The 68136-nt window shown below is 44.3% G+C and overlaps 8 protein-coding genes and 1 pseudogene across 12 annotated transcripts; 8 read left to right on the top strand and 1 right to left on the bottom strand.

Annotated features, from left to right (window-relative positions):
* The first annotated feature begins 3585 nt into the window (after positions 1–3585).
* Positions 3586–4736, top strand: LOC133888892 (xyloglucan endotransglucosylase protein 1-like). Its single transcript, XM_062329279.1, has 3 exons — positions 3586–3920; positions 4016–4215; positions 4340–4736. The coding sequence occupies exons 1-3, from the start codon at positions 3636–3638 to the stop codon at positions 4734–4736; spliced, it is 882 nt and encodes a 293-aa protein (XP_062185263.1). The 5' UTR covers positions 3586–3635.
* Positions 4737–7518: 2782 nt separating this feature from the next.
* LOC133887751 (villin-4-like) lies at positions 7519–15937 on the top strand. Of its 3 annotated transcripts, none has more exons than XM_062327724.1 (23): positions 7519–7747; positions 7924–8038; positions 8783–8882; positions 9230–9298; positions 9406–9648; positions 9727–9904; positions 9986–10115; positions 10264–10426; positions 10692–10842; positions 10932–11032; positions 11352–11507; positions 11666–11734; positions 11803–11871; positions 11976–12113; positions 12212–12340; positions 13453–13600; positions 13727–13737; positions 13818–13958; positions 14046–14171; positions 14305–14370; positions 14758–15073; positions 15171–15337; positions 15429–15937. In XM_062327724.1, exons 2-23 carry the CDS (start codon positions 7983–7985, stop codon positions 15540–15542), a joined length of 2841 nt encoding a protein of 946 aa, XP_062183708.1. In that variant the 5' UTR covers positions 7519–7747; positions 7924–7982; the 3' UTR covers positions 15543–15937. The 3 variants fall into 3 exon arrangements, with proteins under 3 accessions (XP_062183708.1, XP_062183707.1, XP_062183709.1); XM_062327723.1 differs by having other exon boundaries at positions 9983–10115; XM_062327725.1 differs by lacking the exons at positions 14758–15073; positions 15171–15337; positions 15429–15937 and adding an exon at positions 14525–14749 and having other exon boundaries at positions 9983–10115.
* Positions 15938–17383: 1446 nt separating this feature from the next.
* LOC133888287 (uncharacterized) lies at positions 17384–21257 on the top strand. The gene is made up of 2 exons (XM_062328472.1): positions 17384–17835; positions 20782–21257. Exons 1-2 carry the CDS (start codon positions 17751–17753, stop codon positions 20967–20969), a joined length of 273 nt encoding a protein of 90 aa, XP_062184456.1. The 5' UTR covers positions 17384–17750; the 3' UTR covers positions 20970–21257.
* A 12123-nt stretch (positions 21258–33380) lies between these two features.
* Positions 33381–36528, top strand: LOC133888299 (probable E3 ubiquitin-protein ligase RHG1A). Of its 2 annotated transcripts, XM_062328485.1 has the most exons (6): positions 33381–33558; positions 33728–33744; positions 34687–35461; positions 35560–35631; positions 35796–35942; positions 36042–36528. In XM_062328485.1, exons 3-6 carry the CDS (start codon positions 34700–34702, stop codon positions 36174–36176), a joined length of 1116 nt encoding a protein of 371 aa, XP_062184469.1. In that variant the 5' UTR covers positions 33381–33558; positions 33728–33744; positions 34687–34699; the 3' UTR covers positions 36177–36528. The 2 variants fall into 2 exon arrangements, with proteins under 2 accessions (XP_062184469.1, XP_062184468.1); XM_062328484.1 differs by lacking the exon at positions 33728–33744 and having other exon boundaries at positions 33383–33558.
* A 4774-nt stretch (positions 36529–41302) lies between these two features.
* LOC133888709 (dual specificity protein kinase YAK1 homolog) lies at positions 41303–47973 on the top strand. 2 transcript variants are annotated; one of them, XM_062329051.1, is made up of 18 exons: positions 41303–41971; positions 42711–42910; positions 42997–43150; positions 43233–43342; positions 43435–43504; positions 43595–43677; positions 43776–43857; positions 43961–44001; positions 44187–44309; positions 44467–44611; positions 44693–44792; positions 45168–45256; positions 45514–45588; positions 45992–46066; positions 46184–46953; positions 47043–47201; positions 47347–47594; positions 47685–47973. In XM_062329051.1, the coding sequence occupies exons 1-18, from the start codon at positions 41786–41788 to the stop codon at positions 47732–47734; spliced, it is 2760 nt and encodes a 919-aa protein (XP_062185035.1). In that variant the 5' UTR covers positions 41303–41785; the 3' UTR covers positions 47735–47973. The 2 variants fall into 2 exon arrangements, with proteins under 2 accessions (XP_062185035.1, XP_062185034.1); XM_062329050.1 differs by having other exon boundaries at positions 41304–41971; positions 47341–47594.
* Positions 47950–50777, top strand: LOC133888712 (alkylated DNA repair protein ALKBH8 homolog). Its single transcript, XM_062329052.1, has 6 exons — positions 47950–48808; positions 48895–48981; positions 49457–49582; positions 49760–50044; positions 50139–50204; positions 50406–50777. Exons 1-6 carry the CDS (start codon positions 48389–48391, stop codon positions 50469–50471), a joined length of 1050 nt encoding a protein of 349 aa, XP_062185036.1. The 5' UTR covers positions 47950–48388; the 3' UTR covers positions 50472–50777.
* A 507-nt stretch (positions 50778–51284) lies between these two features.
* LOC133888711 (pentatricopeptide repeat-containing protein At3g22150, chloroplastic-like) lies at positions 51285–53934 on the bottom strand (annotated as a pseudogene).
* Positions 53935–55187: 1253 nt separating this feature from the next.
* LOC133888348 (maltose excess protein 1-like, chloroplastic) lies at positions 55188–58891 on the top strand. The gene is made up of 9 exons (XM_062328552.1): positions 55188–55636; positions 55737–55892; positions 55974–56264; positions 56381–56470; positions 57076–57177; positions 57269–57387; positions 58009–58071; positions 58163–58224; positions 58414–58891. Exons 1-9 carry the CDS (start codon positions 55391–55393, stop codon positions 58494–58496), a joined length of 1212 nt encoding a protein of 403 aa, XP_062184536.1. The 5' UTR covers positions 55188–55390; the 3' UTR covers positions 58497–58891.
* Positions 58892–59035: 144 nt separating this feature from the next.
* On the top strand, positions 59036–62575 carry LOC133888351 (trihelix transcription factor GT-3a-like). The gene is made up of 2 exons (XM_062328556.1): positions 59036–59649; positions 61710–62575. Exons 1-2 carry the CDS (start codon positions 59416–59418, stop codon positions 62283–62285), a joined length of 810 nt encoding a protein of 269 aa, XP_062184540.1. The 5' UTR covers positions 59036–59415; the 3' UTR covers positions 62286–62575.
* The last annotated feature ends 5561 nt before the right edge of the window (positions 62576–68136 follow it).

The following is a 68136-nucleotide window of genomic DNA, read 5'->3' as shown; positions in this document are numbered from 1 at the left end:
GGTTAAATACTTTCGAACTTGTAATATAATTTAATTACTCACTCTTTCTTAAGCTTTGTTGTGATGCTATATGTTAGATAGGCATGTGTTCCGATCTTAAGCACAAAACACGTGTCAGGACTACCGACATGATATTCTGATTAATCTTTGTAGTCGTGATTAAGTAAATGATCGACTTACTGATTAATTAGAATAATATTCAGAAGGTTTCCATATTTTTTCTTTCTTGTAATTCGATTTCTAAATCATGACAAGTTATGGCAGCTTAGCTCAATAGCTTATGGATCAAAGGAGGCAGCCTTAGTCCTAGATGTTAAACTAACCAAAGCTAATTCTGAATTTTTGATTGGTGGCACTCGGCAATCAGCACTTGCACTCACCAATGGAGACAGAGAGCCTGTGCTTGTGCCCGGTGGCCCCGGCCCTGACCTCGGCACCAGAAGTGCCTAGGCTCGTGTCCGCCCTGCTACTGGCGCCCGCATCGTCGCAGCCATGCCCGCCTCCGCCACCACCGCCATGCCCACCAAAGCTGCTGGCGCCCGTGCTGCCAAAGCTGTGCCCGCCTCCGCCCAGTCTGTCGTCTACTCTATGCCCGCCAAAGCCGCTGGCGTCCGCGCCATCACTGTGCCACCTCCACCGCTGACACCCGGGTTGCCAAAGCCGTTGGACCACGCCGCCTCTGCCGCTGGTGCTCGCCATATTGATTTCAGTTGACGTCTAGGTTTCGTGGAAGAGCAAGATGTGAAGCTGTTTGTGTGGTCATGGGAACTGACTAGGGAGTTCACATGGGCACATGGGCCTTGGGCGGCTGGGCCGTCAGATGAGAGCGTGGGGCGATGGGCGGCGGAGTAGGGCGTGGGCAGCTGGGCCACATTTGGTCGCATGGGCTTGCTATTTTGCTCATTATCTAATACTTGATACATACTAGTATATATAGAAAAAAAAATTGCACAAATATTTGGGTGTACATCTGTACACCCATGATCCTGAGTAGGCCCACCCCTGGTCGGGGCTAGTTAGAGCGAGAACGTATTTAACCCAAAACCCAAGACATAAAACCTGACCCAACCTCGAAATTCTTACTATGTGCAAAACCACCCCCCGTGGTACGGGCCGTCAGTCGTGGGCAAGGGGGAGCCAGGGAGGGGGAGGCGCCACACAGGAGCCGTACATGGGAGGGGGGGGGAATGGTCACCCTGAAACCGATCTGAATTGGGACCATGAAGAACTCGTGGGTGCAAATTAAGCCATGGCCCTGGACACGACCTGAATCGGGGGCCCGACCCGATGACCCCGCGAGGCAATTTCTACAAACGAACTTGCCCTGCTAGGTCTAAAACCCACATAGCCCGATTCGATCCGACCCACTGTCTTCCTTAACTGAAATAGAGGATCCTAATGGATACAACACCAAGTCTGGGCCAAAAGTATGGAGCACGGCTCAGAATTGGCTGGTCCTACGCGTTTACCTTACCGTTGTCAGGCCAGGCTAAATGTTGGGCTCATAGAATCATACTGTTGACAAGCTGGCCTTAATCGTTTCTGAGTGTCAATATGCTTGGCTCCTTGGCGCGCCTGATTTATTTCATGTTCCCATTTTGATCAGCATTTAATAAAGTCCCAGCATTCCATCAAAAAAGAAAAAAAATCGTTTCTGAGCGTCAGACATTTGTTCGCTCCTGCAGCGGATCGAACTATGAAGTTTACTTGCCGGTTGCCATAGTGATCTGACAATGAAGAGAGCGTCATGCGCTAGGGCCCTGATCGCATTACGGCTAGTCGATACCGTACCCAATAGACCAGTACGTACTGCATCTAAATCTGCATCTACAGCAACCACCATATTAGGCAGGGGCTAACGTATCTGGAGCTGATAATTTCCCGGCTTTCCACTGTCAGAATTAAAAATATATATACTGAAGCTCTATGCAGTGAGAATTCAGCTTTCAGATGCTTTTGGCCTCGATAAGTACCTCCCACTTGCCTCCTGTTGGTACACTGGTACATGCCGTTCCATGCTCCGGCCTCAACCACACTCACGTGCTTGGACATTCGGTAAGCTAAAACAAAGGCTTCAGTTCATCATGCCGGGCATTGGATCGAGGCAGTCCGGCCGTGTCCACAATGCCGCGCCTGCGTGCTGGTTAATGCGGCAGTCCTGCGGGTCGAAGCCGAACAAACGCAAAAGCACTCTCGGTGCTGTACTGCTGCGTGTGCGTGTGCGTGTGCATATATGGAGTGCCGGTTAATGTTTTGTTCCATAGGACGGTCACATGACCGTGTGGGAGCAAGGCAAGGCGCCAATGGCGGACGGGATCATTTGCCGAGCAGAGCGGCTGCACTGCACGGCCTCCGAAACTGGCACACAGATGCTCAGCGCAGTTCATGGCTCTCGTGCTGGGTTGGGTTTACTGCACTTCTAACACTGCAGTGGTAACATACTGAAGTGCATCAATTTCTCGAAGTGTCCGGAAAAGAATGCAAGAATAAGTGTAACGAAAAAACTTGCATGCGAATATCAGGATACAGTTCTTCGGTACTCCAACCAAAACACTACCGCACTCTGCAGTAAAACTCATATGGCATGTAACGTGCCAATTTATACGTGAACCAGGACACACGACGCATCAGTCCTCGCGAGAGTATCCCATGTCGCTACTGACATCGATCGCATACGAGAAAACCATAAACTTAACTCCAAGTTTTATATTTCGATGGTTTAAAAAAAGTTCTATGTTTTGGATATATCTAGACATATATTTTTTTTAAATACAATACGTACACACTACACACTACACCTACTAAAGAAAACTCTCATACCACTTGTGTTTACTCAAAATTAGAACACGAGCGGATGGGGTGGTGCCACAAACGTCCCACCAACAAGCCTTGAGTGCAAGCCACGATTCAGTACTACTCCATTTCGATCTTTTAAAAAATTCAATTCTATCTTTTAGGGGATTTTAACATTATATATATGAGGCAATACTATTTATTATAAACAGAGATGAATAAAAAGTAGATAGTATTTCTCCTATATTATATCTTATTTTATAATTATTCTGTAAAGAGCACTGATAGTAGTAGTTTCTTGGACACCACATGATCGAACTATGACCTGCACCCGAACGCACTACAGGCTGGCTCGTCCGCATCTCTAGACATATCTAGCCCGGAGGATCTGCACCACCTCATTCCAATGTCTCTCCGCAACTTGCACTATTGCTGCCTTGCATGCATAGATACCCAATGAGAAGCCACCATGCATCAATGCATGGTGCCGCACACTCAGTGGACATGCATGTGACCGCACTTAAATCAAGTCAACTTCTTGGTTCTTTTCCCAGCTCTGTCCCCCTTTAGCTATGAATCTTTCATCCTTTTCTATGCTTAGGTCTTCGTTAGCCAGCCTATAATCCAAATTTGTTTACACATTCCAACAATCTATGGCGTCGCTAAGTTCGATGAGATCGATTTTGCTGCATGGGCTTTGACCCTGGTAGCTCTGCACCTTCTGCCCCTGCCTCTGCTGTCTGCTCTGCATATAGCCTGCACTTGACCAATGCCTCACTGCCCCCCACAAGCCACACTACTCTGTTACAGCACTCGCTCCACACCGCCGGCGGCCGGGAGCCATGGCCATGGCTAAGGCGCACCTCTTAGCCTGCCTAGCGGCTCTTTCGCTGATCGCCGCCGCCTCTCGGGTGATGGCCGGTGGTCGCATGACGGACAATCTCGAAATACTGTGGGGCCAGACGCAGCTGATCAACGGCAGCAACGGTGACCAGACCATCGCGCTGTCGCTGGACCGCGTGATGGGGTCGGGGTTCCGGTCCAAGACCACGTACCTCTTTGCCAGGATCGACATCGACATCAGGCTCGTCCCCAAGAGCTCCGCCGGCACCGTCACGACGGTTTACGTAAGTGAGCAAGAACCAAACTGACATGTCAAGTTGTCAACCACATGCGTCGCTTCCTGACTGATCAATGCTTCCGTGCTGCGTGTGTGGCACAGATGATCTCCCAGAAGCAGTGGAAGACCCACGACGAGATCGACCTCGAGTTCCTCGGCAACGTCAGCGGTCAGCCGTACACCCTGCACACCAACATCTTCGCCAATGGCTCCGGCGGCAGGGAGGTGCAGTACCGGCTTTGGTTCGATCCTACCGAAGATTTCCACACCTACTCCATCATCTGGAATTCAGAACAGATTTTGTAAGCTTCATCTTTATTCTTCTGCATGGCACTACTGAATACAGAACCGTACGAGTTATATTCAGTATTTTCTGTGACGTGTTAAAGCGTTCTGCGTCGCTGATAACAATGAGCTGAGTTTCAGGATCCTGGTCGACAACATGGCGATCCGGCAGTTCAAGAACCACTGGGACGCCGGCGTCCCGTTCCCGGTGTACGAGCCGATGAGGTTGTTCGGCGTCCTCTGGGACGCCGACGACTGGGCGACGCAAGGCGGGCGCGTCAAGACTGACTGGTCGCAGGCCCCATTCATCGCCTACTTCCGGAACTACCGCGCCCAGGGCTGCGAGCCGAGCGGGTACTCGTGGGTGTGCGGCCAGGACCCGTTCGGCGGCGACTGGTTCGACGGCGGAGCGGGAGTCGACGACATGAAGCAGCGGCAGCAGCTGAGGGAGGCGCAGGAAAAGTACATGATTTACAACTACTGCACCGACTCGAAAAGGTTCCCCAATGGCTACCCGGAGGAGTGTGGGTTGCCGTAGAGTAGAAGTGATCGATTCGATCGGCATGTGAGGAACTTTTGAAGTGTTGGAAAGATTGTTTCATTCTTTCTTTTTCTTTTCCCTCTCTGGAGGAATGAAAACAAGAACAGAAATATGTGCAACCATTTCTGGACTATTCATGATATGTACTACGCGGAGATTATATGATTCATATACAGAGTTGATAATAATAACTATGTCGGCTGCTAAATTTCCTAAAGAGTGAATGCTTATGCATGAGGCTCCGGAGCTTATGTGGTTTGGGGATGAACAAAGCGAGCAGTCTTAGAAATCAGTAAAGAGATTGCATCGATCTGCATCTAAAAAAAGTCAGAGATACAACTAGTACGACGCTAGTGTCCCAACAGCGGCCCGAGCACGTCGAGGAAAGGGTGGACAAACGCCAGCGCCTGCCCCCGACCGAGGCACGCGTACACAGGTTTACTGCCGCAGTCCCCGCGGCTCCGCGGGCAAGGGCATACTGTCACCCCCAACGTCTCGGTGTCGAACACGGCGATGCCGGGGCTGGACTCCGATGGATGCATCGCGAATATCTTGGTGCCGTGGGCCGCGAAGGACCACGAGAACGGGTGCTGCGCCTCGATGCGGACGAGCGGGGACTCGGCGGGGAGCGCGTCGATCCAGGCCAACCTCGGCGTCGGAGTCGAAGTCGTCCTCGCCGAACCTGTGGGTGCTGCACCCTCTCTCCCAGTCATCCACCACCAGGTAGAGATGATGCTGCCGCCGCTGCTGAGCCGGCCGCTTGGCCGTGCCGCCAGAGCGGTCGTCCGGCGAGCATGGGCGTTTTGACATACTTCGATCCGAAACGCCGCTCTTTCCTCTGCCGCTCGTCTCTACGTGCTCCGTGCGCGCCCTATGCAGGAAACCACACATAACAACGTTCACATAAGCTGGAGGGTTATTCCTCTCTTTATGTTGTGTGAATCGCAGCATCAATCAATCCGTGTTGAAATCGAAATATACTGTGGATTCATGGGGTAGCTCAGGTAGACCAAGGTCAGCTTAGCGCCTGGCTAACCAACACGGCAACACACGGGCCGAGACCCCCTTCCCCCAGGGAAAAGACTCGTGCGGTGCGGTGGAGGATCTGTGCCGGCTTCCCTCTCCCATGCGGCTCCCGTGCCGTCCTGCAGCATAAATTTTGTTGGGCCGATGCGGCTCTTTTGCAGCTGAAACCAACTGATAAAGGCCTGTCTGACGAATCCTTTTCTGAGCTGATGGGGCGGAAGAAATAATCCGGCCCAATTCGACAATAGCAGCATCTCTCCCCCTCCTCTCCCTGCCTACGCGGATCCTCTGCATTGCACAGAATGAGGCTGTGTTTTGTTGGGCTGAAGTTTTTGGTTTTTATAGAAAAATTGGTTTCTGTCTGATAGTTTTTTCTATTAATTTTTACAATAAATTTTTAATTTCTCAGCACGCTAAAAGTCATAAAAACTCATTTCAATCAGTTTCTTAGCTTTTAGTTCATTTACTTAGAAACCAGTTTTTTAGTTTTTTAAAAACCTGTTTGATTAGGCTTTTTCATGCTCACAGTGAACACCATAAATAGTACCGAGCTCATATACTTCTCTCCTACTCATCTCTCTCTGCCTAAACAAAGATTTTCTGCACACCAAAAAATCTACAAATTTTTATGGGGTTCTATAATTCATATGCAACCTAGTTTTAAAAAGCCTGAGCTAATCTTCAATTAAAATTCTTCAAAGTTGCAAATTTTTCTAACTTGCTCTAAATTTTAAGTCTTCAATTCAAAACACCTAAAAATTTAGAAAAATTCATTAAAATTCTTCGCATACCATAAAATAATTTCTAAAATTATTCTTCGCCCTAGGTTGCACAGGAATTTTGCAAGTTCCTTCACAAGACATTAATTCTCATTAAACTTAAAAATTTCTAATTAAATTTAATTGCATTAGTTACTTGCACAAAACTTTAATTCTGATACTAATGATGCTTATACATGCTTAATACTATGTTTATGAAATTTGAGATGTTACAAATATTTAAGTAAACTTGTGAGATGCTGTTTGCAGAATAGGACAATAGGACATGACCTGGCTTTTGTTGGAATCGCGAATAGGAGTTGCAACCTGATGTTTCCCCGTTGTTGATATACTACCTATTACCAGCTTCTACCGGCTCATTTTCCACATTTTAGGAAAAATGCGCCATAGATCACACTCGATTTGCTCTCGTGAACAAAATTGACCGTTTTTCTTTTACACTAACAAAATTGTAAGTTTTATTAGTGTAAAAGAATAACTATTAATTTTTTTAAGTTTAATTGGAAATAACTGCCATTTTTTTGTATAAAAGAATAACTGTCAATTTTGTTAATGTAAAAGAATTTTAATCGAGAATTGTTAAGTTTAATGAGAATTAATATCTTGTGAAGGAACTCACAAAATTTGTATGCAACCTAGGGCGGAAAATAATTTTATAAATTATTCCATGGTATATGAAGAATTTTCGTGATTTTTTCTCAAATTTTAGGGTTTTAATTGAAGACTTAAAAACTAGAGCAAGTTAGAAAAGTTTGCAACTTTAAAGAATTTTAATTGAAGAATTTTTTTGTCAAATCAATTAAAATAAGTTGCATATGAATTATAGAAACTAAAAAAATATAGATTTTTAAGATCTTTGTTTGAGTAGAGGAGAGAAGTAAATGAGTTAGGTACTGTTCATGGCGATCTGTGCTTCGTTTGACTTTCGCGTGACGGTTCTGCGCGTCCCCTCCGGAGTCCGGAGAGGCGTCCTGTATTGTCCATTGAGATGGTTCAGCTCGAGCCAAGCCAATGGCGTGAGCTGTGATGGGGCTGAGGCGCTCACCCCTCGCATCACATTTTTACCTTTTCTTCCTCTTTAATCCGTTTTTCGCGGATGGCCATCTACTTTGTGCCTCTCCCCCACCTCTCCTCGGATGGTTCTCTCTCCCCAAAACTCCCCAATTCTATCGGCAAGAACAGCACTGGAGCTTCAGCCTTCAGGTGGGAGTCTGAATGGAATCCGTCCTTTGCTTTCTTTTCCTCTTCCAATGCAGTTTTTTTTTTCTGTAATCCCTGCAATTGATTAGACACAAGGTTTCTTGCTTCTTATGCTGCCCGAGGCCGCGAATAGTGCCACTTTGTGTTGATACGAGCTTCATTTTATTTCTTGTTTGCAGCATAATGTTGGGAATCTCTTGATACGAAATCAGGCGAGGATTCTTCAACAACATTCAGCATGTCAGTTTCGATGAAGGATTTGGACCCGGCCTTCCGCGGAGCTGGACAAAAGGAGTATCCTTCCCCTTGCTTCCGTGCATTATAGAATATTTCTTTTCATGGCCTCGCAACTTCATCCCATTGAAATGCATTTTGTGACCATAGTTAATTCTCTTAACAAAACAAGTGTGGATGCCAATTGATAGAATGATTGTCAATCGCTTGTAACAGTAAACGTGTTGACCAGCAAGCGGCTAAGTAGTGTGGCTGCTGGTTAGTCTGAAAAATGTGGGGACCTTACACAAATTATTTGTCAGCTAAGTGTATTTTTTTTTTCATTGCTCTTCTTTACTGACTGCTGACTATTATTTCTGATTTTTTCTTTGATATGCTGCTAAAGTTTGCATGATAATGGATCACCAATATCATTTTTTAAAACGATGTACAATACGCGTAATAGTTATTCGGATGCCTATGAGTTCAGTATATGTCAGTAGCCATAAGTTTCAATTGATGGTTACAATGTATGACATAGTAGAACTGTCAGTGAAACGAACTATAAGACTATCAGTCTATCATGAACTATATAGACTAGAAGAAGAGCAGATATATTGTATTAGAAGGGGACTAAACCAAATAGAATTTTTTGAAATCTAAACTAAATGGAAATAATGATGAAGTTGGAGTAGAGGTTGAGCATACGCTGATACTATCCTTCGAAGTTACACTTTGTCATTTACCCCAATGGACACACCCCTGCACTGTTGTTGTTCATAAGAGTCCCTTGTACAAGCATTGTTCTCCTTAATTTAATTTTAGTGGTCTGGAGATATGGCGTATTGAGAATTTTAAGCCAGTTCCTGTGCCAACATCTTCATATGGAAAATTTTACATGGGTGATTCATATATCTTCTTGAAGGTATGGAAGTACTAATTTATGCATGCCCTTTCCTTTTCTTTTGGAAGATCATTATTGCATCATGATTGCAAAGGTAAAAGATTTGTTCCAGCTTGAAACAAAAGCTTGGAGGCCCTGAGAAATCTGTGGCGAAAATATTTTCTTCATTTCTTTTTCTATTTCTCATTATTATATCATATAACAAAATGCTTAATCATTTTGGTGCATGATATGCTTCAGTGTCTATACCAAGATAGTTCATTTATGCCATAAACTTGTTATCACGGTAGCTCAGTTTGTCTATGGTTGATCTCAATTATTGCTTTATGTTTACTGCACTGACAGTTATTTCCTCATGTTTCCTACAGACAACGGTGTTAAAAAATGGTTCCTTTCGCCATGATATTCATTATTGGCTTGGCAAAGATACTAGTCAGGCAAATTCCCAAACCATTTGACAGTGTATAACTTGATTCAGAGCCACTAGGCATGTCTTTATGTTAATTAATAGCTCTGCGAAAATGACTGATATTTTTCTTGGTAGGATGAGGCTGGAACTGCTGCAATTTTAACTGTGGAGCTTGATGCTGCCCTTGGAGGGCGTGCTGTCCAGTACCGGGAGTTACAAGGCAATGAAACTGATAATTTTCTCTCATATTTTAGACCTTGCATCATGCCGCAGCCAGGAGGGGTGGCTTCTGGGTTCAACCATGTAGAAATCAATGAGCAGGAGCACGTTACCCACTTATATGTGTGCAGAGGAAAGCATGTTGTCCATGTTAAAGAGGCAAGCTATCTAAATCACTATCTTTTTTCTGTTTAAGTTCTGCTCATACCTTGATTATGCTTTCTATTTTATGACCAGGTTCCTTTTGCCCGTTCATCTCTCAACCATGAGGACATTTTTATTTTGGATACCAAGTCCAAAATTTTCCAGTTCAATGGCTCAAACTCATGCATTCAGGAGAGAGCAAAAGCTCTTGAAGTTGTGCAGTATATCAAAGATACTTTCCATGAGGGCAAGTGTGAAGTTGCAGCAGTTGGTAAGCAAATAAATTAATGTGCCTAGAATATTTGAGATCACATTCTCAAAGATACGATAATTTGGAATTCTCTCATAGAAGATGGGAAGTTGATGGCCGATCCCGAAGCCGGTGATTTTTGGGGTTTGTTTGGTGGCTTCGCTCCTCTTCCAAGGAAGATACCTTCAGAGGATAATGGGGAAGACAGAGAAATTGTTGTCAAATTGCAATGGTGATTCACTACCATTATTCCCATATGCACCACACATCAGCATTAGTTGTCAATGAGAATATAATCTTCTATTTAAATGATGTCATCTGTTAGATTAATTTTCTCTTGAAACTATGAAACTGAGTGGATGATTTATTTGACTTCTCAGTTTAAACCAAGGAAAGTTGGTGCATATTAGTTTTGAATCCTTGACACGTGAGTTGCTTGAGTCAAACAAATGCTACTTGCTAGACTATGGTGCTGAAATGTATGTTTGGATGGGCAGAAGTACTTCTCTGCAAGAAAGGAAGGGTGCAAGTGAAGCTGCTGAGGTAACTTCTTGTTTGCATAAATTGCTTCTGCTTATTCATTATATCCCTACAAAAATATTATGCAAGCCTGAAGTTTTGTTATTTCACTCTCCAAAAGAAAAAAAGAAGCTACTTATATATGCTTGTACTCACTGGTTAGCAGAAGTACAACCATCATAATGATTATTTTTGAGAGAAAAAAAATCTTTCTAGCTGGATGTTCAAAACATATCCATGTTTTATATTATGCATTGGTGCACACTCAGTTTCTTTTATTTCTACACAGAAACTACTCATTGATGGTAGCCGAACAAAATCACACCTTATCAAAGTGATTGAGGGTTTCGAAACAGTAATGTTCAAGTCAAAATTTAGTGAGTGGCCACCCACACCTGATTTGAAACTGTCATCTGAGGATGGAAGAGGCAAAGTTGCAGGTTATTTCTACATATTATCAATTCCAGTGCAAGATATTGCTAGAAGGTTCCCTGAATTCCACACACTTATCTATTACTTCTTCTTGCAGCTCTCCTCAAAAGCCAAGGATTAGATGTTAAAGGCTTGATGAAAGGTGCACCTGTAAAAGAAGAACCTCAGCCTTATATTGATTGCACAGGTCATTTGCAGGTATTACTTTCACCAACTCTTATGGATTTTTTTACGAGGTGCTAGGTACCTTCTGAAGATTTCATTTCATCCCCCCAACTGCGCTCATGCAAAATAAATGAAAACTACCTTGTATACGTGTGTACAGATATGCCATTTAGATTATTAGATTCCTGGTAACCCAAACTCAGTCATACCATTGATCTACAATTCTACACTCATATCATTTGATGTACGCCCTCCAACCAAAATTTATAGGCAAAAACTTGTTTCATAACATTCATCCATTTTCTTTCGGTGTAAGTTTGATGGTGTTTTCCCCCCTATATATTGGCATCAGGTCTGGCGTGTAAATGAAAAGGACAAGACCCTTCTGTCATCCCCTGAGCAGTCGAAATTTTATACAGGAGATTGCTACATTTTTCAATACACATATACTGGAGATGAGAAGGAGGAATGTCTTATTGGAACTTGGTTTGGGAAGAAGAGTGTTGAGGTAATATCTGTGCATAAATCAACTTTAGTTACAATCTCAGGAATTTAAATGCTCATAAATTTCTATTAGTCAAGAGAGATATTTACAAGCTGGCTATTTCCAATTAATGAGTTCTCGATGCACGTTACTCCTAGCGAATTGATCGTAGTTGCTTTCAGGAGGAGAGAACGACAGCGATATCACTGGCTAACAAGATGGTTCAGACTGCAAAATTCCAGGCTGCCCAGGTAATCCACTGATTATTTATATATTGAATCAGATTGTCGGTCTCTAATTTATTCTTGCTTATGCACAGGTTCGCCTTTATGAAGGGAAAGAACCAACTCAGTTCTTTGTCATATTTCAGAGTCTTCAAGTGTTTAAGGTCTGCTTCAATTTCATAGTCAAAATCCTTGACCTGATCTGACGGTCTGACATACTTCAAGTTGAACGTTACATCTTTTTCTGTATGTCTGAATTTCAATTTAGGGTGGCCTTAGCTCTGGATACAAGAACTTTCTTGCTGAAAATGGCATTGGGGATGACACTTACTCCGACGGTGGGCTTGCCCTATTCCGGATTCAGGGCACAGGATCAGAAAACTTGCAAGCACTTCAAGTAGATGCAGTATGTTCGGAGTCATACTTTTTTTCTGTAAAGATATATGTGAGAACATAATTCTTATCTTCATTATCAGCTGCTTCATCTCTGTCATCTTTCACTAGGTGGCTTCATCCTTAAATTCGTCCTATTGTTACATTCTACACAATGGAAACACTGTGTTCACATGGACTGGTAACCTTACGACCTCACTGGATCATGACTTGGTTGAGAGGCAGCTTGATGTAATCAAGGTGTGAATATTCTTCTTTATTGCGGCAAACATAAATCTTTGCACTTATGCAGCTTTCTTTATGCTTGGTACATTGGTAATTTTGTATCAGTGTTGATACCTTGATTAACCCCCCTGCAAAGGTTTTCCATGTTTCTACACAAAATGTAGCCTGAATATTTGAGCTTGTTAGTCATGACTCATGAAGGAGGGCTCAAGGGCATAAAATCAGCTTTTGTTCGTGTTACATATTATTATGTGCTCTAACTGCCAAAGAAAACAAAAGAAATATCCATGAGAATAAATAATTTTCCTTCTATTTACGAGGATATGATTCTGATAGTTATCTGTGGTTACAGTATTGGGCCTGCATATTGGTGCTGTTGCGGTAACTTTATTTTTCGATTTCCAATTTAGTATTGGGAAATTAGCCAAGCACATCAGTGGAGGATAAATCTACTTGACTGTTTTTTTAGTTGTTCCTTACTAATATTTATGAGATAATTCCTTGTATGCCATCGAAATATTTTGAAATCCTCGATTTGCCACCAAAAAAGTTCTTCTCTCTCATGTGCCACTACTTGAAATTTTCCTTCCCCTGTGTACCACTGCTGTCATAACGGAGCTGATGGCAGTGGCACATAAGGGAAGGGAAATTTAGTGTAGCTATTAGAATTAACACCATTATGACAACAATGGCATTAAGGGTAAGGACAATTTCAAGTAGTGGCGCATGAGGGACGAGAACTTTTTTGGTGGTAGATCGAGGATTTTGATAACTTTCGATGGCATATAGGGAATTGTCTCAATATTTATTGGATTCTAGATGTATGATTTCTTGAGTGCCTTTTAGTATGGTATAGCCTTATAGGTGTATTGGGTGTCTTTCTTTGGGTTCATTTGTGTTCGTGGGATCAAGATAGAACAGCAAGAAACAATGTATTGGTGTTCCTCTGAACTCATATTTAATATGGATAAATTTTGGATGCTTGTATCTCTCACTGTTGCCGTCGCCCTCCTCACTGTGATAGTTTATTTGTATGGTGTTATTCGCTTTGTTCTGCAATAGATTTGTCTTTGGTGTAGTTGTTTTAACTTTTTTTTTTTTTGCGCTTATCTTTTCTTATTACACAGCCAGATCTCCCTTCAAGGTCACAAAAAGAGGGGAGAGAAACCGACCAATTCTGGGAATTACTGGGTGGTAAATCCAAGTATCCAAACCAAAAGGTAGTAAGAGAGCTTGAAAGTGACCCCCATCTGTTCTCGTGCATCTTATCCCAAGGTAATCACAAACAAGACATTTTATCGTTTTCTAAGTATCTACTAGGTGGAATTTACTATTCAACATCTGCTGACACTTCTTCACTTCTTCTTTGGCTACCAATGTTGCTGTCGTGGGGTCGTGAAGGCAATGTAAAGGTAAGCAAAGTTTTTATTGTTAAGTGTGTTTTTCATTTCATGTCTAATACAAATTCTTCTTTTAAAACATACTTGACCAGGTCAAAGAAATACACCACTTTACTCAGGATGATCTGATGACAGAGGATGTTTTCGTTCTTGATTGTCACTCGGACATATTTGTTTGGGTTGGCCAGGAAATGGATGCCAAAGTGAAATCACAAGCTATGTATATTGGAGAGGTAATAAAAAAAATTACCCTGCAAAGTCTAATTAGGAACCACGAGTTTCTATTTGGTCGCTTACTTTCTTTCTCGCTACAATGCCAGAAATTTCTTATGCTCGATTTCCTTATGGAAAATCTCTCCCAAGAAACACCAATATTCATTGTTTCAGAAGGTAGTGAGCCACAATTTTTTACTAGGTTCTTCAACTGGGACTCAGCAAAATCACTGGTAAGTAGTTGATGTGTGTTGCACCTGCTTGTTGTGAATTTAACACCAGTTTCTGTTCCGAACATGTAAGTATACCCGCCATTTTTAGTTTTGGAAATTAAATGCATCACTCCGTTTTTATATTTTCTTGCAGATGCATGGCAGTTCATACCAGAGGAAGCTTGCCATTGTAAAGGGTGGAGCAACTCCATCATTGGATGTAAGTCTCATTCAAACCATCTTCCAGTATTTTGGTGAAAATCATCTTCCACCTGCTTGTGAATTTAATATTATTCAGTTTACTCTGTATCTCTCATTGTTCATTGATACTCTTGCATTCATTGAAATTCATACTTGTTTGTGCTTATGTGCAGGAGAACATTTACTCCTATTGCGGGTATATGAATGAACCCATTATTCCACTTCAGATTTTTAGCATTTTAAATAGAACTATTATGTCATCTGTTTGAAATGAGCCTTAACATATGCTGACCATAGCGTTGATATAAGGACTACAGGGTGGCTAAAAACAGTATTTGAGTTAACCAGATTAAATATCTGACCTATCTAAAAATAATTGTCTTAATGACTATCTCCATGTTGTCAGAAACCAAAACGACGAACACCGGCATTTTTGGGAAGGAGTGCAGGACAAGATAAGTCTCAGCGCTCGAGAAGCATGTCGACCAGTCCAGATCGTCCCCGTGTTCGAGGAAGGTCTCCAGCCTTCACGGCGTTAACTTCTGCCTTTGAGAACCCAAGTACCAGGAATCTTTCCACCCCTCCACCTGGTGTCAAAAAACTTTTCCCAAAATCTTGTGCACCTGATCAGTGGAAGCCATCGTCCAAACAATCAGCTATCAGTGCTCTCACCAGCTCTTTTGAGGGTCCCATGAAAAGTATAATACCAAAGTCAGTAAAAGGTACAGAGAGTACAACTCTTTAGATTCCAATTCTACAGGCAGAGAAAACGTTCCAGTGTCTTACCTGTCTCTTACTCTGAATTTTTGCAAAACTAAGCGAGTCCTGAGCTAGAGAAGGCAATACAGGAGGAAGATGCCACAGGCAATGGCAATGTAGGTGAAAATGAGCCAGAGGATGATGAAGAGCGCACAATGTACCCCTATGAATGTCTGATAACCACAGTTGAAGATCCTGTCCCCGACATTGACGTGACCAAGCGAGAGGTGAGCAACTGATTTGCCAATACTCATTCACATACCGATCGGCTACCTTTGTACGACGATCATGACATGTACTGTCATTAATGGAACGCAGGCCTACTTATCATCAGCGGAGTTTAGAGAGAAGTTTGGCATGACAAGGGCGGCATTCTACAAGCTTCCCAAGTGGAAGCAGAACAAACTGAAGTCTGATGTCCAGCTCTTTTAGCCTGCGTGTTGTCGTTGTAGTCGTCTTTGCTTCTGAAGGCAGCAACCATTTCGGAGGACACCAATTTTGGCGTCTGGAGTTGTTCTCTTCACCTGGTCTATACCCGTTCCTTTGCTAGCTCTGATTGTTCTATCCGTAAATAGGTTCCGGGATATGTTTTCTTTTTCTCTAGTTGATTCAGAGGTCATACCGGTTTTCTTGTCGGGCTCTCATTCAATCATGTATCCATTCTTTTTTGGGAATTCGGCTTGGTCAGACATATCTGTACCGGGCAGCAAAGATCCACACGATTGAGATAGTTGTAGTCTGGCGCAATGGCGTCGAGCTTGTACAGCAGAAGATTAACGAACCTGAACGGTTTCCTCATTTTTTATGTTTATTTCATCAATAATAAAGCTTGACAATTTCTTGCCGAACCTGTGCTCTGCTCAGTCATATGCCGCCGAGGGCCACCGCTGCTCAGGGTGACGAGGTCAATAGGCCGATAGTGGCCTGCAGGGGCGAACAGGGGAAATGCAACTCTGCAACGGGTTGCGTTCATTCCTATACTTATATATTTGTTGATTCTTCATCTATTTTATAATTTTTTTATATATCCCTCTAATACAATCTCAACATTAATAAATAATCCTAATAAACTATACATTCGTACGCTACTGTGAAATTTCCCCTCTGGACGAACAGCACAAGCCACAGCCGTCAAGTCGGCGCTGGTTGCCGCCAGGAACCCCCGGTCGGTCAACGCAATGTGCGGATGGGCAAATCACAGCCGGGGTTGGGCGGCGCCCAATGCGGAGGGGACCATGCCCGCGCGTCGGCGTGGCCGCCTGCGAAGCCACTACCTAGCCATGCTCGTGGAAGGAAGGATCCACCCGTCGGTTAGGAGCGTGCTGCCGCGCGTTGGTTAGGCACGCGAGGAGGCAATCTATGTTCGGCAACCAGATGCTGCCGCGTGCCGGCGCTAGGATGCAGGATGCAACTATGCGAGAGGGGATGGAGCGGAGCAGGCGTCACGTCTCGTGACTGGAACCCTAACTCTTTTTTTAGTCTCTCAACAAATATAGTATCTAAACATATGTCTAACTCACCTCTATCACACACGTACATCCAAACATACGCCTATATCTACATCTATATATAGAAATAAAGAACATATCCTTTATAGAGATTGAAGTTGTAGCTTCACACGAACTCAATGAGACTAGTGCAACATCCGTCGACGCTCAGCGTGCACAACAGGCAGCACTCACCACCGCGTTACAAGCGCGTTTGCAGACTGGAACCCGGCCTAGTTCATCGTCGACTCTGCGCGGCAGCGCGAGGTCGCGCGCTAAGCACACAACCCGCGTGAGGCCGTGGATTTGAGCTTCCCTTTGGGTTTAGTTCAAAATCATGAAGCAATTGCTTCGTCCAAACACCCCCGTAACATTGAGCAGTCCGCCAATCACTCGCTACCCACTCAGAAATGTGCATGTCAGTGTAACCATAACTCGCGCGGTGGATGTTTCTTTGAAACTAGCGTGCGTGTCAAACTTTGGCAGCGTATGCTTTTTACATAACCGGCCCTGATGGAATGGGAGTGGACCATGACATTGGCATGCGGCCGAAGGTTTGGTCGCGGTCTCCGAGCAATTGGAGGCTGCCGCCCTCGTGTGGATTGGATGGATATACACGTAACCACGCAGAGACGATCGGTCGGTGTGGGTCGCGCTCGGGTCAAATTCCTTGTCCACCCGAACGCACGCACGCACGCGTGCGCGCCTCGCAGCCCGCAAGAGTTCGGCTCGCGTGTCGCCACGAAGCACGGGACTGTTTCGTGACCTTGCTGTTGGGGAGGGTTCGTGGTAGAAGGATGGCCGCGTGTGTTCCGGTGCGAAACTGCGAGCTGTTCGACGAGCAGAGTGCCAGACCGGCTGACCCGAGCGAGCCTCGCAAGAGGCGCGGGATACAAAGTGGAGCACGCACCTCCAGAACGCAGAAAATTCCGAGCAGCCGACGGCGGCCAGGCCCATAAAACTGCATGCCGTGACGAGCCAACAAACGCTGCTCGCTCCATAAACAACAGCAACCAACAGAGAGGAGCGCACCGGAAGAGAGGAGCGCGCGCTCGAAGCAAGATCAAAAGCCGAGGGCCGGAGGCGCGCGTGAAGGGCGTGGGCGGCGTCGAGGCTGGCCGCCGCGAGGATACCGGCGCCGGTGCGCGCTGTCATGGCATGGTGGCGGAAGAAGGTGGTCTTCCCGGCGCGCCGCGCGTGGGCCGCCGTCTCGACCCGCGTCCGCGCGCGCAACACAGGTACCCCCCCCCCCACCACCACCACCACACACGCGCGCGCGCATCATCCCGCACGCCCTAGTTAAACTGCACATGAATGATTGCGACTGACCAATTAGAGCCATAGGTAAGAGTAACGCACAGACCTATACGTCACAAGGCCATGTTAGTTGCTGCTAGTTTGCAGCTGGTGATCTTAACTTCTTAAAGTGGTTGATTGATCTCCTTGGGCTGGCTCTGGCCATAAAAAAAGAAGAGAAAGAGTTCTATTGTTTCCTGGAACCGACGTAGATCTCGTAATCCTTCTTGATTTACCAGGCAGACACATAGATGGCTTCTTTAATACTGCTTTCTTGATTATACTCGAGTTCAGTTCATGGATTCTTCGTGAGCTAACCGGTACCGAGATAAGTAGCATGGCTGTTGGTGACCGTCCGATAGAAGCTTATTTTGGTCAAACTGCATGCAGTTACCTAGATGAAGATTGAGGATAGAACTGCATGCATCCTCCGAAAGCGAAAGAAAATTGTGTGAGATCGGGTCTTTCACTTAGACCTCATCCACGCCGCGACACGTGCCCGCGCGCACGCACACGCGCAGTGCGATCGAGCGTGCACGGCGCGGATAGGGGTCTCACCGAGGTCCTTCGTGCGTGGCCTCAGAAGTTTCTTCCCCCGAAAGCTACATCATGCTTATTGTCTTTCTTCTTAACTTTCTTTTCATTCAATACTTCAGAAATCTCTCACGAGAACCAAACATAATGTTTGGAAACTAATCGCCAACAAATGCCTCATCCTTTTTCTCTGATCGTCCTATTTTCTGTTCATTTTGCAGCCTCTAGAAACCATCCACTTTTAGTCTTATTTTATAGAGTCGGTCTAAAGTCTTCTATGAAATTCTTCCAGCAATTCTTTACCCTTGCTACGTTGACCATTCGCCAAACTCGCTCACCATCCGTCAAATACTTATCCATGGTGGAATGTGATTCCTTCCCACTAGAGGCTCGTCCAGAGTGTTGTTGAGTCGATTACACTTTGCAGGTTCAGTCTACAAGTAATCTTCCTTTTCACCTCCACAGCTCCCACTGACACTCTCCAAAGTTCTAGTTTCCCTATACTATATTCTAACATGTGGGTCCAAGATGAAAAGCCTCTAGTGTTACGAACCCTCTCATTGGCTGCTAATGACCCGAAAAAACTCTTTGGATTTCCAAAGAGTATTAGGCATTATTTTCTTCATAGGCAACTCAAATTTCAAACTTGCAGAGGCACCAAACTAAATGCTTGTCAGAGCAAGTCAACCTCCCTGTTGGTACTGTACAAACTGACAGAGACTTTGCAGCAACCTGCAAGGAATTACGAGTACCAAACAGTGAGACCTTGTTAATTATTGTTAGTACAACACCTCTTCAATAGGCGCTGCCAAGTGTCGCGAGGTAGATGGCGCAGTGAAGGTTAGTGGGTGCAAGGATATTTCCGGGGTCCCAACGGACAATCAGTGCCAGCCCAAGATCTTCCTGTGTGATCAAACAACTAATGACCCCCATCATCTAATGTGCCGTACGACTAGTTAGTCCTTATCCCAGATCTGCACACATATCTTTCAGCGACACTGAAATCTCACTGAAAACTACAGCATATGTCAAGTTGGCTGTTCCTGCTTGTTCTGTTCCGTTCTGTGGCACCACGTCTTGTCAGATCTTGTGATCTTGTCTCTGCAAGTTTGAAGCGCCCTCCAATAAATTCAGAGCTCTTGAGGTATGATCCGGACCGAGAGATTCTCTTGTCGAGGTTAGAACGTTTTCTAAGGCGACGCGGCACTCGACAGCACAATCAATTGGAGATAATTGCGGACTGCCAATCCGTTCCTTTCTGGCTCGCACTGCTGTTCCTTTCTGTTGGAGCAGTGTGACCGACGGCTGAGCTGCGATGACCTTTTCGGTTTCTTGGAGGCGCCTTTCCTTTTTGGCCCCAACCATCCGTTGGATTTGTCAAGTGCCGTAAGGCCATGTCACTACGGCGAGTAACTCGTGGTGCTCCTTCTTGGTTGGACTTGACTTGGGGGTGTCCTGATCGAGATCGAATAAAGCCATGTCTCTGTGGGTTTCAGGCTACGTCTTTTAGTAGTGGTGCAGGGACAAGAAATGAAGGAACTTCTTGGTGAGAACGGACGAAGGAAATGTTCTTGGCTGAGGAAAAGTAGAGGGAATTAATTCCCTTTGGGGTGTTTATAGATGTGGATGAACCGGTGAAGTACTAAGTTGCTGTCTCGGTAGAATATCGAATGTGGGAAAGATGGTGTCGCTTTTACCATCTGTTTTATGCTTTCTGCTGGAACAGATGCTAGCTCATCTATCACCTATCGACTTTTTTTTTCTTAAAAAAACTGAGTATTTTCTTTGTTTCCTGAGCTTGCCATGAACACCTGTAAGCTTTTGTGTCCACAATACACCTTTAAGAGTAAGCAAAGGATATGAATATATGATCCTCTCAAAAGAAAAAACTCGCTCTTCATGTCTAAGCAATTCAGTTGGATTATATTCCTAGTGAAGCCCATCCTTTGTATGGGCCTTAAGTCCAATAGACGCCTTCATGCAGTACATGGGCCTATGGGCTTTTTGCATGCAAGCTTGGCCCATGATAGTAAGAAACATTCTCGGCCAAATCAAACAAACAAATCCAGTTTCTTTCTTCTTCTTTTCGGGGTAACTAGAGCAAATAATGATACAGTCAGCATGAGTATTTCGCTATTTATAACTGTGTCACAAATCCTATAAAAACAGTGTCACAAATATCACATCTCCTTCACCTCCACCCGAAATCGGAAGGTCCACAAGCAGCCAACATGCCACCTTTATTTCTCCACTAACAAAGTGGAGGAGAAAGACGCCTCTCTATCACAGTTCCTTCCACTTTGGGACGATTCATGACAGTGACAAAATCCTTATCCCTGAAACCCCCCGCGCAGGCAATGGAGGCAGCATACTGAAGCTTCACGAGGATGTGCAAACCTGTGGATACAAGGACGTGCAGGTGATGTTCGAGATCCTGACTACGGAGCTGGAGGTGTCATCGCACTCCCCAAAGAAGCAGCGCAAGCGGCCGCCGTCGGCGTGGTCCAGCCGGTCGTCGTCGATGATCGCGGCCGCGCAATAGAGACGACAACGACGCGGACGTACATGGAACGGAAAGCTGCGCGTCATGGCTGATGGCGCCGGGTAATAAGCAGTTGAGAACTGAGAACACCAGTTTAGTATTTGATGGTAGCTAGTATTATTTGGCATCCCCCTGCCCGTCTGTCCCGTGAAAGAGCTGAAAATCCAGCAACGTTAAGGTGTAAAAGTGTCATAAGCCTCTGAATGTTTGTACATACTACATAGCACTTGTGCTGAATTTTCGCAAAACTTGGAGAGAAGGATGGAGCAAGTGGGGTTTACTTTTCAATTGTCTCATGTATTCCTGTTGCTACGTGTACGGTTCGTGTGCCCTCTTTACCAATTTCTGAAGAATTCTGTCAAAATAATTCTGAAGAATTCTTAGTGAGAGAGTCAGTTTATGCATTTGCTACTTTGTTGGTATTATATAGAAATAGAGAAGTGAAGGAGGCCAAATGACTAGCAACAAAACAATGCTAGGGTTCTGTCTTTGTATGTATGTAAATGGACCATGACAGTTGCAACTTGATGGGTTTCTTTCACGTCAGAAGTAGACATTTAGCAGAATTGAGCAGCCCCAGAGAAGCTACACGCACTATTTTGCAGTGAGTTCCCTTGCCATGACCATGAGGCGACCCTAGCTTATGCATCCACCACTCCACTAGCCCTTTTAATGATGGGATTTTGATCTTAACAAGTGGTGACATAATGTGAGATCATGTATGACGAAAATTTTGATTTAGTGTTGATATTGGCAAAAGCAAAGTGATTTAGTATTATAGCATTGGTGATGTGCATGTTGATAATATGTTACTTGGATATACTCGTGTTAGTATAGTAATACATGTGATTTTGATATATGCAATAAATTCGTGTGAGTGATGTTGTATGGATCGATATCGAGTCAAATTGGGAAGAACTTGTGCTCGGCAAATTGGTTGCTTGTTTGTTCATGTGCAGATATGTCTTGAGCACGAACATGATGGGTGACAATAACCAGAACTAGGTTTAAAAGGAATTGAGATCAAGATGGTCATGAAGTCACACGAAATGTATGAGCTAAAGAATGGTGCACGAACATGATTACACCACGAGACATATATAAAAGATGTATATGCTATAATGGGATAGAGATGAATTATACATCATTTATGGTATGAAAGATCACGTCATGATGTGTATAACGTGAAGGTGTATTTCAAAGAGCATGCAATTGAATTGTGTGCTATGGAATAGAAGAAAGGAAAAAATGCCAGTAGTTAGCTAATTGCCTCGATGCATTAATGAGGCTAATTAGCTAGTAATCGTTATGCAGCAGCGATTTGGTGTGTGGCTACAGAATAAACAGAGAGGAAAAAGGTCAAGGCTAATGCACGCGGATCGAGGCATGATGGCTCCTGGTGCTCAGGCAGTTGGCAGGTTGGGCGTTGGCACGCAGTCACGCAGATCTGTAGGACTGCATGGCTGCCGAATTAAAAAAGGGTGAACTGGGTTGGACCTGCGTCATGTTCGAGTACTGTTCGGATACTGCAGGCGCAGGTCTCGTCAATGCTGATCGACGGGCGGCACAACAGAGAGAGATCAGATATTAGTGGGAAAAAAAATCTAAGATTTAGGATTTCGTGAAAATTTGTGTAGGTATTTTGCATACATATATCTTGTGAACTTATGCATGTAATAAAGATTAAATTCCGTAAGTTTTTCTTCACGTTATTCATTTTATCTTTCGATTTTAGTTTTTGTTGGATCTTTTGATTTGATGTAATTTGTCTTGGTTTGATTAATCCAAAATCATCCGATAGCATCTAATTAATGTTTTGGAAAGTTTGATGGATTATTTTATCATAATTCTTGCATAATCGTGAAATTAGGATTTAATGAATTTTCGTCATCATCTATCATAATCTGCTTGCGAGGGTCATAACTCTTGATCTAGAGATCTGATCGTCTTGATTCTTGTTGTGTTAGTTTTGTAACCGTGTATAGTTTCTATTGTTAAAATTTAAGAGCAATCAAATCTATAGATCCTTCTGTACATCGCTTTTAATGATGTAATAGCAATATGCTTAGAACAGAATACGAGATTAATCTTGATTTTTTATTAAATGAATTAAATTTTGAATTTGATTTCCGCAATCATCCACTCTTCTGATTGCATATTAGAGAGTAATCATTCCTAGACATAAGGGCCTCGTGTTACAGGTTAGTGTGACACTAGCATTTGGTATCTTGTTGTTCAAAGTACATCATCTTTACTAGAAGTACATTCATCTCTGAATTTGAATTCCTCGCAGGTAAGTTGACATAATTTTTTTTGTAGACGGTAGTTAAGCAGAGTTGTCAGAGACATAAACTGAAGATTCATACTACTGCTACTCTGCAAAACTGAAGCCATTGCAGATAAGTTGACCCATTTTTTTTGGACTGTAGTTGTCCAGAATTTTCAGAGATAAACTGAAGCATTAATGCTACTGCTTATATGCATAACACGATAAGTTTGCGTGCACCCAACATGGCGAAAATATAGTTTCAGAGTTCTTCTTTATGATCACCTTGCATTTTGGACCAATTGACGAGACTTCGGGTATCTGAAGCGTATTAGTGTGGGCGACAGCATTTGGTTACTGCAATTTGTCAGCTTAAGTATACTGTATGCATCGACACGGTGTCAACTTGCTGGTTTGGTCAAAGCGAAATTATCGGTCGAAAGAAGTTAATTCAGGCAAGCAGCTTTTCAATTTTCTACAACTGAAACCACAAATCCATATTCCCTTCTTTTATAAAAGCAAGGGATGTGAGAATAAATAGTAACAATCAACAATATATTTGGAATCTTTTGTGTTCAAACACTAAATAAGACTAAATATCATGACGTTCCGATCCTTTCGCTTTCTCTGAAAGAAAGCGACTAATAGGAAGACCAGGGGGGCAACTGTAAGCTTGTCCTATCCAGCACTTGGAAGCGACTAATGATTTGTTTGTGGAGGAGATCAAGTGCTGATCAGAGCACGCAATAAAGAGACAACCAAGATGCTTATCTTTCGAACTGTGTCCTGCCGTGCCGTGTTGAATTATCACACCAACACACTGAAAGGCACCTCCATTCAAAAACTAAGCATCAAACCTCCTTCAAATAAACTGCTCTCCTGATAGTTGCATTAATGCATTATGTGATTACATAGGCCACGGATTGAAAACAAGCAATTGTCAGTTGCCATCTTTCTCTTTCTCTCCTCTCTCTACTTCTCTAGAAAATATAAAACACAGGACGGCCTATGTATATTCATCATGGCAAGAATTGAGTAGAATCACGATAGTATGATGTTGATGCGGCACGAGGAGGATAGAATAAGCACAAGGTGGTCAGAAGACCGAGGGCGGCCATGAGGATGCAAAGTAAAGCGAAGACAAAGGGCTCCCGATGTGTGTGACTCTGTCTAACGCAGAGTACATAAAAAATGGTCCGAGTTGTATAATTGTGTAGCTGCTTGCTTGTTTGATTTCCCTTGTAATCATGCTGACACAAAGGAGATGCAGAAAAGTGACGCCTAAGCCTTCAGAGTCGTGGCTGCTATGATGCATGTGTGCAAGGAGTGAGTGAATTCCCAGATTCATCGAACTTAGCTCTGAGACAATAAAATATAGTCAAGCTTTACAGAGTTACCAGATTAAGAACGTAGAGAACTCGACAGAGCCAAGTGAAAGTTTTCTATTTGCGTCCTCGCAGTTGCAGAAAAGAAGACGACGGTTTTCTGTTGCAGCTTTGGATCATGTGCGTTATACACGCCGGTATCAACATCCGTTGCCGAATTCAACAAATGGAGACGACAAAAGGTCGTTTTGACGGAGCTCTTCTTGGGATTGTTCAGAGCCCCTCGCGTCGCCCCGAGAGCGACGCCGTTACACGGGAAAAAAATTGGCAACAGCTCTAGTAGTTATGTAGTTTTCGTTTTTTTGCCAATATATTGTGATTATAACCCGTATTCGTATGTCATCTGCATGTAATACATGCTGTGTTACTGCATCGTTTATTCGTTGATGTTTAACTTGTCCGGATTCTGATGCCATTTGTGTTTGTCATCTGCATGTAATACATGCTGTGTTACTGCATCGTTTATTCGTTGATGTTTAACTTGTCCAGATTCTGATGCCATTTATGTGCTTCTGGTATGTCAACGGGACACCCAAAAAGCAAATCAACAAGGATCAAAAAGCAAGCAGGAGTGCGTTAAATTAGAGTAGCGGCCAGCGACTCCCGTACCTGCCTGCCTTTCGTGCCGGCCTGCTCCGTCGTCATCGCGCTGCTGGTGATAGTGGGCACGGGGTTCAGTCCGTCCAACTCCACCAAGCCGACCACACATGCATACACACCATTTGGCCTTTCGAGTAACTTACACCAAACAAAAGATAAAGTGAAGAATCGTTTTTATGTCGAGCATGTACGCACTGTATATTTGCTGAAACAGTTTTGTGTTGACCAGTTCTTGTGTACTCTAACTGAACCTTATGATTTTGACTGATCTATATTTAGACAGTGGCCAAAGAAATTGTAACGAACAAAGATGGAATTAAATACATGTATACATGATGGAGTTGTTCAGTGGCGGACACAAAGAAGTCACACAAAAAAGGCTGATCTTCTTTCTCTTCTTCTTTCACCACCTCACTTCCCGGACAGAAATGCTCTGCAGTACTGTACTGTCACTGACACGTAGAATCGAAATCACGTGTCAGTGACTGTTACTGTATCAGTACTGCAGAGGACCATGTCCCTCACCACACTCTTTTTCTTCTGTAAAAAATGTCTGTAAAAAAATGAAAGGGCTACAGGGGAGGACAGCGTGTAGGGGAGATGTCTACACAAGCCACCTCTGCTCTGTGAAAATGATTTCTAGGCGAATTTGTGCCGTATGAGTCGGAGCAAGTCGTGAGCCACAAGGTACATGACAAAAAGAAAGAAGGCTCCTTTTTTCCGGTCCTCTGACCGAACAATCTAGCGAACGACAAGACGTCACTTACAAAGGTATTATCCAGCATTTCCAGGAAGATTCTACCTTTATTTCCTGTGCTACTAGAATATTTCGCAGACAAGTTCTAACGAGTTTGGAGTCGATTTGACAGTGCGCACTGCGTGTGCATCCAAATGAAACCTCAGTTATTATCAGACTAGCGACACGACTAAACTGAAAGGAATTACTATTTTTTTTCGATGGAAAGAAATTACTGTTGGCAATTGCTAAAGTATGTATTAGCTAGATGGGTCAAGTACAATGTGATTTTATGGAAACACAAAGCATATGGTTTTATTGAGAATCAGAAGGCAGAAAAGGGAGAAAAATATGAGTGCAAAAGCTAAGTACTGATGTACAATTAAATACGCATCATACCCTTTACACGCTTTACAGCATGATCCAAGTTGGTAATCCAACAGCTCAATTGGACTGCTCGTCCTAAGAATAACCAATCACCCTGATGATCACACTACGAAAGCTAGTACTTGACGATTTTTCACTTTACAACATGGCACGCCAACCAGATTTGAATATATCAAGGGATGCACATATCTCTTATGTTGCACGTTTTTATGTCATTTCGTACAACACATTTTGTTTGAAAAATGTGTGCAAAGTGCACCAAAAAAAAAAGAACACTTGCACTAGGTGTCAAAGGAACCAGCCATGGATAGACATGATGATCAGGATTCATCATATCACAGTCGAACCAATGCTATTATTCAGAATATTGTAGCACAACTGATAACAGAAGAATCGGTAGAGTCTAGAATCAGTTAGCGATGGTTCTTATGATTTTCAAGTTATTGTATGTGTAAATCATTGAGGTCTATAAATATGAGTGCAGCCCACCTGTTTTACATCAATTTTCATATGGTAATTAGTGCCTGAAAACCCTGATCCTCCATGTCGATCTCCACAACTCAATTATCCAACACCTCCAATGACGTGACCTCGTCCATGGCAACCACGAGCTTCTCTCTCTCGCCCTTATCCATTGGCACGCTCATCACAGTCAAGCTAGATCGTGACAATTACCTTTTGTGGAAGACATAGGCCGTTCCTACCCTTCATAGCCATGATCTATATGGCTTCATCAACGACTCTCGGCTGGCGCCACCAAAGATGATCACGACCACCGCTGAAGGTGGCGCCACCTAGACGCTCAACCCCTAGTACACCACCTGGTTTCGGTAGGATCAGTTAGTGCTGAGTGCACTAATAGCATCCCTGTCCCTGGAACTCCTAGGACATGTGTTGTTCATGTCCACGGCGGCGCAGTTCTGGAACAAGCTGGAGAACAGGTTCGCCTCTCAGTCCAAGGCGTGCATGATCTTGCTCTGCACTCAACTCGTCAACACCATGAAGGACATGACAATGTCCGAGTACTTTCATCGCATGAAGTCCTCGGCCGACATGATGGCGTCCATCGGTCATCCTCTCTGAGAAGAAGAAGTGGTGTCGTATATCCTTGCTAGTCTTGGCATGAAGTACGACGCCTTGATCACCTCACTTGTGGTTCAAGACAGAGATATGACTATGGGTGACTTATACGGTCACATGATCAGCTATGAAGCACAACATCAACCTTGCGACGATGACTCCAGCAACAATGGCTAGTTCAATCACTCAGCCAACAATGTTGTTCGCGGCAATAGCGGAGGACGCGGCAACCCTACTGGCGGTGGTGACCGTAATGGTGGTGGTCGCGGTGAAGACACTGGATGCGGCAATCAAGGAGGCTGTGAAAAATCCACCTGCCAAATATGCAAGAAGTATGGTCATGATGCTATCAGATGTTACTCTCATTTTGATCATTCTTTTCAGCCGGAAACCAGGTCTACCGGTCACATGACGTCGTTCGAAGGCTACTACATAGACACCAACTGCTATGCTAACTCCGGTGCGATTGATCACCTCACCAGTGACTTGGATCGGCTAAATGTGCATGAGCGATACAAGGGTGATGATCAAGTGTAGGTTGCTAACGGTACAGGTATACCTATTTCACATATTAGTAGTTCTGCAATTTTTGGCTCTCTTTGTCCTTTGCATCTCAAAAAAGTCTTGCATGTCCCACATATTTCCAAGAATTTTCTTTTGATTCATAAATTAGCAGTTGATAATCATGCCTTCCTAAAATTTCATGCTGATTCCTTCTTTGTAAAGGACCGGGTCACGAAAGCAATTCTGGTTCAAGGTAGATTGCACGGAGATCTTTACCCCATTCCATCTTCCTCGTTGTCGCATCGCCACGCCACATTTTTCGCCAAGCCATCACAAGAACTATGGCATTGGAGATTAGGTCACCCTTCCTCCACCATCATTCGTAGCATCTTGGAGACCAATAATTTGCAGTCTTCCTCGTCATCACCGAATAAAAACCAGCATGTTTGTGATGCTTGTCAGGAAGTGAAAGCTCACCAGCTCCCCTATTATTTGTCCTCTCGAGTGTCTCATTTATCTCTTTAACTAGTGCATTTAGAAGTTTGGGGGTCCTACAATCAGGTCTAATAATGGTTTTAGTTATTATGTAAGCTTCTTGGATGATTTTAGTAAGTTTTGTTGGCTCTATCTAATTAAACATAAGTTAGATGTTGAAAACGTGTTCTATCAATTTCAAAAATGCGTTGAATGATAGATGGGTGTAAAAATCATGTATGTCCAGACTGATTGGGGAGGGGAGTACCACAAGTTAAATTGGTATTTTGCTACTACCGGCATTGAACATTGTGTCTCATGTCCTCATGCCCATCAGCGAAATGGCGTTGTCGAACGAAAACTTTGGCATCTTGTAGAAATTGCACTAGCTATCATTGCTCATGCCTCCATGCCAGTTCGCTTCTAGGACGAGGCGATACTCACTGCTTGCTACCTCATAAATCGCATGCCTACATCAGTCATCCAAAACGTCACTCCATATACCAAACTTCTCAAAACCTAACCTGACTATAATTTTCTCCGTTGTTTTGGATGTGCATGATGGCCAAACTTGTGTCCTTAGAACTCCAATAAACTTGTGTTTCGGTCTCGACGGTGTGTCTTTCTCCGATACAGTCACCTTCATCGTAGCTACAAGTGTCTATATAGCTCTTCAGGTCACGTATATATCTCACACGACGTTGTCTTTGATGAACAACTATTCCCTTTTGCTCAATCTGGGATCACTTCACCACCGCCTACGGAAGCCTCTCTACTCCTTCCTATCTTTATCTCTCATCCAACTGCAGCACAACCAGATATTGTAGTTCCACCATCTTGTGATAATAGTGTATCTGCTACTAATGGTGATGGTGCAGGGCTGATCTCTCATAATACAGATGATGCGGCAAACTCTGATGATGCAGTCCCAGTGAAAAGCTTTGAACATGAAGTTACTCCATCTGGACAAGCAATCTTTGAGCTCCAGGCTGCACCTACACTGGCTGTGCTTGAGCCTGGTCATCACATGAGGACTTGACTATGCGATAACATTGTCAAGTCCAAGCAATTCACCGACGACACGGTGCGGTATCCACTGACCAAGCGAGCATTTGTAGCATAACCAACTTCTCATGTGCAGGCACTTTAAAGGCTAGACTAGAAGGCCGTCATGGATTCTGAATATTATGCTTTGCTCTAGAATGATACCTGCCAGCTCGTTCCATGACCTCCTGGACGGCACATTGTTAGTTGTAAGTGGCTCTATAAACTTAAGTGAAATCTAGATTGATTGGTTGCCTTGTCATAAGGCACGCCTTGTTGCTCGAGGTTTCAGTCAGACATACGATAGTGATTATGGTGACACATTCAGTTTAGTAATCAAGCAGGCCACCATACAATTCATTTTGTCTTTGGCAATCTCCAAGGGCTAGACACTTCGGCAAATTGATATTCAAAATGCATTTTTGCATGGTGACCTGCATGAAGAGATATACATGGATCAGCCTCCTGGATACATTGACTCTGCACATCCTCAGTATGTATGTCACCTATGCAAGTCTCTGTATGGGTTAAAGCAGGCCCCTCGGGCATAGCATTCCAAGTTAAGCACCAAATTGTGTGCACTTGGCTTTGTTCCTTCAAAGGCAGACACCTTATTGTTCATTTTCAGTCAGTCTGGCCTTACAGCTTATGTGATAGTCTATGTAGATGACATTTTGATTGTTAGTTCATCGACCGCAGCTGTTGACAAGTTGTTACATCAGTTATGTCGGGCATTTGCAGTCAAGGACCTTGGCACTCTCAACTATTTCCTTGGTATCGAGGCACATCGGCAAACTGACTCGTTAATTCTCACTCAAGAAGCATATGATGCTAATCTCTTCGACGGGTAAATATGCACAATTGTAAACCTATCTCCACTCCCATGTTTTCTTCTAAGAAGTTCAGCAAGCACCGAGGGACAACGTTGTCACCAGATGAGGCTTTTCGATATCGAAGCACAGTAGGTGCCCTACAATACTTATGCATTACTTGGCCGGATCTTGCCTTTGCAGTGAACAAAATATGCTAGTTCCTATAGACGCCAACATATGTGCAATGGGCTGCTGTCAAGAGTATACTTCGGTATGTTAAAAGCACACTGTCACTTGGTTTGTGGTTGCAGAGGTCAGCTTCCATGCAACTCAGCGCTTTCTCCGACATTGACCTGGGCTGGATATTTGGACGATCGACAATCGACTAGAGGATATGATGTGTACTGTGGTCTGAATCTTATGTCATGGAGTGCTCGGAAGTAGCCTACCGTGTCATGGTCAAGCACGGAGGCAGAATACAAGGCCATTGCCAATTCAACGGTAGAATTGATCTGGATGCAGTCGTTGCTGAAAGAGTTGGGTGTTTCGTAGAGAAGATCGCCTACTCTATGGTGCGACAACCTTGGAGCTACGTTTCTGATGACCAATCCTGTGTTCCATGCTCAAACTAAGCATATCGAGATCGATTTTCATTTTGTTCGAGAGAAGGTAGTAGCCAGAACTTTGGAGGTGAAGTTCATTTCATCTGCAGATCAGATAGCATATATCTTTACAAAGCCCCTAGTTTGTGATGTGTTTGAACGGTTGAAGTAAGATCTCAACTTGGTGCTTACAACTTGTGATCGAGGGGGACTGTCAAAGGAACCAGCCGTGGATAGACATGGTGATCAGGATTCATCAGATCATAACTGTCGGTGTATCAGGAACCGGGGGTCCCTGAGTCCCGAGGCCAGGCCAGCCGTCCGCCACGTGTCACCATCCCGTGAGGTCCCTCCTGCGGGATGAGGAAAATCTAAGTTCCGGGAGAAGGTGCTCGGGGTCACAATCAGTGGTCCCCGAGCACCCCAGTTCCCCGATGATCCACGGAGTCTAAGTACCGGGAATAAAGTGTTCGGGGAGGTGTCCGCTCACCCCCTGAGCACCCTAGTCCCCCGACGATCAAAAGAGCCAAATTCCGGGAGAGAGTGCTCGGGGCTGCGTGCATCAGCTCCCGAGCGCTCGGTTCCCCGAAAATCCGTACAAGAGTGCACGGGAGAGAGTGCTCGGGGCTGCACGTGGCAGCCCCCGAGCACCCGGTTCCCCGAAGGTTCGTGCAAAAGTGCCCGGGAGAGAATGCTCGGGGCTGCACGTGGCAGCCCCCGAGCACTCGGTTCCCCGAAGGTTCTTGCAAGAGTGCTCGGGAGAGAGTGCTCGGGGAGGCGAACAGTACCCCCGAGCACTCGGTGCCCCGACGACCCAGGAAGGTCCCCAAGGGGCCCACAGATGAAGTGTCCGCCCGTCAGAGGTCCGAGGCCGCATTAAATGAGCGCGTGTGGCCTGACATATCCAACTGCTCCCGCCGCGGCGTCAGTTCCTGCCATGCTTTGGCAGAGGGGCGTGGGGCTATTAATTGCACGGGTCCCGTCCCGTATTATCCGGTGTATCTCAGGATAACGTTGCCAGTATCAAGGCGTTCCGCCTGCCGCCCTGCCGTGGCAGAGGAACAAGACAGGGCGGGCACGCCGGGTGGCTCTGTGGCTGCTTGGTGGGCCCTCTCAACGGCGCCCGTTGCCAGGGCGTCCACAGTGACAAGTGACCAGACGCGCGCCGCGTTTTTCGACCGCCCCAGTCACTTCGTCCAGAGGAAATGATGACGCATTTCTCAGTCATGACGTCTTGGAACTTGTGCCCCTTCCTTCCCGTTCGGGGTATGTCGCGGCCGGCGAGTGCATAAAAGGGTCGGCACACAGGGAGAAAAAAAGAAGAGATGAACAAGCCCAAGCAGTCGACCGTGCCGCAACAGACGAAGAAGACGAATCCCAAAACAAACCAAACCAACAGACGAAGACATTGTGAGCTAGCCTGAGTAGAGCTCCTGCCGAGAAATAAGGAGCATCAAGCTCTTAGTTAGACACAATATTCCTGTAACCAGATACATCCTTGGGAGACCTCCCTCAAGACAGTTATTTCATCCATACAGGAGTAGGATATTACGCCCCCGTACGGCCCGAACCTGTCTAAACTCCGGTGCATTTACTTCTCTTTGCACTAGGTCGATCATTCCCCACCACCGGCCGTTGCATTCACTTTCACTTCCATTTATTTCTCCGACGAACTTATTCAGGATCATCCCCCGGCCGAATCTCTAAAAAGGGGTCTCTCGGGATCCCTGCGACAGGAGTTAATCCTCCGACAACAACCAAACCAATGCTATTGTTCGGGATATTGTAGCACAACTGATAACAGAACAATCGGTAGAGTCTAAAATCAGTTAGCGATGGTTGTTATGATTCTCAAGTTGTTGTATGTGTAAATCATTGAGGTCTATAAATATGAGCGCAATCCATCTGTTTGACATGATAAATTCCTCGTCACTTCCTGTTTTACATCAATTTTCACACTAGGTACTGCTCGTTTCCCCCTTCTCGTTAGCGACAGACTTATGCTATCCCTCTTATAGAAATCCTTGCAATTTTGATTTTGACGTGGTATGTATTCAACTGCTATGTTATATAATTGAGGTGGAAAGTCGATTTAAATAGCAAAAAGGACAAAGTGCCTGATATATTGTGCATCAAGAAGACCAGAAAACACTGAGATTGTTTCATGAAAAACAGACAAAAAAAAAATGTCACAAAAAGAAAAGGAGAAAAAAAAGCGCAGGCAACAAAATCGGCCCACCTGTCAGTCCCTATGCGGGCCCCACACTCGATGATACGCATGTACGGGTGGCAGTTTATCTGGTAGGAAACTCGGTGGCGGGGGACGGTTCGGAGCCTCCGTTTGAGCGGGCCCCGCGCCGGCCATCTCTCCCTGCCCCCGTCCGATCCTACTCTCGCGCATCATCCGACGGCGCCTGATCCGGCCTGCCCGTGCCCTCCACGCCGGCCTCGTCTCCCTCGCCGTTCCTTTTCTGTTTAAGGTTCCCCCCCCCCCCCCCCCCGGTTGCTCTCTTCTCCCTCTGTGGTTTCGTGGCCGGTGACCATGCATATATAGCAACTCCATTACTTCTGCTTCTTATTCTTCTTCTTCTTATCCCTCTCTATTCCTCTCTTCGATTCCGGAGACTGGTCCCGTCGCTGTCGTGGCCTGTTCCATTGGAGGAGGATCGCCCGGGTAGAGGGAGAGGCTGGAACGGAAGGTTGGTCTTGGTCGCTCTTGTTCATCTCCTTCTATTCTTTGTACCTTGTTCAGATGTTATGTTCCAGTTGTTTCTGTTTATTTTCGTGCGCTTGGATTGGTGTTCGTCCATTCATCCGCTCCTGTCCCTCTGGGAGTTTCTGGTTCGCCTGTTGGATTCATGGTGGCAGAGGAAGGCGATTGCATGGTTCGACCTTTTAGCCTTTCTCGTTGCCGTTGGGTTATTCAGTAGTTGTTCCTTGTGAGTTTTAGGAAAACCGGTATTGATCGATTATTTGGACTGGTTTCTTGAGATTTGGAAGGTTTGCGGCTCCATGAAACTTCTGATTTCTTGGTCTCTGCAATCCAATTTCTTTTCTTTTTTTACAGTAATTTCTTTTTCGTTCAACCCTCAAAATTCCCTCTCTCTCTTTTTACACTCTATGTTTTCCTCCGAAAGAAGGAAAGGTTCGTTTTCCACTGCATGTTCCGATTGCTTCAATTTCCTGGAACCCATCAGTTTTATATTCCATTTTTTTTCAGTTACAAGACGTAGATATATTTCTTCTGGGATATGATTGAAATATATAGTGTCGTATGGAATCCGTATGTGTCAACCGTCAAGTTCCTCCAACTCCCTATTATCTTTGAAAAGCAAAACCAGTACACCTTTCGGTTTTGATACAGTATTGTGCCATGCCGTGCTAGAGTTGGCATCAGCAAATTGACCTTTCAGAATAGGCAGTACTTTCAGACATGAAGGGAAAAGGTTGCGGTGGCAACTTCGTTTGGTCGACATAAAAAGAGGTTTTTGTTGTTTTATAAGCAGGAATACAAATGACTAGGCCAAATAATAGGTAAAATTTTCTCAAAAAAATAGGTAAAATTACATGAAGGATCACTTAACTGAATGATCGAAGCTATATCTAAAAAGTAAAAACTAATAGTAAGATGGGTAAACAATATTTCAGTTATATTGCACAGGCCTGGTAGAACAACTGAAGCGGTAAGACCTGTGTAGGAAATCCAACACATGACCTGTAACCACAATTGGCTACTCTTTTTTTTATAATAAGATTCACTTCATCAGTTTGACCATGACATCTGTTCTACTAAGTGCATGACTTCTTCGGGTCATTTCCAATTTCAGGTGATTACCTGACATGGAGGAACACATGGGAAGGCGAACAGTTGGCGGCCTTCTCTTCACCAAGGGGGGCTCAATCCTGCTCTTCCGAGAAGACGGTTCGCGCCGCAAAGCTAACACTTGCTGCTCGCGCCATGGTTGTAGCAGTCGGCATTCGGTTGACAAAGCCAAAGGCAAGGAAATGCACATGGCAGCGGTTCCCAATGAATCGACACCGGCTACACCTCGGAGATCACAAATTTTCAGGAAGCCCAACAGAAAGCCTCCACAGGAATGCGGTGCTTCAGACAGCATCAGCAGGGATGCTGGAAGCTCTTGTAGCGAAACTGGCAACAGGTCAAGAGACACTCCCGGGCGTGATCTACTGGCTCGGCTAAAGGACAGGGTCAATGCATCAAGAAAGCGATCATTGAACAGGGAGAACAGTCCTTCATCACAAAATGGATTCGGTGCTAGTTCCCCAAGCAGTAGCCGGTCAGTCTCAAGACCGTCGCACCGGGCAGCTTCGCGCACAAGGAAAGCAGTTGAAGGTGCAAATGCAGGTGCTGACAGTGTGCACAGAGATACCACTGGAGATGCTAGAAGGAGTTCAGAGAGGAGTGACGATGACCTGTTGCTGATTGAGCAGATAACAAGAGATCAGGTGCCAAGTGAAGGGTTTCTCTCTGGATTCATGGCAAGATACAGAAGTGGTCTCCAGGGAGGACTTTCATCTCTAGAGGACAGCATGGACAATTCAAATGGATACTGGCGCTTTGATATGGGAGGAAGTGAAGAGGTAAGAAATCCTATCACTGCACAATGATCATGCTAAAGTTTTGATGAAAAAAAGATATATTAATTGTAAATTATATGGAATTATATTGTATCTTGCAGCTTGAGAACTACTTCATATTCAATGATCGACATAGAGGAATGAGGATGGATATCGACGGCATGTCTTACGAAGTATGCATCTCTGATCCCTTAATCTGACTATGTCGTTAGCTGATTTCCTTCATTACTTCCTCAGTTCCTATTCTTCTCTCATTTCAGTCCACAACATCTTTTGTTTCTTTGTCGTGCTTTTGTTTCTTTAGTTGTTAGATAATTTACAACACTTTGCATTGCAGGAATTGCTAGCCTTGGGGGAGCGAATTGGTACTGTAAACACTGGTCTTTCAGATGATGCATTGTCCAAGTGCCTAAAAAGGAGCCTCTACATGCCCACAGCTTCAGGTTCTCATGAAGATTGTGACAAAAAGTGCAGCATATGCCAGGCAAGCTCATTTGTATCAGATTGTTCTGTGACGGGATACTATTTGAAGACCTGTAGCATCATGCTAAGTTTTTTTTTTGTTGTATGAAATATTTTTCAGGAGGAATACTCAGTCGGCGAGGTGGTGGGCAAGATGGCGTGTAAACACTACTACCACATTTCCTGCATAAAACACTGGCTCCGGCAGAAGAACTGGTGCCCTATCTGCAAATCCGTTGCTCTGAATACCAACTAGCAACATGTTTCATCTTTCGTCAAAAATGAAGTGTATAGATTCTTCATGTCTAGACACATTTTTTTTTACCTTTTTTAGAACAAAACGAATCATTTGTTTGGACCTTCAGACGTGCTTGGTTCTTGGTTTCCTTCAGTTCCACAACTCGCAGTGAGGACAAGGGATCACGAAATAACTCTGGTGGAAGTGGGGGATTACTTTGTCATTATTCTATTGTCGGAGTCGGTGTTCAATTCGTGTTCTTTGTCTGTGTTTGTAAATACACACATTTTCATCACATTCGTTTCAAGGGGTGGTTATTGTTAAGTGCAGATTTTTAGAAACATGAACACGGATAATGAATTGTTGACCATGTCCAGCTACACGTTATCATATGGGAAGTAGTTGGAGGTCTAGATGAATCTCATACTTTCGAAGGGATAGCACTGTTTGCAGGAGATATTTCGGGGTTGACGATTGGCCGAATCATGTAATCCATCAGATTGCAGCTTACGCAGACATGATTTGTCACTGGTGTGGAGTTTTGGGGGTGTGTATCACGGAAAGGTAATTTTTAAGATCCTCATGTAAAAGATCTTGATGAGATCTTTACTCATGTCGTCCCTTCTCTGATCTAATAGTTGACGCGTGTGTAAGAGAGAAAGTAGGGGACACATATTGCATGAGAAAAATAGGTCTTTTAAAATATCATATCTTATAAAATTTCTTTTCATATCCACTTGCGCGGAACGAATCCGCAGCTCGCCGATCTCCCTAGCGAGTTTCTGCGGTTGGTCCGTGATATCCAAATAAGTACAGCCCACCAACGGGACATAGTAAGTAATTGGGCTTTTTCTCCCCCCAACGCGTGGCCCCATAGAGGATATTTTTCCATTTTAGTGTTTTCTTCTACATGTCTTCTTTTGTTTTCCTTTCTCATATTTATGCACTTTTAGAAATAACAACAAAATTCATGAAACTTTGAACCCTATAGCAACATTTATCTTCTTCTTTTGCTAAAATGTATCAAAATACTTTTATCAAATCAAACCCCCCGCCAATCTTGGCCGCCGCCCAAAAATTTTAGATGATAGAAATTTACTATCAAGAGCTAATGAATACATATAAGAACATAATCTACTATCAGATAAGCTTACCAGCATCTGGAAGCCCATCTTTCTTTAGGACAAATGTTCTTTTCTTCTCATGATCAATAATTGCAATTTTTGATGGTGCATCTAGATATATTTTGTCAACCTTTACCACAAAAATGTTTACAGGTCACCAATCAAAGTTTCATATCTGACACTGGAGTGGTTTGCTTACCTCCGATTCAAACACAATTGCATCCCCTTGCTCCGTGAATGCCTCTTTTGCCTTCAGGTTGTCAAGGTAGTCCAATGTCATAATCATATCTTGGTGCAACTCTCCGATAGCATACAACACTTGTTGGAAGAACCGGCTAATTGTTTCAACTGACCTCCTAAATGAGAGCTCTATCAACCTAAACCTTTGATTATGACCTACCACTCGAAGAAACATCACAATTTGTTCCTCCACTGCGCTATTAATTGTGTTTGTCAGCAAATACCTCGTCCTAAACAAAGTACATAAGTGAAAAAATGAGGCTCTCCTCATTCTAAGTTGCTCCACACAATGGTGATCATCATTATGAAATATGAACTAAGGTTATTCATTCTAATCTGATATCTTTCTGACATAGAGCCGTAGGTGACAGCAAGTGTTCGACTACCGGAACGCCTTGACACATACATCATGCATGCACACATTGTAGCAACTATACATGCACCCTGAACAATAAAGGTCACGACGCTTACAAGCCAATTCCTGCATCTATGCATAAGTACAAACAATGCGGTCATGATTATGAGTTTATGAGCTGAAACAAAAGAATATATGTACTCAGTGTATCAAAATAATACAATGCGATCATAGACCCTAAAGCATTATCATATGAGATTATGAGTATATTCAATAGAAAGTACCAATTAAAAATCAAACATTGAGTGGACCGAGAAAGTTGAACCATGAGCTTGCTTTATTGACATCTACTTTTCAGTTGTTAACTGCCACCTTAAAGTCCATTGATCGAACTCTACTGCTATCAACTTGGACAAACCAAAATCTAAAATCAGTGGATCTATTGACAATCGGGCCTCTCATAGCAACATTAGAGATTTTCTTCGTACAAATGGACTTGTGATGCTTCAAAGAATGAACAACAACTAATCTGGGATCTTTCCAAAAAAATATAGGCCACATTCATAGAAATCACCGGATCTCGCTTGCGGCACCTGTGTCACGCGTGTAGAATTGCTGGGTGGAGGGAGACCGAGGGGTGGGCACACACCTCAGATCGGCGAAGGGCAGAAGTTCTGGAACCACACTGGCAGCACGGAGCAGATCACGACGAAGAGAGAGCGTGAGGGGAGGGAGTTGTGGTGAGAGAGCAGCAGGGGCCAGGGGTGAGCAGTGGGGAGAGAGCAGCGGGGGAGGGGTGAGAAGAAGGAGCGGGAGTGATATAGGGGTGAGAGGAAGGAGCAACGGGGGTGGATGAGGATGACATGACTCGGGCTAGGCTCGGGAGCGAAGGCCCTCGCTAGCTTCGCTGTGGGGATAGGCTAGCCTAGTATTTTTGCATGTGTTCAGCCAGAACGAAACAGTTCAAACAACCAACTAAACATCTTTTGAAAATTGTACACATCATTCAGGCCAGGATGGTCCGATACAGACAATCAATCAACTCCTATAAGTATTTCTATGTCATCATGTAAAGACACCTTTTGATAATAGAAAAACCCTTCTCTATACTTAGTTGCTATATTTTGGGGTAGCATCAGTAACCACCGAAGCACACAAGAGTCACTTATTTGTTACCCTCATCTCATCTAACACAGGCACCATTCATAGCAAGAAAAAAAGAGCACACCTCCAACATCACTCACAGTTTTATATGCATGCATAGTATGGCCCCATGTATGGTCGAGCATATCAACTGCTCTATGTTTAGACATTGTGTCACTCAGTAGCATGTGACGAAAATAGATAAACTACCAAGAGAGCCTCGCCCTAGACATGTTTGACGATGCACCTCACCTGAACAGTTTACTGGAAGAATGCAGGTGCGCGAGGATACATTCAGGGATAGGTCAGGAGGTGACATCCCCTACCGTGCACGTCAATGGCACCTGGGTTCCACAGAACACTCAGTGGCCCATGGACGCCACCTACTCTGCGTCACATGAGCCCCACATGTATGACATGCGAGGCCACTCCTCCCTCTGTCTCCAAGCTGGCATGCTACCAATCGCTGGATCGTACACTATCTCCCCCGATCTCTCTCCCTCTGAACACAGATTCGTCCGCGCGGACCGCGCCCACTAGCAGCGAGAGGCCGCACTAGCACATGGGCACAGGTGAAAGAACAATGCGGTTGACAAGGATGAAAACTAAAACAGTAAACCTCAGTATTCCAGATATAGTTTTAAAACTTTTTTGATCGCAAAAGTAAAAACAATATATTGGGAAACAAAAATGGAAACTATAAAACTTTGTGGAAATGATTTAGTCCATTTTGGATTATTTTCTAGTTTTTCTATTTTGGACTGGGAATTACCATAGGGAATTCCCAAATCTGCCCATCCTCTCCCTCCTCCGCCGCCTTCACTCATCGCTACTATTGCGCCCTCGTGCCGTGGCAACCCATCGATGTGGCGCTGGATCTAGAGGCGTCACGTCGAGGACGTGTTGCGTGTTGCTTCGATTTTTTGCTTCGGCCCGACGTTGCTCGTGCTATGACGACGCTTGATCGGTTTGGAGGCGGATGGCTGTGACGGGCTGCAGATGGCCTTGGGTGGCATAAGGGCGAGGTGCACCCACAATGGGAAGCAAACAAGCAGGTTGGTGATCGCGTCATTGCTCCTCCACCCACCTCTCATCGCGACAGCTCAATGAGCTCGATCGGAGCTCTCTCTTAGCGTGTGTCCTCTCCTGTGAAGCATCATGGTATGAGTGATGAGCTGCTTGGCTATGTCTACAATGAGGTCTGTGCTGTGTTGTGTTTCATGTGTTGATGTAATGATCAGGCTAAATTATTTGTGGTTTGAGGATTAATCGAGGTAGTTGATTATGGACATGAGTGTCCTATATGTGTTCCTTGTCTTTTTATATTGATATCAAGGAGAATTAGTCTAATGGGTGAAGTTAGCGCTCAATGCTACAGTTTAGTATTTTCAAGTTTGAATTATCGATTACCAATCGATACTAGCATGTTTTCGTTCTGATAACATCGTTTTTGGTTTTCTCGTATTATCGACATCATACTCATTTTTGGCATTATCGTTATCGACTTTATTTTCCGATTGAAAATATGAAATTAAAAGTGGTTTAAACCTTTTCCGATCATTTTCAAACCGTTTTTATCCCTAGTGTCCAGCGATGCCTAGAAGATTAGTCCCTCCGGTAACAAATAAGCTTGGTTTTGCACATCGACACGGTAAAATATATTTTTGACTACTATTTTTTAGTGTAATATATTTATAAAATATATCAAAGTTATACTATTACAAAATTACTTTTGAAGATAAATCAAGCCATACTATTTTCAAATATCAAAACTTAATATATAAAAAATAATTTGTAATCGATGTTTTAAAAAATATTGACCACATCTAACTCAAAACAGCTAACTGGATAGAGTAAAAAAACCGGCAAACGATGCAGGCTCGTACTGTCACCGAATTAGTTAATTACTAGCTAAGTATCCATATCTGGTAACGAAAACAAATATTAAATATAATAATATCAAATTTAAATTTAAGTATGTAGATGTAAATATATCATGAGATTTCTGCTAAAAGAATACTTTAGGAATATTGTAGTTTGATTTTAGATAAGATAAAAAATAAGTGTTATCTGTTAATTTCTCTCGTATTTTCTTTTTTATTTATATTAGTAAAATAAGTTTTATATTCGTAACGGTAGTTAGGTGTGAATAATGGAGTAAAATGCTAGATGGTAAAAATAAATAAATTATCTAAATTATAAGAGTTTTTATAAGATAGGACAAGAGTAGATAATATGTGATGCAAAACCATATATAGTATAGAATAACCTGATTTACAGCTAATTAATTTTGGAAGTATATCTTCTCCGCGAGGAAAGAGGGGAAGAAAAAGGGAAGAAGCTACAGGCGGAGAAAGGCGAGGAAGGGAAGAAATCGAGGAGGGGATTGGGTTGCATTGATTCGCCTCACACCGCGTTACTCCTCCTGCCCCAAATCCCAAGCCCTTGCAACCGGATCCCGAATCCGGAGTCCACCCTCTAGTCGTTATCCGCGAAGAAATTTATTCAATCGTGTCGTAATAAAACCCTACGGAGTCTCAACTCCAATCCCGATTGACCCATCCCACCGGAGAAGAGGAGTTGGATCGGAGCATTCGGATGGCCGCCGCCGCATAGGATGGAGCTGGATTCCTCCGGCGGCTGCTCTGCTGCTCCCGCGGATGCTGTGATTGTCGCGATTGGGGTGGTGCTTGGAGCTAGGGGTGGCGCGGGGGGCAGGAGATCTCCCCGAGCAACAATAAGAGCTACGGAGTAGCTAGTTGGGTATGGAGGAGAGTGGCAGCAGTAGGCAGAAGGACGCGGCGCCGCCGTGGATGCCCGGCGAGGCCACGGCGTTCCGCCGTTTTGCGTCTGCCGCGGCTTCGGGGCGGTCGCTGGAGGCATCCCCGTCGGCCTCTGGCAATGGGGTTGCCGCCCGTGTAAGCAGACTCCACGGCGTCCGGAGGAAACCTGTACGCCTCGGTCTCCTCTCTGTTGCTTCCGAATCATCAAATTCCTGGGAAGGAGCTAACATGCTGGCGTAGCTGCTGGTGTAGCTGAATTCCATTTGATGGCGGCTGATGGCCAGCTGAAAGCTTTATACTCTGATCGTTTGACTGCTAGCCGATCGAAATTATTTCTGGTCTGTTAATTGCTTGACTTGGTTGCTTGTGCATAGGGTCCGTGCAACATTGCACTGTTCTATATGAAATCAAAGGTTTAGAGTGATAGAATTTGATAGATGACAGTAGTGTTTCCTGGTTCAAAGATAAACTCGTGTATCGTTGTGTTGCCAAGTGAAATTGTATTTTTTTCTGTTGTGTACAGTTGCAGGGAGGCCTCAAATTGAGGGAAAGATTTCAATACTGAATTAATCCTTAACTTGTATCTATTAAAAATGTTCTGGGAGGTAATACTGGCCTGTAGTCTCTTTAGCGTTTCCCTAACTAGTCTTTAACTAAGCAATGCTTTGGGGTGTTATATTGTTTTCTAAGTTTGGTGAGTATTTGAACAAGGCACCAGTCCTGCAATCTGGCATTATACATCACGTGCATGCAAACATTTTTATGGAATTTAACGAGTTGCTATACCATTTTGAGACATGGGATGCCCTCATAATCCATTTGTTGCAACTCTTTTGTTGTATGATATGCTCCACAAGCCCATGTACTTTTGATGTTCTGCTGCTGGCTGACTCTCTTTACCATGCAGTTTGTTGCAAGATTAACAGCAGACATCATTCAAACGTTTGAACAATGCAACCCTGAGTTTAAGTACTCAGAGGCACTAAACCCGAAACGCTTTCTCACCAGTCCCTCTACCCCAGCCCACAATGATGGGCTTGATAATGCAAATTGGGATCTCATATTGTATGTTAACTTGGAATTGGTCAATAAGATGTCAAACCGGAGGTTTGTTTCTCTCCGTTTTGGTTTTCTATGTGCCGTACTTGCTTGTTTCATCTTATCAAACTGTACATTTTTATTTTGGTACTCAGGTTCATCGTCAAGGAAATGCTTGGCCAGGGAACATTTGGTCAAGTTGTTAAATGCTGGGATACAGAAACCAACGACTATGTTGCTGTGAAAGTTATAAAAAACCAGCCTGCATTTTACCATCAGGCTATCATGGAGGTTTCACTCTTAAGAACGGTATGGTAGCCCATTAGGAACTTACTTCATTTTGCTTGATATATGTCGCGAATCACTATGGCAATCGTGGGTGTATTTGCAGCTAAATCAGAGATTTGATCCTGATGATCAGCATAACATTGTCCGTATGCTTGATTATCTCTCATTCCAAAATCACTTGTGTATAGCCTTTGAAATGCTTGGTCAAAACCTGTAAGTTGATTTCTTTAAAACTTTTTGCCCAGTAGTTTCATCCCTTGATTATTTTTTTGTTCACACTACATTATAAACTCCCAAAAATTTAGGTATGAACTATTGAAAAGGAACCATTTAAGGGGTCTTAAGGTGATATATGTGCGGGCCTTCTCAAAACAGGTGAGGTATCTATAGGTGTACGAGTGTATCCCATGAATGTCAATTTAATATTTCTTTGTTATTACCAAATCTTGCCTTATATGTTTTCAGATATTGGATGCCATGGTTGTGATGAGAGATGCAGGCATCATTCATTGTGATCTCAAGCCAGAAAATATTCTCTTAGCTCCCAGGTGAGTTGCCCCTTTGAGCATTGTATTTTCCACTATTAGGGTTTGGATCATTATTTTAAAGAGAGTTGTAGCTTGATGGTGTAAGATGAATTTTACAGTGTCGCAACAGCTGCAGCAGTGAAAGTTATTGATTTTGGATCAGCATGCCTGGAGGGTAAAACAGTTTACTCTTACATACAGGTTTTCTTTTTGGAACTTCTGAGACATCATTTCTTAAATTTTTATGTAAGTACTGTTCATTATTTGAAAATAAGGCATTGGTTCTTTCCTTCCATTTTGCTAGAGCCGCTATTACAGGTCTCCTGAGGTTCTCCTTGGCTATCCGTATCCTTTATAGCTATAGGCAGTTGTTTCATTTCATTCACCATAAGCATCTTGCTCAGCATTTTCTGGAGGCTGTATTTAATTACTAATTCTTTTTCTTCAATGAGTGGCTATCGTTCTTCCTTTTCAAGTGAATTTCTTTGATGCCTTTCCAAGTGGCTTGCTTGAACCTTAATATTTACCAGATATACTACTGCGATTGATATGTGGTCATTTGGATGCATAGTTGCTGAACTATTTATAGGTTTGCCATTATTTCCTGGAGCATCAGAATATGATGTGCTTCTGCGAATGATGAAGATTCTTGGGCAAGTCCTTGTACCTATAATTTTCTCTCCTAACTCTGCATTCTGCATGCAATCATCTTCATGGCTGCATGCTAATTCTTAATTGAGTCTCATGTAGTCATTTTTTAGCTTCTTTGTTCAGCTAAGAATTTAACACACCTGTATGTACATTTTTTAGGGGGCAACCACCAGATGACCTGCTAAGGGAAGCTAAAAACACTGGAAGATTTTTTAAACATGTTGGAAGTATTTATCCTGGTAGTGAGGCACCTGATGGTCTTGCCAGTGCGTACAGAATGTTAAGTGAAGAAGAAGTGGAAGCAGTAAGTTTCTTGTGATTTCACCCAAAATAACCCTGGATTTTTTTTATATCCGGTTATAATGTGCAGCCTTACTATATACAGAGGGAATCCAAGAGGCCAAAGGTAGGGAAGTGGTACTTCCCACACTTAAAGCTTGACAAGCTCATATACACCTATCCCTGGAACAATACAGAATTGACAGGTTTGTTTAATGTTTCTCTTTAGTTTCTAAATTAGACTTTTTGTTAGTTTCAGTCAGGTAGCTGTAACTTTAGTGTTTTGCCATATTCATGTCTCTTTTATTATTTAGTGAACATGGTGTTGGTGTCTTCTTAAGTTGTGTACTTCCCCATTGTGTTAAAAGTATTATCTTTTGCCTTCATGTCATGAAGGAACCTAGATGTTAGTTGACGAAGAGTTATGCTAATTTATTTAGAGTATATAGTATATTTAGAAGTACATGCTTGAATTTTGTGTTTGTCATTTTGATTGGGTCTCCTGAATATGCAAATTAGAGTTCTTACAATAAAGCTTGCAAGTTTGATATTATGTTCTCAGGTCTTGCATTTTCATTCAGAGACAGAAAAAACAGATCGCTTGGCATTAGTTGATTTCTTGAAGGGACTTCTTGAATTTGATCCAAATAAGCGATGGTCACCGTTGCAGGTATGTCATATGTGCTACTGCTACTGGTACAAATCCATTTCTTTCTTCTTACTAATGTAGAGATTATTTTACATTTATTTGCACTGATGTTTAGCCTTTTGTGTTCTTGTCAAGATGATTTACCCTATTGACCTAGTAGTATTATAAGCTTGCATTGGTTTTGCACATATGAAGACATTCTGCAAGAAACCACAAATTTTCATATTGAAAATCATATTCATCTGGAAGAACTTGATTGTTACTAAAACCTATTTCAGGTTCTATGTCATCCATTCATAACAGGCGAACCGTTCACTGGTCCATATGAGCCTGTCCCTGAGACTGCAAGAATTGTGAGTATGGTCCTATTTTCATTTTTCTTGTAAAAAACCAACTAATTTAGATGATATGCTTCTGTTTGGGAGTCTATATCTACATTAGGAAGTTGGGAATAATAAGAAATATGGGCATTGCTTTTCTTGGTTTTTGTGGTGTATCCCATAGTTGGGGGTGACGAGCCCTACATGGTCATAAGTTCCAGTCCATGACACTCGTACACTAATCAAGAAGCATATCAAATATGTAGTATTTTGTCTATATACACATAACACATGAATGCGTCTGCATGATGAGCACACCTACACTCTACCTTTCCAATATTCTCTGAAAACTATATTTTTTTTCCATGCATGTTAAGCCAGGCATTCATCTCTGGTTTTTGACCCTAACATGTCCTGTCTTCGATTTGTATTGTAGCCTGTCTCTCGAGCTGCAGCAATCGATCACAATCCTGGAGGTGGCCACTGGCTACATACAGGTCTTTCACCTCAGGTGATTACTATTCTCTCTTATCGTGATTCTGATTTTTGTTTTAGAAATAATAAACTCAAAAGTCTTTCTTAAACCATTCTGCTAACTGGAAATGCTCTATATTTGAAACTTTTCTAGGTTGGAAGTATGAATAGATGTCTACCTCTGAATAATGCCTATCCTCCGAAGATGCCCTTTTCTTATGGGAGTAGTTATGGAAGCTTTGGTAGCCATGGTAGCTATACTGGTAATGCTGGTCTTGCTAGCAGCTACGGAAGCATTGGTGATGTTAATGCTATCAACATGTATTACTCACCCTTAGGTTCTTCTGGATTTAAACAAGTTGGCTCTAGTCCAGATATTAGATTAAGACCTCGTCTCTCACATGATAGAGGCATTCGATTAAGCCCTGGCAGTCTGGGGCCTATGTCTCTTGGAGCCAGTCCATCGCAGTTTACCCCACCAAACTACCAGATGCAAATCCCTGCTAATTCTACTGGGAAGCATGGTTCTGGTTCACCTGCAAGTGGAGGCATTCATGGCTCCCCATTGGGAAAAGCTGCACCAGCAGGCCCATACAGCAACAGGAGGAACTTGCCAATGCCGCCACATGAATATTTATCTCAACATGGACAAGGACGTTATGGAGATGGAGTCAGTTTTAGTCATTATGATGCCTATGTTCGAGGACATACAGGCTACTCTCAGAATGCAGGACCTAGTTCTGGTCATCCTAGTTGGAGACCGCAAATAGGTTCCTGGAGTGGTTTTTCCGTGGAGGCCTCGCCAAATCATGAGCCTTCACATGCTTTCCATTCACAGGCAGTTCATTCGCACTCGTTTGACTTTTCACCAAATACATCAGCTCCATCAGCGCTTGATCCTGCTGACTGGGACCCTAATTATAGGTATGCAAAAAAACATACTCAGGTTGATTCTTGCAAACTCAAAATGCAATCTGGATATTGATTGGTATCTTCGCTGTTCTATTTTGCAGTGACGAGTCACTGTTGCAAGAAGACAATTCTCTGTCAGCTGATCTAAGTAGCAGTCTTCACCTTGGAGATGCGATTGGTCAAGCGAACCGATCTACCAGATCAGCAAATGTCCAAGGCCACATATTTGCAGTATCGAACCCTTTACCGACAAACCAAAGGTATTTTTGCTGTGACTTTTCCTTGGAAACTGACACCTAACTATTTTGTACTCCTTATTTTCCCCCAACCAGAGTATTTTGAGCTATGCTAGTTTGCTGCTTTTCCTTGTACGCTCATACCAATCTGTTACCTTTTTAGTTACAGAGCAGATCAATTATTTCACGCTTCCTCTCAAGGAGGGAGTGCTCATTCCAGTGTTCCAATCAGCTTTGGTGGTTACAACCCCTCAAATTATCCTCAGCAAAATCTTCGTGCTCGTCATGCACCACCATTCTTTCAGCAGCGATACAACCAGGCAACTTCTTCTAGTAATATGCGGCCGATGGGGAACCATCACAACGGGCAGTCTGCGTGGTCCAGTAGTTATGGCATGGGTGATGGAGTGCCCTGGGGTATTTATACATCTCTCTCTTTTAAGGGAGTAAAGATAAAGAAAACATTTCCTTCAAGAATATTAACCGTAGCGCCCAAATCTGCTGCAGGAGGAACAGGTGGACATTCGTTTACGGCTAGCGGGCTACCTCATCTCTAGCAAGAAAGGATTATGGGAGCATCCTTTAGTGCGGACCGGAGGAATGACATTGATTCATTGCAGGCGTAAATTACTTGTACTTGCGAATTCGGAGTTGCGATGTTTCTGGCTGAATTGTTTTCCAATGTTGTTTCACCCCCATTCCACCGTTTGGTCCTTCGTCAAAGACAAGACTCCGGATAGATATGACATGAATCGATAATTATAGCATTCCTTGTGCTGCTGTTTCTGCGTTGGAAGTTTGTGTCTTATTACTGGATAGCTGTCATACTGAGGAATAGTTTGTAGATTGTGAATTATAAAAGTTGGATTATATAATCGGTAAAAACTGATGGAATTAGGATTGTTGGATTGTTACACTCAGAGGCTGGGTCCGGATGCCGTGCAAAACAGAATGTCAAAATGGGCCGCGCTTTGAGGAAATGACGAAGCGATGGCATCGCACGACGCACGCAGCACGGCACGACCGGGGATCACTGAGCTGCAGGGTTCTCGGACCCAAATCCGACTCGCTACCCCCCCCCCCCCCCCTTTCGCAGTGGAGTGACCTTCGCAGTGGCGGCCTGCGCCGCAAAAACCCGACGGCACGACGCGCAATTCGCCCCGCGATCCACTTGCTTCTCTAGCTCGCCCCCTTGCCGCAAGTTCGTCGAGATGGCGGCAAAATCTGGGTACAGCCGCCCGCGCCAGCTCGCCGATGACACTGCTCCTCCGGCCCCCAGCGCTGTCCTGTACGTGGCCAACTGCGGACCCGCGGTAGGGGTGACAGATGCCGACGTCCGCGCGGCCTTCGGCGCCTTCGGGGAGGTCGCGGGGGTCCATGCTGCCGACGACAGCGGCGCTCGCGTCATTGTCCGGTTCCACGAGACCGAAGCGGCGGAGGCCGCCATGGCGGCGCTCCACGGGCGCCCCTGCGGCCGCCTCGCGGGGCGGGTGCTGCACATACGCTACTCGGTTCCCGTGAAACCGAAGGCTAGGTCCAGTGGCTCGCTCCCGGTGGCGCTCGCGGCGTCGGAGCTCGGGCTCCCCGGGATTTACATGGTTGCGGAGTTCGTGAATGCCGCTGAGGAACAGGTTGGCCAATTGGAGGCCTCCCAATTTGTTGTCTAAGTTAGAGGGTTTGCTAAATTATCTCTGCTATCTCTTTGCGCCTTTTGCAGGACCTACTTGCGGCTGTGGATAGCAGGCCTTGGAAAAGTTTGGCGAAGAGACGAGTTCAGCATTATGGTTTTGAGTTTCTGTATGAAGTAAGTTGATCTTGTAAGTATCTCAGGATGATGCAAATTGTTCTGCCCTGTTTGATTATCTTGCAATCTTACACCGATAATTGAATGGGACTACTTAGTACCGTAAGCGCCTAGTGTTATTAGGAGGATATGTTTTTTCCTTCATTTGTGCAAGGGAAAAGAAACATCTACTCAATCGCGTGAGATGCGTTGGCCTGTAGTTGTTATGCTGTGTAGCATCAATGCTGAGTTTCATGATCCTTCATACTGTCTGCCTCATTTTAATCGTTCTTGTACTTAACCAAGTCCTGAGGTTTCACCGTGGAATAAAACAGTCAATGTCACTTCTGTTGTACAAGCAAAGGTTTGTGTAGTATGAAGTGTGAACAAACTTTAGTAATTTGTAACTTCTACTGCACATTTTCCTTTAATAATCATATCTTCAACTGAAGGCTACCTCAGCTTTATGTTGAAGAGGATTCTTTGATATCTACAGACAAGGAATGTTGATTCAAAGCAGTTCTTGGGTGAATTACCGGCTTTTGTTTCAAGAATCCTTGAGAAGATCGTTTCTTTTCCTGGTGTGAAGAAATGCACGACAAAATTGGTTGATCAATTGACAGTAAGTGTGTATATGCCTATTGTTTTCTGCCTTGTTTTCCTTACTGAAGGTGGCATCTACAACTATTATTCTTGCCCTGTTCCAAGATCTAATCCAGATTTGACCCCTAGACGTCTATCGATAACATCATTAGCTTTTGAAATCAAATGATGCATTCAATTGTTCATGTGTTCACAGGTAAACGAATATCCTTGTGGTGTAGGTTTGTCTCCACATATAGATACACACTCAGCATTCGAGGAAATGATCTTTAGCCTTTCTTTGGCTGGACCTTGCATCATGGAATTCAGGAAATACCCTAAAGGCAGTTGGCGTGCTCCAGGTGTGGTCAATGGAACTGATGAAGATAGCAGTCAAGATCCAGAGTGTATAAGGAAAGCCATTTTCCTACCTCCTCGGTCAATGTTACTGATGTCAGGAGAAGGCCGATATGCTTGGCATCACTACATACCGCACCATAAAGTATGTAATGTTTAACCCTATGCATGCACTATTTCAACTGTTAAATAACAATGCTACAGAGTAAAAATAATGTTTATGCTGTGTTTTCTTTTAGATCGATGATGTGGGTGGTCAAGTCATCAAAAGAAATTCAAGGAGGGTTTCTTTCACTTTTCGAAAGGTTTGTCATGTTTTGTTTGTTTCACGGTACGCTTGATTGGGTTTAGTGTTTTCACCGAACAGTTTACCAATAGTATAACATGCTAACCATTTTCTTCATTTCTGGATTTTTGGTTTGCCACTAGCCTCCTACCTTTACTCATAAAAGCCACCATGCTGCCACTGTTTTACTCATTTCCTTCATTCTGGGTGGCAATTACAGGTGAGGATGGGTCCTTGTGACTGTGAGTACAAGCAATTTTGTGATTCTCATAGCAAGAGATGTTAAGCTGGAAAGGCTAAAAGCTTTAACACTACTTGCTGCTACTACTATCGGCAAGTCTCATGACAGACTGGTGTCTGTTGTCTGATTGTCCGACAATCCCACCAACAAAATGTTCAGGGCGCTCACCGAAGAAGTCATGTAGAGTAGCAGATGTTTGATCAAACCAATGGGTAGAGAATCATCAGTTTGTAACTTCTGAACCTTGTGGCAGGTTCATTTTGAGGTTGAATTGCTTCGATGAGCATGTAGTATGTCATTACGTTGCCTGATATAGTGAAATGAAAAAAAATCTGTATGATGCAACAATGATACTATTGTGTATGCTGCTGCTGAGCTTCATGGAATTGGTCTTCGCTGTCAGTGAACTTCTCTGGATGTACCCAGTTTCATTATTTGGTTCCTTGATTTTAGTGATTTCTGGAATTTCTTGGTGTTGAGCTTTACCAGAGAGATGCCTTCAGGTTTAAGAGATACAGATATGGAGATACAAACTCCCACTGCAAAGCAAAAAATTGTAATCCGGGGATTTTCCTCTTCGTTTGAGTAATTACAGGAATGCTTTCTGTGCCCATCTTTACAAGCAAGAGTGTATGAACGAACTGCTGTACACTTCGCCATACATGTCAGGTGTCTGGGCCTAAATTCTGTATGAGGCTACGAGCGGTGCTACCTTTGCTTGGTTATGACATGAATGGCTTGTAAATAGTGGAACTGAACTCACTGCTCACAGGTTGCAAAACGGTCACATTCAACTCATCAGTATCCTGCATGGCTGCATCCAGGACATCATGGTATCTGGGCACGTTTGGTCCCCCTGCCAAAAAATTGGGGCCTCCAAGCTCGCGAGGACCGTTGCTTGGTTCGGCGCCCACGCCTCCCTCCAACAAACACGCCCGCGTCAGTGTAATTCCGCACCCACGCGTGGCCGATTCCGTGGCGGCCGGATTGGCGCACTGGGGCTCAATCCTGCTTTATGGAATTGTTTGCTTCTCGCGCATATTCATCGTTCATACGCAGTCTGGGAGTTCATTTTATGTGTTGATATATTCAAATGTCCCAAAGTGCACCAGTTTTGCCAATACGTTAATGCTGCAGATAACTGAGTGCGAATCTGTAGCCTGAGCTGATCACGTCACAGAACATGACCAGATACCAAGTCAGTAAGCTTTCAACTACCACAGTACAAAAACTTCTTAGATGATTTCATCACTGTTGTAATTAACCCCATGCAGCATGGAGTATATATGGTCATTTTTTGGGTAGTTTTGCAACGCTCCATCCTGGACTTTAATCCAACTAGAACCTGCCACTTTCCTCAACCCTCTTAACCTCATCTCCTTTCTCAAGCTATCAGCACTACTCCAGTTACTCTCAGCAGCAAAAATGTGTGACAGCAAAACATTGTAGCCAGAATGACTATATTTCTCAAAGCCGAGCAGTCTCTCCGTCACCAATTTTGCCAACTCCTGCTTGCCCTGCGCTTTGCAGGATGCAAGCAGTGATCCCCAGACGGGAACGAAGTTGCCCTCCTCACCCAGCCCGTCCACAAATTCATAAGCTTCCTCCACTCTGCCAGCTTTAGATAACAAATCCACAACGCAGCAATGATGCTGAGGAGTAGCTGCAACCCCAAACATTTCCATTGACCTGTACGACGCAAGTCCTTCCTCGACCAGCCCAGAGTAATTACATGCCGAAATTACCGCCAAGAAGGTCACAGCATCAGGTTTTAGCCCCTTCTCTTGCATTGAGTAGAAAAGGGACAGTGCTCTTCTGCCAAAACCATGCTGACCAAGACCAGAAATCATGGTTGTATAGGAGACGGTGTTCTTCTCTATCATGACACCAAAAACCTGTTCTGCAGAAGAAATCTCGCCACACTTTGTGTGTGTCAACAATAGCTGTACCTACGAAGACATTGGTGTCCAAACAACGGCGCACAACAAAACAATGGATCTGCTTCCCTGCATTTACACCCCCTCCAACAGGATCATCACATGCTGGGAGCACTGAGGCAAGTGTCACTGAAGTAGGCTCAAGACCTGCCTCAACCATTGCCCGGAATACCAAGACTGCCTTTTCAGACGGCCCACTTTGTGTCTATCCTGCTACCATGGCATTCCAAGTGACTTCATCTCTCTCGTCAGTCCCATAGCCATCAACACTCTCTGAGCTACTTCTATGCGATCGGACTTGGCATACATGTCTATAAGATAGCTCTCCAAGCCCTCACCCTCAATGCCGTGCCTTATGAGATAACCATGGGCTTGTTTACCTATCTGAAGGTCTCCTGTATTTGATGCAGCAGAAAGAACTGCGATCAAGGTCACTGAATCAGCAACAAAACCTGAATTTTTGCATCTGATAAACGAGCAACAGGCCTTCCAAGTCAAAATCATTCTGCAGGAAAGCAGTGACCATGGTGTTCCAAGAAACAATGTCCTTCTCTGGTAACCTGTCAAAGAGATCAAAGGCAGTTTGGACATTGCCGCATCTCGAATACATCACAACAAACGCATTACCAAGTATCACAGGCAGTGTGCTGCGCATTCCTTTAATCAAGTAGCCATGCAGCTGCTGACCCAGCTTGCCATCCTGTGACTGTGATGCAGCCGTCCGGGCCGACAAGAAGGTCACAACATCCAATGGAACCTCTCTAGAACCCAGTAAATGGATAAAGAGATCCATGGCTTCAGCAAACTTCCCATTCTGCACATACCCAGTGATCATCGTGTTCCAAACCTCGGTGTTCTTCTTGGCAGTGTGCTCAAACACCCTTCAAGCTGACTGCACACCCCCGTGCTCAGAGAACATGACGATTGCCGAGCTGACAACAAAGAGATCATTGACATACTCCACCCCATGCTTCACAAGCAGGCCGTAGAGCAAGAACGGCCAGCTTGGATAATCGCCTGCCGCGGCGGGGAAGACATTGACGAAGCTGACCGGCGTGGGCCTGACGCCATCCTCCAACATACACGCGAACAGCTCCAGGGCTTCGTGTGGACGACCGGTCTTGACGTACCAACCTAACAGGGTATTCCAAGAAACGGCGTTCCGATTGGGCATCGCATCGAACAGCCTGCGGACGATGTCGACGCCGCCGTCGCGGTACCGCACACAGGAGGCGTCGAGGTTGAGGAGGAAGTTGCGGAGCACCGCGGAGTCGGGGAGCGCGCTCGCGCGGCGGAGGAGGTGCACGTGGACGGACCTCCCGAGGCGAAGGCGCCGGGTCCTCGCGCAGGCGGTGAGCGCGGAGGAGTAGGTGTAGTGGTCGGAGCGCGGCGTGATTGAGGAGTGCGTAGAGGCGGGGCGCGTGGTCCGGGAGCGCGCTGGCCACGTAGGCGATGAGGAGCACATTGCAGAGCAGCGTCGGCGGCGGACGCGGGAGCTTGTCCAGCAGCAGCCGACGCGCGCGGTCGAGGCGGCCCTGCTTGCACAGCAGCCTCATAATTTTAACCGGAGATTCTCCTACTACTAAGCCATGGATCATAATCGGGGACGACATGGCCATCGTTATCGCACAAGGGCAATATCATCAACAGTGTTTTTTACCATGACAATGGTGCCGGTTATAATATTAGTGAATGTGCTTTTTCTGGGTCTAATGGTGGCTAGGCTGAGAGTAGAGGCAGAAGCAGCTAAAATCCAAATTTAGCTGGTGGGAGAGGGATGCAGGATAGCAGGAGATAGAGGACAATTTTTCATTTGATAGGTGATGTTCGATCAGGCTTGATAATAACATTGTTAAAATAAACAAATAAATAAAAATAGCACAACTTAGTTTCAAATCTACGTCTAACTTATCCAACAATCTCACACTCCAACCACAAAGTAAAAATTAGATCTTTTCATACTATAAGCATAAGAGCATCACATATTCAAGTGTGTCTACTAACCTTTGCTGCTTCAACGCCATGTTCTTCTGGTATTGCCGTAGCATGCTGCATCGCCCATCCTTTTCCTTTCTTCCATAAGTCTCATTTTCCTCTTTTTGGCCTCACGATCAGTTTTGATTTGATCTTTTTCTTCATATTTCTCTTATGTCTCCTCTTTCTTTCTTAAGCCACAAATTTTCTGTTATCCTCATCCTTCTTTCTAACTACGTAATCCAGTTCGAATTTTTACTATAAATTTGATTTTGGGTTTAACACACTCTTTCACCCGTTAACAATCGGACCCGTTAAGAATGGGGTGAGATACAATCTTCTGATTCCCCGCGCAATGACAACAGAACAAACATTTTGACTGTTATGGCAACCAATTTTTCAGTTGATTCTTTGCACGAAAACAAAAACTGACTACAAACAAAAAAAAAAACTTCACAGGAAACCATCTGATTCATGACGTGTCGCTTTTTCATTAGTTTAAAATATGACGGTAAGCAGAAAGAAGCTATCAGGTAGTCATTCACGTATATATAAAATATTTACAAGACTAAACGTCTGTTTCTAGAAATAGCAAGAATATACTACAGGTGTCCGTCGGCGAGGCTCGTTGAACTATTGAGTACACATGGTCTCACTCATTCATCGAGCGACGGTAGACCATTTCCGCCATTTTTTGAAACAATCCGTAGTCTTGCAAATATTAAATAAAAAAAATTCTCGTCCAGAACCCAAAGCGCAACGCGATTGCGAGCGCAGAAACGAGTAATCCGGCCCGGCCCACGAAACGAGGCATGGAAGCGGAGGAAGTGATTGGAAAAGGACAAACGGAGAGTGGTGGTGACGGCAGGCAGCGCGGAGTCCCGGGTCCATCGGATCGCGAGCGCGCTGTCGCCCACCGCAGGCGCAGGTGGCGCGCCCCACGCACTTCCCGTTCTCACATCCCATCGCCGCTATACTTCGCTCGGCCGTGAAGCGTCTCGTCTCCCCCCACCGATCCACCACCCATCCCTCCCCCCGCCTCCGCCTCCGGCCATGTCGTCGCCGTCGGTGCCCAGCCTCCGCCTCCCGCTGCGCCTGTCGCCTCTCCCTCGCCGCGCCTCCTCTGCGGTGCCCTCCCGCGCGCACGCGCCGTCGTCCCGCGCCGCACTCCTCCTAAAACCCCTCGCGTCCAGGGCGCCCGCGTCGTGCCACCAGCCCGGGCTCCTCCTCCTCCTCCAGCGCCGCCGCCATGGGCCGCCTGCGGTTGCCGCGACCGCCACCTCCAAGCCGGTCCTCAAGGTACGCTGCTCTATTTCGTCTCGCTTCTCTCCCGGCATTGGCGGCAAATGGCTCTTTTCTGATTGATTACCCCGGAGTGGTGGCTTGGGTTGGCGCGTAGGACCCGAAGAAGTATCAGGAGTGGGACTCCATGACGGCCAAGTTCGCCGGCGCCGCCAACGTCCCCTTCCTCCTCCTCCAGCTCCCGCAGATCGTCCTCAACGCCCGCAACCTCCTCGCCGGCAACAAGACCGCCCTCTTCGCTGTCCCATGGCTCGTAAGAGCCAATCCGCATATCAGATTTCGCCCCCTTCGTTTTTGTGATGCTCGTATTGATGGATTTGATTGATTGCTTCAGGGGATGCTCACTGGGCTGCTCGGAAACCTCTCGCTGCTGTCTTATTTCGCCAAGAAGAAGGAGACGGAAGCTGTCATCGTGCAGACTCTGGGCGTCATCTCTACCTATGCTGTCCTCGTCCAGCTTGCCATGGCGGAGTCCATGCCGGTGCCGCAGTTTGTGGCCACTTCAGTCATCGTGGCCGCCGGCCTGCTCCTGAACTTCCTCAATTATTTTGGTTGGCTCCCTGGAACCCTCTGGCTGCTGTGGGAGGATTTCATCACAGTCGGTGGCCTTGCCGTGCTCCCTCAGGTGACAATGACTGTCTTGCTGTGCCATCTTACAGATTCAGCTGGTGCTGCTGTGCTGTACAGTGTTGATGGCAAATGTGCTTCTGGATATCTCTGAGCGGTGACTTGAAAATGCAGGTCATGTGGTCAACATTTGTTCCCTTCATCCCCAATAGCGTACTGCCGGGCATAATCTCTGGTTCTTTGGCTGTTGCAGCTGTTGCAATGGTACGAGACATTCTCTTGCATTACGCAGTGTCTTTTACAAAGTTATCTGTTTATTAACTCTGATACCACCTGAATGCCTTAAGGAGAACTGGAAAATTAGAAAAAAAAGAAGTAAAAAGGTGATTGAAGCAATCTTTTTATCATTTGCACTGCTTTCAATTTGTTGACCATGCTTGATTTCAGGTTCTAAAGTGGCCTGCGTATTTAAGAGAAACTTTGTTCTAAGTAATTGTGTGAACAATAATGAAGTCCAGTAACTCCAGTTCCACAATAGGATGCTATTCTTATCTGATGTGTTTTGGTAGGTTTAAGTCCATTGGATTAATTATACATATGATGTTTCTTTATTCAGTATTGCAGTCTGATTGTTTGATTTGTCCACATCTAAAGCAGCTTTGGTTGCTTCATAAGGAAAACTTGTTCAATAAGATACGGAGTGCTCCATAAAAATTATGGATACAAGAACACAAATGTATTTACTCCACTTTATATTTTCCATTTTGTTAATAAAGGACTAAAAGTAGGTTGTATTCACATCGCATGGTGTCCTCTTTACCTTCCTAGCTTATGTTAGCTCTTGATTATTTTTTCCCTGTTGGTTTCAGGCAAGGATGGGCAAGCTTTCCAAGGGAGGGGTTAAATTTGTTGGATTATTGTCTGGTTGGACAGCCACGTTTCTCTTCATGTGGATGCCAGTGGCACAGATGGTATTCAAACTTTCAGACTTCTAGCATTGGAAAACTTACGATCATCTAACGCCAATACATTAACTTGCAATTTGTTTGGTTGGCTCTGCAGTGGACAAATTACCTCAACCCAAGTAACATCAAAGGGTTGTCAGCTTTCAGCATGTTGCTTGCAATGCTTGGAAATGGACTTATGATTCCTCGTGCTGTATTTATCCGAGATTTGATGTGGTATCGTGTTTTTATTCTGTCTTTCCTGACCCCTTTTTATGATTCAAGCGCAGCTGTTTGAGAAATTTCAAAGAAAGTCTGTTTTTAATGTGAAAGATCTGCGACGAAAATCTTCCTTTTCTAATTTGCCAACAGAAGCAATCAATATCTTCCTAATCGTCTGTTTAGGAGTTTCTGTACAGTGAGGAGATCTGCACAGCCTATAATTTTACCAGTTGTCGAATGGTAAACCTGCTTAACCCAGAGTCTTAGTGGACCAGTCGCTAGTGAGTAGTAAATATATATTTTTCTTCAGTTGAGGTCTTAGGACTTTTGCTACACAAATATCTAACACATACAGAAAGTGCCTACTGTGGATGACATGGGGTCATAGGGCAAGATCACTGTCCTAAGCATTTTTCGTGCATGAAGCTTTTACAAAAAGCCTCCTGTGAGATCATGCTCATTAAAACCATCATGAAAGTGAATCACAAACACAATAAAAAGGCTCGTTTATTTCCTGAAATTGAGTCTGGAAGTTTATATTAATATTTTCCAGTACAGTCAACCAAATGCCATTTTTATCTGCTGTACTGCGGTTCCTATGTCAGCCGTTAATCATTGTTATTTTCATCAATCTAGGTTCACTGGTTCTGCTTGGGCATCTGTCCTACAGGGTTGGGGCAACTTGGCATGCATGTACTGGTATGTATTTCTCACAACTGTGATAACCCGTCCAGATTTTTATCATGTACGGCTCCTACAAGACGTTAACCCTTGAACTGTCTGATTCCAGCTTCGATAGCATCAGCAGAGAATTTTTCTTCGCGACAACATCTGGGCTGCTTCTATGGCTAGGTTTTCTCTCGTCCAATATCTACTTTGTTTCTTCCCCAATATAAATGTCTCTATCCAAAGCATTTCAGACATTTGGTTTTTTGTGAGGAGCACAAGCATTTCAGACTCTATCCAAGAATTGAATGTTTATTGCACTGCAAGCCAGATTGTCTTTCTAACCATACACGCTGTATTTTGTTGTTTGCCCAGGATTTACTCTCTGGAGAGATACCATTGCCCATGGCAACAGCTCACCCTTGACTTCTTTGAAGGAGATGGTTTTCGGAAAGTGATAAGCCGCAACTTCATTTCTCATGCACTTGAAGCAGTTAACTGTTCCATGGTAGGAAGCTCTCCTACAATAAATCCTGGTGACTGCCAAGAACGGTGGTTTGGTTACTCTCTTTTGGTCTAAAGAACGGTGGTTCAGTCCTGGCATTGAGGTGAAACACTGGTCAGCTGAAGGCTATCATCATTTCCATGGGCCCGGTGAAGTACTGAAATGGAAGTTCCCACTTCCCCAGCCTGCAGAAAGCGCCATGTGATTATACAGAAGCTACCGCGTGACCAGCTTGTACATCCGGCAGGGAGGGTAGTAGCAGTTCTCTAGTCGATGTAAGAAAAAGAAAAAATGTTCTCTTGAATAAGATTTCAGCTCTTGCTGGCGTGCAGATGTGCATCCATTGCCTATTGCTGTTTTAATTTTCCCCAACGGCTGGAGTCGGTCTGGGTCCTGGTGATTTGTGCATTCTTGTTTTTTTCTAAAGGTGCATTAGCACTAAATAATTATTGTTTTGACAGATAATATTGTCTTTATCAGATAGAATAATATATCTTTTGCTATTTGGGAGGTCAAGCAAGTCGCAAGTGGATGGGCGGCACCGGGCCCGGTCCGGTCCAGTCCAGCTTAAAGCCCACATCAATTAATTAATAACTACTATTTTCCAATTAAAAAACAAAAGAAATATGGAAATGAGATGCAGGGAGACAGCTCGTGTGAATGGGCGGAAAAGTAATGGCAGCCAGAGGCAGGCAGCGGCGAGAAGCAAGAAGAAACCCGAGGCAAGCCGAGAAGAGCAAGCAAATCAAAGCAAGAAAGGGTGTGCGAGAACAGCCTGTAGGCAGCGGCTGCCGCGGGTTGCGGATTGTTGTTAGGGTTTGCTGCTGTTGGGCGCGTCGCGCCGTGGCGGTGGGGGCGGGAGGGGCGACGAGATGATGGAGGCGGGCGGAGCGGGAGGGAAGGACGAGAAGGTGCCGCAGTGGGGAGCGCAGGAGACGCAGGAGCTGATCGCGGCGCGCGGGGAGATGGAGCGGGAGTCCGTCGCCGCGCGCCGCAGCGCCAAGACCATGTGGGAGGCGGTGTCTGCGCGGCTCCGGGAGCGCGGGTACCGCCGCACCGCTGACCAGTGCAAATGCAAGTGGAAGAACCTTGTCAACTGCTACAAGGTAACAACCTCCCCTCCGGCTTCTCCAACGAACTTTCTAGTCTAATCTCCGTGCAGCTAGATTGACCGTTCTGTGCTGGACCACCTGGCAAAGATTTGCTCTGTACTGTTCTTGTGTCGATGGCAAATTGATACGCATTGCTGACTATTGAGTTACCATCTTTAGGCTCAGCGTCCCCAAATTGTCCCTCTATCTCAATAGCTTCATTCGGGTGTTGTTAGGACTTGGGACTATGTCCATTTGAGGCTGCTTTATTTGCACTAGCATTTCCATCAATTAAGGACACTGAAGAATCTTCATGCTGAATGAATTGACGTTCTAGTAATGTTATTCACTTATTCCTTCTCTTTCAATGAACGTACAAGGTCCTGCCTTTTTACAAAAAGAAGGGATAATTATGTCGCGGCATTCTGTAGTCTTCTTTTGTTACTGATTAACAATTGTTGATCTATTCTAGTTTTAAGTTGAGTTGTCTTTGGCCCAGAGTTTCCTTTAGATTTTCATGGATTATCGCAACTGCAACAACTGATTTCGCGGAGTCTATTATTGCACTGTACTTTGCTACACATGATTTGAAAATTGATGCCTTCAATTGCACATTTATAAGTAGGTGGAGAGCTAGTAATACTCAGAAGTACATGTAGGCATAATGTAATTTCCTCTGATGCTAATTAATATAGGAAAAAATAACACAACAGTGGTTAATAGTACTTTCTCAGCCCAAATGCCAGGTATGCTTGGTTCCTTTGCCCACCCTTGCTGAGCCTTGCCTATCAAGGCTAGAGGACAAGCAAGCATGTTTGGTTCCTTTGCTTGGTTTGAATTTGGGCAAGGTCGGCAAGGATTTCCTTGCTTTTGAGAGAGAGCCAAATTGGCTCTCCTCTTCTAGCAAGGTTTGCCGTGTCTAACCTTGTCAAGCAAGGCTAGTGGGCAAGGGTGGGCAAAGAAACCAAACATACTCACTGTCTTCAGGTCTTCTTCACAAAAAAAATCATATAGAAATGATGCTTGCTTTTCTAATTTTGGCAAGCACAAATGTGTATTCCGTTTCATTTTGTTCTGAAGTAAAAGCTAACCAAACATGGCACAATTATTTCATAGGAAGCTAAGATAACTAGTATCTGCAACAATGGATTGTCACCTGTGATAGAAAGGTGAATAAATCTGCCATTATCTTTGTTGACAATGATGCATGAGAAGTCAAGGTGGAATGTCAAGGGTTTAATGGAAATTGAGTGGAAAATCATCCAGAATTGGCGGTTCAATAAAAGCTCAGAATTCCACTTTTCCTTTTTGAGGGTATGGAAGTACTGTGAGCACTAAGCAGGTTTTCTCAAAAAAGGTATACCACCATTTTTCTTTACCTTCACATTGGGAGAATCTGTCTGAGAAACTGCACTTGGACTGGCTCAAAATGTGACATTTGTTCTGCTTAACTGTTGAAATTAATAAAAATGAAATTACTGCTGCCAAAAGAAGGGGGTAAAATTAGGATACTACTATCAGTTGGGTATGTGAGAACAGGGATGGGTCAATTAAGAGTATTGAGATAAAAAAAAAGTCAAAACACGTATTATTGGTGACGCTCCTGCTGACCACAATAGTCATATGTTTTATTGGTCTGCTGGCTACAATAGTTATAAAAGATCTTGTGTTTTGTGGTCATGCCGTCATGCAAAGAGAATGTCAGGACATAGACCAATTATATTTTCCAGCAGGTGGGGATGAAAAATTAGAAGTTCCATGTTAAGTTGAGATTGACTGTTAAGTTGAGATTGACTCTGCTGTTGGGTTGGTTGCCTGGTGGGTCCAATTTCAAGCTTTCTGTTAGAAGTTTTCCTTTATGCTTACAAAAAATCAGTTCCTACTACTTACAAAGCAGTGGCTGATTGTTTATTGTTTGGACATATAGTTGATCTATCTTTGTTGTGTACTCTGTCCACCGTCTTTTTTTGTGCACCTTTGCTATTAGTTTGCTTTGAGATTTCAATGAGGATAGTCAGTACCTTAGTTCTTTAGTTTATCAGGCACAGTGCATAACTTATGCATCATATCATCAGGGGAAAGAAACTTCTGATCCAGGAAATGGTAGACAGTGTCCCTTCTTTGAAGAGCTGCATGCAGTCTTCACAGAGCATGCTAGAACTATGCAACGCCAACTCCTTGAGTCTGAATCTGGAGCCTCTGTTAAAAGGAAACTGAAGCGACCTAGTGGTGACAGGTCATCTGGGGAGTCTGATGATGAGGACGATTACGGTGAAGAAAGCGAAGATGAAAAGTCCATGCGTAGCAGAAAGAGGAAAGCTGATGACAAGAAGCAACAATCACAACGAGTGTCGGAGAAGTCAAGAACGGGCATTTCAAGCATCCATGAACTGCTGCAAGATTTCCTGGTGCAGCAACAGCGCATTGACATCCAGTGGCAGGAGACGATGGAGAGGCGCGCGCAGGAGCGGCTCGTTTTCGAACAAGAGTGGCGACAGTCAATGCAGAAGCTGGAGCGGGAGAGATTGTTACTGGAACACTCGTGGATGGAACGAGAGGAGCAGACGATGCTGAGGGAAGAAGCACGAGCCGAGAAACGGGACGCGCTCCTGACCACTCTGTCGAACAAACTCCTGCAAGAAGATCTATAGCAGGGGACTCTTGGTCTTCGTTGGATAACTGCTGTAGTGGACATTGTTTTCTCACCGTGTCTCATCAATTCTTTGTAGCTCCTGCGCATGTTGGCATGTTGTTGTTCAAAAGAAAATGTTTCTTTGTTTATCGGAAAAGAAAATGTTTCTTGTAGTATTTGTATTAGGTTTTTTGTAGGGCTCTTTTCCAGATTTTTAGTGGAGTAATGTTAGTCTTATGTTTTATTGTGCATGTAAGTACCATACTGTCAGGTAGGTCTACAGATCAATGCCAACATGTTTGATGATAATTGGCTTTCAGTCACTGTCGGGGGATGATCTTGACAATGAATCTGGAGTATACCGGATGATGGACATGTTAATCTATGTTTCTTACGGGTGTGTATCGAACGAACTCAAGAATAATGGGTGTGTATCGAACAAATTCAAGAATACAAGGATATATTTAGATTTAGGCCTCCTGTGGAATAACAGCTTTACGTCCTGTATATTTTCTTATAAATTAGGTGAACTTGTTTCGGACTGTTTTCCATTGAACCCTTCTCCCCCTTTATATAGCAAGAAAAATAGCAAGGAAAAGAGAAATACATACAAACAGATCATGTCAAGCGTCGTGGCAGACCAACCCCTGATGAAGTCAACTACCTCTAGCCTATCATGACGTCGTATAGGCATGCTCGCTCTGCTCTGGTTGTTCTGCACGTTATGTCCTGTCATCGAACGTTATCACGCTCACCGGTCAGGCCATCATATAGCATTAAATGCTACAAGACAGGTCACTGCTTCACCACGCTTGCCCACGACCTCGCTCGCCAAAAGGGAGTGTTTGAGGAAGAAAAACGCTTGAATGGATGATATTAAATGCGTCTTAAGAAGCTAGGTGAATACCTACCTTGCGACCAGGGTCTGATTGCTTGTTATTTCTAAAGGGAATCGAAGCTTTTCGTTCTGTTCGCTAGCTAGGTTCGTGTGACTAGGACAACCCTTAGCACGATAAGCCCATTGGTAGCGACCAACGCTCGACTCGAGTTAGGACTTATGGCATCGTGGTTGTTATCCCTCAGCCGCTTCTAACCCTGACACTATGCGAGCGATAGTTTTCATTACTTCCCAACTGATTTGGTACTCACCATATAAGCGAACATGCAAAATAAACTAGCAGCATAGAAAAGAATCCTAAATTGTTCTAGCCCTCGACCATCTGGTCAGCAGAGAAGCTACCGACCAAGTGGTCTAACCTCCGAATCAGAAAAACTTACAAGCCAAGAGCAGTCTATTCTTGTCTGGGAGATCCTGCAAAACAGAGAAAAACGGGCTCGTGCTCAAGCAACCTTACACATAGAACCTACGCAATTGGTTTATGTTCTAGGAATTGTGCAATTCACAGCCATCCTTCATGACCAGTTTGACCGCACCAGGTCGAGTAACTTCGACCATTGTATACGACCCTTCCCACTTGGAGGAGAGCTTGTTTCGACCTACATTATTCTGAATTTTCCTTAAGACGAGGTCGCCTACGACTAGGGTCCGCTCCCAACCTTGCGGTCGTGGTAGCGCCTGAGGCTCTGTTGGTATCGGGTTGCTCGAATTAGAGCGCGATCGTGAAACTCTTCGATTAGGTTTATGTCATCCTTCCATCGAGCCACCTGGTCGTCGTCTGAGTATATAGTTACTCGAGGAGACTGAAAGGGCGATCTCGGAGGGGAGCATTGCTTCGACACCAAAGACTAGTAAGAACAGAGTTTCGTCCATGGTCGTGCTAGGGGTCGTTCGTAGTGATCAGAGTATTGTGGGGAGATTGTCCACCCAGCGTCTCGAATAGCTTTGCAGCCAATCAAAGACCCAGATTTTTGACCCCTTGCAATATTATCCCATTTGTCCTTTTGATTTGTCCATTGCTCTAGGGGTGCACCACTGATGTGTAGCTTAATTTGGTCCCGATCTCTTCGCATTAGTCTCTAAAAGCACTACTGACGAACTGAGTCACATTGCCCGTAATTATGTAGTTTGGACTACCATACCGCACTACTGGCCCTCGTATGAACTTGATCACTATTCCGGCGATGATCTTCCTGACGAGCTCGGCTTCAATTCACTTAGTGAATTTATCGACCGCCACGAATAGAAATTCAAAATCGCCAGGGGCCATAGGGAATGGTCTCACAATATTGAGACCCCAGACAGCAAAAGGCCAAGAGAACGGTATGGTTTGCAGTGTTTGGGCTGGTAGGTTAGTCTATCTACCATGGTACTGACCCAGCTCATACTATTTCACCAGTTCGCAAGCATTCTAGAGGGCCGTGGGCTAATAGAATCCTTAACGATACGTTTTTCCGACCACAGTGCGGTATGAAGTATGGCTACCACATATGCCTCTATAAATATTAGAGAGCAGCGCGCTCCACTCTTCTTGAGTGATGCACTTCAGTAAAAGGTTGTTGCTCCCCCTGTGGTAGAGGTGTCCCTCTATCAGGGAGTATCTGTAAGCTTACTGCGTGATTTGTTCTATCGATGCATCATCGTCAGGGATCGCTGGATTCTAAATGTATGCCAAGATCTAATCCATCCAGGATGTACCTGAATCAAGCTAGGCGACCACATGATGGTCGTCCGATGACTGCACCAAAGGAGGTGTTGCCTCCAAAGGCGTTATCTCGGGTGCTCCATTTCCAAGTGGAGTGTCCCCTTCACCTTAGCCCGAGACTGTGGTGGATGGTTGTGTGAATCTTTCTTCAAAGACTCCAACCGGGACATGTGCGTGAGAAGAAGCTAGACGTGCCAGCTCATTAGCGAGGAAGTTATCTCTGCGCAGGACATGCTTAATCTTGAAACCGATAAAGCGTCACTCCAGCCTTCTCACTTCAGGGAGATATGCAACCATTGTCAGGTCAGAACATTGAAACTCCTTCTGCACTTGGTTTATGACTAGTAATGAGTCCCCTTTCGCCAGCAGGCATTTTGTACCAAGTGTGGAGGTTGCTCTCATTTCCAATAAGAGGCTCTCATATTATGCAATATTGTTAGTAGTATGAAAACATAATTGAACTACGTACCTGAGTGTGTCACCGATAGGTGAGGTCAAGACCACTCCAGCCCCCCGCTCCCTTCAATGTGAACGACATGTTGAAGTGCATGGTCTAGTGCTCTTCCACCTTTGGTTATGTTCCTGCTCGTGCTCAAAGGATGACCACTCGGTAATAAAATTGACCAGTGCTTGGGACTTGATAGTGAAAGTACATCTAGCCTTTATGTGTGATTTTGATAATTAATGATAATACCTATGGACTAACAATGGTGTTGAGTTTGTTAGTAGGTTGTTCTATAGGAAATGCATTGCGAGATATGCATGAGCTATAAGTGAATGGGGAGATTAAAAATGCATCAAGATAAATGAGCTCTAGGTTATTTCATAAGAGATGTATAAGTGATGAATCATGGATTTACTAAGAAATACCATGAGAACAAAAGAAATGCATCTTTGTCAATGAACTCTTAGTGATGCTCATAAGGAGAAAGAAAAGCTCAAAAAGATTGGCAATGAACTTGAAGACTAAGTTACTTGTGGAGATTAAGTAACTAAAGGTATGATATTATCAATAGAGTTTTATGGACTAACACGTGTGCTATGTGCTTAAGAGTGAGTTGGGGTTAGGATCCATATGAAGGCATAAGTTAAATTGAAATCATATATGCCAAGAGTAAAGAACAAGAATGTACTCCATATTTTATAAAGTTAATTCCTTAAAGATGTCGAATACAAAATGGTTTTCTATGGCAAGACGGTGAAGGGCAAGCAAGACTCGGCTGCGATGGACCATCCGTGGTGAAGGGCAAGCAAATGGCTTGGCGCCGAAGGACCAAGGTAGTGGTGAAAAGCGAGTGAACGCTTTGCGTCAATAGACCGTATGAGGCCATAGAAAGCTATGAGTAATTCGCATCAATCATATGAAGAATCAAGAAAATATAGAGTGAGAAATATATGAAAGTTGGCAACCCTCAAGGTTTGAATGAAAGAAACGGTACTTGAAAGTTATTCAAAGGCTCAAAATAGTTTAAACGAGTTTTATCTTTGAATTTGAGTATAAGTATGCCGCACTATTAATAGGGATGCAATGTGAGCTAATTGTCGTGTCTCAGTGCTAAAGAGTTTCTAACCAAACCCAAGTGAGAATTCTTTTTAGAGATCCCGGTTTGGAAAGTGTGGAAGTGTCCGAATTAGGTTTCGGAGTATTTCTAATTTGATCCAATGTGTTTTAGGTCATGAATTTAGTTGGTATGTGTAGCCATCTGAATAGCTTTCCATAGAGTCCAAAATCGTCAAAATCGGATTCCGGGATCAAAAGTTATCGCCGTTTTTCAGTGGGCAGTTCTGCTGAATCCGGATACTCCGGGTTAACTTGGATTAACCGGGTTGTCCAAAGTCTCCGGGTGAGGTTCCGGGGAGAGGTCTCGGTTTGAGCCTTTTTTAGTTGATCCGGATACTTCGAGTTGACCCGGATACTCCGGGTTCCGGAGACTCCGGGTGAGGTTCCGAGTCTGGGTGCTCGGTTTTGCCTTCTTTAGCCTACCCGGATACTCCGGGTTGACCCGGAGACTCCGAGTCTGTACAGAAAAATCTGTAACGGCTAGTTTTTTTAGGTGGGCTATAAATAGCCCCTCACCCTCATCCTTTGGGGTTGCTGCAAGGGCACGAAAGAAACACATTTTAGAGCCAAAAGAACTCCTTCCCACTCCATTTTAGTGAGAGATTTGAGAAGAAAAATAAGTTGGGTTGTGAGATTGGAAGATTGAGTGCAAGTGAGCTAAATCCAATCTTGAGCACTTGAGTTCATCGGCAAGAAGTTCGTGAAACATTTGTTGCCCGGCGAGCTTCCATGCTTGTGGTGAGCCGCGCGAAAGTTTGTGAAGGCTTCGATTCCACCTCCGCAAGGGAAGAAATCAATAGTGGAAGCCAAACTCAAGTGTGATCAAGTTTGGAGAGGAAAGTTGTTGAAAGAGACTCGGCTCATTGGAGCTTCCTCAACGGAGACGTAGGATTCACGGTGGTGAATCCAAACTTCGGGAAACAAATCTTGTGTCTCCTCTCTTGTTCCCTTTCATTTGAGTTCTTGCTTAATGTTTGTGCATTTTGCTCGATCTACTTGTTCGTGTATATTTGATTGTAGATTCTCCGTGAATCTACTCGAAATCATCACTTGGAACACACGGCATCACTTGGTTTGAGCTAGAACTCTTTAGGCGTACTTTATATTCAGTTTCGAGCTCAGTTCTATACAGAACCCGGATAATCCGGATTTACCCAGAGGTTCCGGAACTGCACAACCCGGAGACTCCGGGTTGACTCGGAGTATCCGATGAACAGTGTGTTTAGCCTTTTTCAATTAGTGTTTTCTTGCATATGTTTTGCTAGAATTGAGTAATTTTTGTCACCTTAGGATTGTAACTTCCACACATATTTAGAGTGATATATTTAGGTTTTTCACTTGTGAAAAATCCATTAATTTATATCCCGCTGCAAGTTTAGGTCAACAATAAAAGGGGACGAATTTTGGTAAAAATGCGCATTCACCCCCCTCTAGGTGACATCATTGTCCTTTCAGATAGCCATTCGAGGGACGAACTGAATATCGAACTCCCCAAGCTCTACTACCCACTTCAATGCTCTTCCTGTTGCATCCCTAATGTGAAGGATTTCCTTAATTAGGAGCGAGAAGATTACCTTAATTTTGTGTGTCTGAAAGTAGTTCATGAGCTTGCGAGAGACCATCAGCATGGCATACAACAGCTTATGTGACTGTGGGTACCGAGGCTTCGCGTCATGCAAGATCTCACTGATATGGTATACTGGTCG

Source organism: Phragmites australis, chromosome 13 (assembly GCF_958298935.1).
Source record: "Phragmites australis chromosome 13, lpPhrAust1.1, whole genome shotgun sequence".
Taxonomy (NCBI): domain Eukaryota; kingdom Viridiplantae; phylum Streptophyta; class Magnoliopsida; order Poales; family Poaceae; genus Phragmites; species Phragmites australis.
Note: the sequence above shows the minus strand (reverse complement) of the source record. Positions and strands in the feature narration are given on the sequence as shown.

Coding starts and splice junctions, on each gene's coding strand:
- LOC133888892 (XM_062329279.1), top strand. CDS start 3,636: ATGGCCATGGCTAAGGCGCACCTCTTAGCCTGCCTAGCGGCTCTTTCG. Junction 3,921..4,015: donor GCACCGTCACGACGGTTTAC/GTAAGTGAGCAA, acceptor TGTGTGGCACAG/ATGATCTCCCAGAAGCAGTG. Junction 4,216..4,339: donor TGGAATTCAGAACAGATTTT/GTAAGCTTCATC, acceptor GCTGAGTTTCAG/GATCCTGGTCGACAACATGG.
- LOC133887751 (XM_062327723.1), top strand. CDS start 7,983: ATGTCAGTTTCGATGAAGGATTTGGACCCGGCCTTCCGCGGAGCTGGA. Junction 8,883..9,229: donor ATTCATATATCTTCTTGAAG/GTATGGAAGTAC, acceptor TGTTTCCTACAG/ACAACGGTGTTAAAAAATGG. Junction 13,959..14,045: donor AAGCTATGTATATTGGAGAG/GTAATAAAAAAA, acceptor CTACAATGCCAG/AAATTTCTTATGCTCGATTT.
- LOC133888287 (XM_062328472.1), top strand. CDS start 17,751: ATGGCATGGTGGCGGAAGAAGGTGGTCTTCCCGGCGCGCCGCGCGTGG. Junction 17,836..20,781: donor CGTCCGCGCGCGCAACACAG/GTACCCCCCCCC, acceptor CCCCCCGCGCAG/GCAATGGAGGCAGCATACTG.
- LOC133888299 (XM_062328485.1), top strand. CDS start 34,700: ATGGAGGAACACATGGGAAGGCGAACAGTTGGCGGCCTTCTCTTCACC. Junction 35,462..35,559: donor ATATGGGAGGAAGTGAAGAG/GTAAGAAATCCT, acceptor TGTATCTTGCAG/CTTGAGAACTACTTCATATT. Junction 35,943..36,041: donor AAAAGTGCAGCATATGCCAG/GCAAGCTCATTT, acceptor AATATTTTTCAG/GAGGAATACTCAGTCGGCGA.
- LOC133888709 (XM_062329050.1), top strand. CDS start 41,786: ATGGAGGAGAGTGGCAGCAGTAGGCAGAAGGACGCGGCGCCGCCGTGG. Junction 43,151..43,232: donor AGGTTTCACTCTTAAGAACG/GTATGGTAGCCC, acceptor GTGTATTTGCAG/CTAAATCAGAGATTTGATCC. Junction 47,595..47,684: donor GGGTGATGGAGTGCCCTGGG/GTATTTATACAT, acceptor AATCTGCTGCAG/GAGGAACAGGTGGACATTCG.
- LOC133888712 (XM_062329052.1), top strand. CDS start 48,389: ATGGCGGCAAAATCTGGGTACAGCCGCCCGCGCCAGCTCGCCGATGAC. Junction 48,982..49,456: donor GTTTTGAGTTTCTGTATGAA/GTAAGTTGATCT, acceptor TGATATCTACAG/ACAAGGAATGTTGATTCAAA. Junction 49,583..49,759: donor AATTGGTTGATCAATTGACA/GTAAGTGTGTAT, acceptor ATGTGTTCACAG/GTAAACGAATATCCTTGTGG.
- LOC133888348 (XM_062328552.1), top strand. CDS start 55,391: ATGTCGTCGCCGTCGGTGCCCAGCCTCCGCCTCCCGCTGCGCCTGTCG. Junction 56,265..56,380: donor GCCTTGCCGTGCTCCCTCAG/GTGACAATGACT, acceptor TTGAAAATGCAG/GTCATGTGGTCAACATTTGT. Junction 57,388..58,008: donor TTTATCCGAGATTTGATGTG/GTATCGTGTTTT, acceptor TCATCAATCTAG/GTTCACTGGTTCTGCTTGGG.
- LOC133888351 (XM_062328556.1), top strand. CDS start 59,416: ATGATGGAGGCGGGCGGAGCGGGAGGGAAGGACGAGAAGGTGCCGCAG. Junction 59,650..61,709: donor ACCTTGTCAACTGCTACAAG/GTAACAACCTCC, acceptor TCATATCATCAG/GGGAAAGAAACTTCTGATCC.